Source organism: Bos mutus, chromosome 28 (genome assembly GCF_027580195.1).
Source record: "Bos mutus isolate GX-2022 chromosome 28, NWIPB_WYAK_1.1, whole genome shotgun sequence".
In the NCBI taxonomy this organism is placed as follows: Eukaryota; Metazoa; Chordata; class Mammalia; order Artiodactyla; family Bovidae; genus Bos; species Bos mutus.
In genome coordinates, this window is record NC_091644.1 from 27,185,891 (window position 1) to 27,246,838 (window position 60,948).

At 41.7% G+C, this 60,948-nt stretch overlaps 1 protein-coding gene across 1 annotated transcript; it reads right to left on the bottom strand.

Annotated features, from left to right (window-relative positions):
• Positions 1–32,848: 32,848 nt before the first annotated feature.
• On the bottom strand, positions 32,849–60,733 carry ZNF365 (zinc finger protein 365). The gene is made up of 5 exons (XM_070364584.1): positions 60,204–60,733; positions 57,765–58,521; positions 42,526–42,706; positions 36,360–36,397; positions 32,849–35,634 (listed from the first exon to the last, which is right to left on the bottom strand). The coding sequence occupies exons 2-5, from the start codon at positions 58,505–58,507 to the stop codon at positions 35,379–35,381; spliced, it is 1,218 nt and encodes a 405-aa protein (XP_070220685.1). The 5' UTR covers positions 58,508–58,521; positions 60,204–60,733; the 3' UTR covers positions 32,849–35,378.
• Positions 60,734–60,948: the final 215 nt, after the last annotated feature.

The window sequence follows — 60,948 nt, forward strand, 5'->3', positions numbered from 1 at the left end:
CTTGTCTAAATTTAAGAATCACCCAAGGGGCAGGTTAAAATGCTAGTTCACAGGCCTCACCCAGCTGATCTGGATTCAATAGTCTTGGATGGGGTGAGGGAATATCTGTAGTTTTAAAAAGTGCCCCAGGGGATTCTTCTGTTCAAGCAAGTTTGGGAAATACCAATCTAAAATACCCTTTTCATTCGTCAGAAAGAAAGTGCAGCTTAGAAAGGCCCGAATGTTCATCTGGGTCACAGGACTCAAGAGTCTTCATGTTCTTTGACCTGGATTCTCTCTTTTATGCCAAACCTGCCTCCACTAAACCACATGCTCCTTGGGGTGGCGGGGCGAGGGGGGAGGTGGGGGGTGGTGGGAAACAACAACTCTTAAAACATGTGCAGCAGGAGAACTGAGCACTTGAAAATGCTTCCTTAGTGTTTCCAATGAGAATACTAGCTGACTTCCTTCAACATTCCCCCATTGTGAAGCATCTTTTTTTTTCCCCCTAAGATGCTCCACTCATACTGTATATGGGGTCCAGATTAACATTCATACTTTAAAAGCGAATCCTGCAAATGACATCTTAAGATGTTCTCTGAACAGGTTTTATGGCTCTGTGAAGTCACTCATCAGTCTCTTAAATCCTTATCTGGTTTCGAATCAACTATCACTTGGTTTATCTTGTGAGTAAAGAATCTAGCAAGGTAGGTGTTCTGAATAGGAACTAAAAACAACTACTAATCTGCTTTTACTAATGCAGTCCATCTGTGCATGAGAAGCTTATGTGCTTTTTCCTAAGAAGGACATCATATTCTCCATACATTTAAATGCTTAATATTCACAATCAAAGAGAGAGAAATATCCAACCAGTCCTAGTTCTTATAAAAGAAGTTGAAAGCAGGTGGTTCAGCCGACTTTGCATGACTCAGCCTGCTTCCATGGCCAAAGTTGGTGAGTCATCTGTCTACTATCTGAGGGAATTCATTTCAGGAACTCTAATTCCAGGAAACTCTAAAAGGTAATTAAACTCATTAGTAACTCATTGGTTCTGTGTGAACAATCCTAGCCTTTTCCTTCACCCTCAGTTTTTATCCCTCCTCAGAAAAATCCAAGCTGAATTTAATGATGCCAAATACTAGGTCCTGTAAGGAACATCCCACATCTAGGGTGAACTTGTACTTCCATTTGGTTTGATTCCCCCGGTGATCTGGGGTGGTCAGGGGAAACCCAAAGTGTGGAGTGGTTTTGCTGGGGACAGATCCTTAGATTTGCTAAAGCTCATGGTGAATGAAGAGTAAGTAGAAATAAATGCCTAGTTTAGGCGTACTGAGAGAGGGCTTGATATACATTTTAGAACTTGTAAAATATTCTGGGAACTGATTTTTTTTTAATACCTTTTGAGACAAAGGAGTTATATTTTCTATTTAGATTCTCTTTGGTCTTACTGATACATTTGAAAAATCTTTCACACCTTGAACCTTATCCTGATTTGCTATTGCAAAGTTGCTCAGCTTCTGTCATTATAATAGTAATAGTTACTATTGTCAGAGAAGGCAATGGCACCCCACTCCAGTACTCTTGCCTGGAAAATCCCATGGACGGAGGAGCCTGGTAGGCTGCAGTCCATGGGGTCATTAAGCGTCGGACAGGACTGAGCGACTTCACTTTCACTTTTCACTTTCACGTATTGGAGAAGGAAATGGCAACCCACTCCAGTGTTCTTGCCTGGAGCATCCCAGGGGCAGGGGAGCCTGGTGGGCTGCCAACTATGGGGTCACACAGAGTTGGACACGACTGAAGCAACTTAGCAGCAGCAGCAGCAGTTACTATTGTTTCTTGAACATTACTTTTTATCCAGCATTGCAGTAAATTGAAAATACGGAAGTACTAATTTATTCTCACTGGTCTAAAAAGTCAGTGGTCTTTTAAGGAATTTTAAACTATTAATTATATGTTTAAGTGAGGGATTTAGAAAGAGAATCCAGAAAATGTCAATGGTCAGTCCTTCTATGCTAGATTTGCAAATACCAAGGCACCCATCCAGTGAAACACTTTCTAAATCAGATTCCAAGGTGGAAAGACCAAAGCTGTTCAAGATACAGGAACAACACGGACATTCTATCATTCCTAAGATTGCTTCTTACTATGGAAGATTCCGAGGATTAAGTCAATTAGATTATTGACTCAAATTCCTCCCAGAGCTGATGAACGTATGTCTGGGGCCAAATCACAAAGACAATATGGAAAATATGAAAAATGTTCTCCTAAAATATCTTATATTTGCCTCTCAGCATCCAGCAATGCTAATTTGGGCAAAGAATCACCTCCTTGCCAACAGAGCCCATTTTCAAAGGGCCTGACTTCAAGATTTGACCAGCATCTGCTCATGAACAATACTACTGGGGCACCAAATGACATGTAACCATTCTAAAAGACAGTTTAAAGATGTCCCAAGACTTTGTTTTTACAGACAGAAAAGCTGAGCTCTCAAAAGGTGATTTATCCAAGATCATGATATATAATAGTTTGTGACCAGCTATAACAAGACCTTGGGTCTCCTCTTCTTTCCTCTATATCAAATCTTTTTTAAGTGTAATTTTTAGATCTCAATGCCATTTCTGGAGTCTCTGTTTGCATAGGATACTAAGAAAAAAAAAAGCAACAACAAAAAAAGAACAAATGTACTTAAGCCTCACCAGCTATAATGGCAGAATGGAAAGTTTATCAGATGGTTCTTTTTGTAAAACCCTCCTTAAAATATTACTCATTCTTTATTTTTATATCTAGAAGCTCTTTTATACTTTGTCTTTATCATTGACAGATTATTTTGTGACATATACTCTTCATCATAAATGTATACTCCAAAGACTTCCCGGGATCTACAATGTAGCATTGATTGAAACCATCAAAAACAGGATATATCCATCAATAGGGGATTGGTTTAAAAAATCACATTAGAGATATGCATAGACTATGTTGCTATTAAAAAGAAAAGTAAAGAAAAACAGAGGTTCAGTACATATTATAACGTGAACTAAAAACAATATGCAGTCATGTAGGTCTGGCTCCATGTGGCTTTGTTCTTCATATAAATACATATATCTTTGTTTTTGCATAAAGTATTCTCGGAGGATGCCTAAGAGCGGTAGTATTTTCTATTAATAATACCATTAGCATTATTACTTGATAATAATGTCATAAGTGGTAGGAAAGAGCAGGTGGGGGAAGGCCATTGTGTTTTTCAAAATCTGGAGATGCTGGTTTAAATCAATAGATTTGTTGACCTATTTGTAAACAGTTAGTCCTCCCTGGCTGAAACTGTAATCAGGGAACTTGATAGAGACAGATGGTGAAACATTTGACTTTTACCAACTGCTTTGGCTTTCCCCTTTGGCCAAACACATAAAGAGCCATTGAAAAAGGAAACACTATAATTACAGCCTACATGATAAATAGAAACAGTGGCAGAATGATAGGATTAGACTCTTAATCCTTATTACCACTTTCTTAGAAGATGGGTGTGACAGCCATATACCTGAGGCCACACCTTATTTGTCATATTACATCTTGTTTGTCAGATACCTTATGCTTGATGTTACAACAGACAGAAAAATATCCAAAGAAATTACATCCAACAAGATATCCAGGTTAGCTGAGCATTTGCATAGCCCCAGAAACTTTGTCCACTGGAGAGTATAGCAAACCACTTCAGTATTCTTGCCTTGAGAACGCTATGAACAGTATGAAAAGGCAAAAAGATAGGACACTGAAAGATGAACTCCCCAGGTTGGCAGGTACCCAATATGCTATTGGAGATCAGTGGAGAAATAACTCCAGAAAGAATGAAGAGACGGAGCCAAAGCAAAAACAACACCCAGTTGTGGATGTGACTCATGATGGAAGTAAAGTCATATACTCTAAACAGCGAGATTGCATAGGAACCTGGCATATTAGGTCCATGAATCAAGGCAAATTGGAAGTCGTCAAACAAGAGATGGCAAGGTTGAACATCGACATCTAGGAATCAGCAAACTAAAATGGATTGGAATGGGGGAATTTAACTCAGATAACCATTGTATCTACTACTGTGGGCAAGAATCCCTTAAGGAAATGAAGTAGCCATCACAGTCAACAAAAGAGTCCAAAATACAATACTTGGATGCAATCTCAAAAATCACAGAATAGTCTCTGTTCGTTTCTAGGGCAAACCATTTGATTTCATAGTAATCCAAGTCTATGCCCCAACCAGTGATGCTGAAGAAGCTGAAGTTAAATGGTTCTATGAAGACCTACAAGAACTTCTAGAACTAATACCCAATAAAGGTGTCCTTTTCATTATAGGGGACCGGAATGCAAAAGTAGGAAGTCAAGAAATACCTGGAGTAACAGGCAAATTTGGCCTTGACCTACAGAATGAAGCAGGTCAAAGACTAACAGAGTTTTGCTAAGAGAACACACTGATCATAGCAAACACCCTCTTCCAACAACACACGACAAGAGTCTACATATGGACATCACCAGATGGTAAACACAAAATCAGATTGATTATAGTCTTTGCAGCCAAAGATGGAGAAGCTCTATATAGTCAACAAAAATAAGACTTGGAGCTGACTGTGGCTCCGATCATGAACTCCTTATTGCCAAATTCAAACTTAAATTGAAGAAAGTAGGGGAAACCACTAGACCATTCAGGTATGACCTAAATTAAATCCCTTACGATTATACAGTGGAAGTGACAAATAGGTTCAAGGGATTAGATCCGATAGACAGAGTGCTTGAAGAACTATGGATGGAGGTTCGTGACATTGTACAGGAGACAGGGATCAAGACTATCTCCAAGAAAAAGAAATGCAAAAAGAAAAAATGGCTGTCTGAGGAGGCCTTACAAATAGGTATGAAAAGGAGAGAAGTGAAAGGCAAGGAGAAAAGGAAAGATACACCCATTTGAATGCAGAGTTCCAAAGAATAGCAAGGAGAGATAAGAAAACCTTCCTCACAAAGAAATAGAGGAAAACAATAGAATGGGAAAGACTAGAGATCTCTTTAAGAAAATTAGAGATACCAAGGGAATATTTATGCAAATATGGACACAACAAATAACAGAAATGGTATGGACCTAACAGAAGCTTCAGAAGATATTAAGAAGAGGTGGCAAGAATACACAGAAGAACTATAGAAAAAAGATTTTCATGACCCAGATAATCATGATGGTGTGATCACTCACCTAGAGCCAGATATCCTGCAATGCGAAGTCAAGTGGGCCTTAGGAAGCATCACTACAAACAAAGCTAGTGGAGGTGATGGGATTCCAGTTGAGCTCTTTCAAATCCTAAAAGATGATGCTGTGAAAGTGTTGCACTCAATATGCCAGCAAATTTGGAAAACTCAGCGGTGGCCACAAGACTGGAAAAGGTCAGTTTTCATTCCAATCCCAAATAAAGGCAATGTCAAAGAATGCTCAAACTACCGCACAATTGCACTTGTCTCACACGCTAGCAAAGTAATGCTCAAACTTCTCCATGCCAGGCCATGTTCCAGTGGATTTAGAAAAGGCAGAGGAACCAGAGGTCGAATTGCCAACATCTGCCCAGTCATTGGAAAAAAAGAGAGTTCCAGAAAAGCATCTATTTCTGCTTTACTAACTATGCCAAAGTCTTTTTGACTGTGTGGAAAATTCTTAAAGAGATGGGCATAACAGACCACCTGACATGCCTCCTGAGAAATCTGTATGCAGGTCAAGAAGCAACAGTTAGAACTGGACATAGAACAACAGACTAGTTCCAAATTGGGAAAGGAGTACATGAAGGCTGCATGTGGTCACCCTGCTTATTTAATTTATATGCAGAATACATCATGAGAAATGCCAGACTGGATAAAGCACAGCAGGCATCAAGATTGCTGGAAGAAATATCAATAACCTCAGATATGCAGATGATACCACCCTTATGGCAGAAAGCGAAGAAGAACTAAAGACCCTCTTGATGAAAGTGAAAAGAGGAGAGTGAAAAAGTTGGCTTAAAACTCAACATTCCGAAAACTAAGATCATGGCATCCAGTCTTATCACTTTATGGCAAATAGATGGGGAAACAATGAGAGACTTTATCTTTTTGAGCTCCAAAATCAAAATCACTGCAGATGGTGGCTTCAGCCATGAAATTAAAAGATGTTTGCTCCTTGGAAGAAAAGCTGTGGCCAACCTAGACAGCATATTAAAAAGCAGGGACATTAGTTTAAGAAAAAAGGTTGGTCTAGTCAAAGTTATGGTTTTTCCAGTAGTCCTGTATGGATGTGAGAGTTGGAATATAAAGAAAGCTGAACATTGAAGAATTGATACTTTTGAACTGTGGTGTTGGAGAAGACTCTTGAGAGTCACTTGGACAGCAAGGAGATCCAACCAGTCCATCCTAAAGGAGATCAATCCTGGGTGTTCATTGGAAGGACTGATGCTAAAGCTGAAACTCCAATACTTTGGCCACCTCATACGAAGAGCTGACTCATTTGTAAAGACCCTGATGCTGGGAAAGATTGAAGGCAGGAGGAGAAGGGGATGACAGAGGATGAGATGGTTGGATGGCATCACTGACTCAACGGACATGAGTTGGGTAAACTCCAGGAGCTGGTGATAGACAGGGAGGCCTGGCGTGCTGCGGTCCATGGGGTCGCAAAGAGTCCGACATGACTGAGCAACTGAACTGAACTGAACTGATACTAATTCATATGGTAGAATGATATAGTATCATTAATAATATTAACAAGATTTATAGAAACTATGCACATACAATATCAGTCTAATTTTATTATTTATAATGTTAACTGTTGCTCTTTCTGAAATTTGGGATGATTTCATGCTTTCCTATAATTGTAAGTTTCCTACAATGACTATTGCTTTCGCATCAGAAAAAAATAAATGTAAATATGTCACTGCTATTCATGAGAGTTTGCCTAGTGATTACTACCTGCCTTTTGAGAATTGGTGATCAACTCCAGTCAGCCCTCACCTAGGAGTTGGCCCACTGGTTGCTGGGAGTCGGACACGACTGAGCGACTTCCCTTTCACTTTTCACTTTCATGCGCTGGAGAAGGAAATGGCAACCCACTCCAGTGTTCTTGCCTGGAGAATCCCAGGGATGGGGGAGCCTGGTGGGCTGCCGTCTATGGGGTCGCACAGAGTCGGACACGACTGAAGCGACTTAGCAGCAGCAGCAGCAGCACCATAACCTTCGCATCACCTCATTCTAAACTAAGATATGAATAAGCCTCCAATTATGACTCCTGGTGGTAGGCAAAACATCCAGCTTCAAACAGTCTTAGTTTCTGACAGGCAAGAGAGACAATAACCCCAAACCTATCAATAGAGAGGAAGCTTATTTCTCCCCCTGATGTTATAAGCCAGATATTGAAACTTCCAGAGTGGTTAGAAGAATGGCATGTTTGATGTTACAATGTCCCCAATAAACTGAGCTGTGGAAAACCAAGATATGGATATTCAGGGAGTCACACACAGACAGTTTGAATAAAAAATTGATTCCTATCTTGTTACCTACAGTTAGATAATTTTTTTCATCTTCTAGTTTATTCAAAAGGTCAAAGCTACTTCTCCTTGTTTAGAGTAGATTCTCATTTAAGCATTTTGTAAAATGACATCAGAAGGACTCAGAAACCCATAAGGAAGTTTATTTTAAACAATTTCTTTAAATGGCAAATATGCCTATAATAACTTGGTTTCTAACAAAAGCCACTTTGCAATTCTCAAGGTTAAATGTTTGAAGATCAATATTTAATAGCAATCAGTGTTTATCAACACTAGCAATGTGTGAAACAGTATTTCTCCAGTGGGTGGAGGCTGAGATTGGGGCATACACTGGGACGTGCGCGACAGGCAACAGTGAAGACAAGTCCTCCTGCTTCTCGCTCTGTGCATCCACTGGGGAGCATCCTGAGAGACCTCAGTGTCCATAACCAGAGCTGGCACACAGAGGCGTTTCTGCTTGGAGACAGAACCAGTTGCACAGAGAGACAGAGAATGCAGAAACGTGCTGCAGCCAGTTCCTGTCAGTTAAAGAGAGCCCAGTGTGGGCCTCTCTTCCCAACTCCTCATTCAGGGACTGCACATTGTGAAAGTGAGAATAAAAGTGTTTGTTGCTTTGCAACCCCATGAACAGTAGACTGCCAGCCTCCTCTGATGGAATTCTCCAGGCAGGAATACTGGAGTGGGTTGCCATTCTCTTCTCCAGGGGATCTTCCCAACTCAGATATCGAATCCAGGTCTCCCACATTGCAGACAGATTCTTAGTCATGAAATTTGCCATGGTGTGAGCATTTACACCATGGAAAATGGCAATTGCTATAAATGAGGGCCTTCCTCACCCCTACCCTCTAATGTTGGGCTGGAAGGGAAGGGCATGACACCCAGCATGTATCTTTGAGTCTATGTCTTCATCCCACGGATCTTTTAAAAATCTCGTATTTCCAGTCTCACAATAGCACTATCAGCGTTCTCACTAAAGAGGTGGGGCAGAAGAGGCCACATAAGGTGAATATCATTGTATCCAGGTCCTGAAATGTCTCCTGCTAGATCCTGTCTCCAGAAGGACCAAGGGAATTAATCACATAGGATCAATCACAGAGCAATCCAGGTGAAAGTGAAAGTGAAGTCGCTCAGTCGTGTCCGACTCTTTGAGGCCCCATGGACTGTAGCCCACCAGGCTCCTCAGTCCATGGAATTTTCCAGGCAAGAGTGGGTTGCCATTTCCTTCTCCAGGGGATCTTCCCAACCCAGGGATCGAACCTGGGTCTCCCGCACTGCAGGCAGCCGCCTTACCGTCTGAGCAACCAGGGAAGCCTATCCAGGTGATGGACGGTATAAAAACTGGTTCCTGCCTTAACCTGTGGTTGAAGCTACAGAGTTCCTGTACCACCCTTGCTCTTCCATCATCCTGACCTCTGTGATATTCAAATAAAGTAAATGCAGAAATTTTTCGTAAGTTTAAGTCTTCCATGATTGATTTTTCAGCAACTCTGAAGACTGTTCTGCAACAAGGAGGCTCTGATCTATAGCCCTGGAACCTACCACAGCAACGGAACTGAGGAGCTGCCTTCTAGCATCTATAGAATGTTCATTAACAGTGTAGTACAGGGGCCATTTCCTCCTCATCTCATAGACCGAACACAAGTAAATGCAGGGCGATTAACAGGAGTCAGCATTCCTACTGGGGTAACACTGTCAAGTGAGATAACTCAAGTACACACATTACCAAGGCGGGATGTAAAAGAAAAATTACAAAGTGTTATGGGAGCACAGGGGGAAGTAGTAATTCCTGCTGAGGGAATCAGAAGACTTCCCAGGGAAACTAATATTTGAACTGGAGCTTAAAGGCTAAATAGATATTCAGTAAGAGATATAGAGAAAAGGGAAGGTTTGGGAAAAGGTATTGTAGATCAGGAAAACAATATAGGCAGAAGTATTGTATTGTTTCTATTATTCATTTTATGTATATTATGGTTTGACATCTTATAAACATCTTTTTGGCTGTGTAGAGATCTGCCCCTCTTGGGCTAACCTGTGGAGATAGCAAAAATACCCAGCTGGGAGCAGGCCTTTGACATGCAAATTTACCTGTCCAGAGCACTGCCTCCCTTTTCTGGCCCCTACACCCCAGAAGACAGCCTTCTTCTGCCTTAATCATCCCAGGGCCAGATGCAAGGCAATTAGGGACCATGAAGACCTAGAGCCTGCCAAAATTATTCAAATTAGCCAGTCCTAAACTACTTCTCCTGCCCTGCCTGGCCTTTCCCACGGAAACCCCTCAAAGCCTCTAGTTCTGACTTTCTTCTGGCTCCTGTCTTCTGCCAGTTGACCAAAACCTGGTGTTCCTCAGATGGCTCTACCTGGCATGGCATGCCTTCTGTCTCTAGGCTCAGTCATTATAACACACTTTCTTTTCCTGAGCGTCTCCCGTGCCCCTCTGTGGCCATATCTGACCTTATGACCAGGGCTCATAAAAGAGCCCTGAACAATCACAAGGGAAGAAAGTTCTAGGTATGTTCAGGAGGCTGGGACTTGGTCTATGCATGTTTAGGAGGGGAGGCTGAAGGGCAACTGACTAGCTCATGGAAGACCCGGATTTCTGTACTGAGTAACAGACCACTGAGGCATCTGAACAAGGAAGCAGCAAGTGCAGACCTGTGTGGTTAGTGTGACACTGGATGAGGCTGGAGATGGGAAACCAAAAATAGCCGGAGTCACCCAGATGAGCATGCCTCAAGGCACTGAGAGAGAGAGATGGAGACGTCAGGAGCTAGATACCCGTGACATCATTAGTAAAGAGAGTGAACTACATAATCAGGGTTGGAGACAAATATGAAGAGTTTGCTTCTTGAATTATAAGAATAAAACCTCTATATAGGCTTTAGCATCAAAGGAAGGATTCGTATATTTTGACTGTTTGTTGACAGCTTACTATTATAGAGTCAAAATGAAAATCTGGCTGTTTTGACCTACATTAGAAGGGAATAATAACTCAATAAATGAGATAAATATAGTATATCCAATAGTGATAAGTGCCAGAAGAAAAGTAAGGTGGGGAAGAGGAATAGGAAATGCTGGCAGTCAGATGCGATTTTGAGTAGGGGTTGCCTCATAAAAAAGTGATATTTGAGCAAAAGTTTCATAGGTGAGGGTACGAGCGTAAAGGACACCTGGGGAAAGAACCATTTAGGTAGATGGAACAATAAAGACCTTTGGCTGGACCATATTTAGCTCACCCCTTTTCAAATATAAAGAATTTGTAGTTAGTACTCTGAACTGTTCATATGCCTATTTTCTTTTGGGTTGCCGTCTTTTTCTTACTGAATTGTCAGAGGCTTTTTGCATGTTAAAGAAATTAGCCCTTGCCTAGCATATATATTAGCTTCTCAGGTGGGGCTAGTGGTCAAGAATCCACGTGCCAATGCAGGAGACACAGAAGTCTCTGAGTGTTTGATCCCTGGGTCAAGAAGATCCCCTGGAGTAGGAAATGGCACCCTACTCCAGTATTCTTGCCTAGAAAATTCCATTGGCAAAGAAACCTGGTCGGCTACAATGCATGGGGCCTCGAAGGGTAGAACATGACTGAGCACATACAACATATATATTACAAATATTTTCTTCATTTATGTTATGAGTATATAGCCATATATATACATATATGAGTGTGTCATATTTAGACACAATTGCTGCACAGAAGTATTCAATTTTATGTAATAAATTTATCAACCCTTTATTGCTTATAGGTTTTGTGTCTTATTTAGAAAGGCTGTCTCCACCCCCAAAATTTTTTAAATTATTCTTTTTTTTCTTCATTTAATTATATGAATTAAAAAACATTTAGAACTTTGATATGTCTGAAACCTTTAATAAGTAAGGCAAGGCTTACTGTTTAAAAAACAAAGGACTTGAAATTGGACAACTTCCAAGACCCAAAGATGAATTTCTAAATGTACTACAGCAAGCAGTTTGGGTTGAAATTAATTGGAAAAGTCAGCCTTCCCAGATGTCTCCAGTCATTCTCTAGCATCTCACTTCCCAAAGTGTGTTTGTGGCACTCTAGTTCCACAAGATGACCATAAAATCCAGCAAAAAATCTTTCCATATTAAAATAAGTGTGATAAACTAGGAATAATTTTTTAACTGTGAACAGGATCACTTTGGGTATAGAATCCTTGTTTCATAAAGAATCTCGGTAACCAATATTTGTATCTGCAGCAGTGGTTCCCAGACTTGGTTACATTAGAAATACCTAGAGAAATATTTATAACACATACTACTGAATCTCATTCCTGATCGACTGAATCAGAATATGTAGGAACTTTTTAAGCTGTCATTGTCTGGTGTTTTAGAATCAGTAGTCCAGGGCTCCCCTGGTGGCTCGGTGGTAAAGAATCTGCCCGCCAATGCAGGAGACACAGGTTCGACCCCTGGTTCGGGCAGATCCCAGGTGCCACAACTACTGAGGCCCCTGTGCCTTTGAGCTCGTGCTCTGCAACAAGAGAAGCCAGTGCGATGAGAAGCCCATGCACTGCAACTGGAGAGCAGACCCCACTCACCGAAACTAGAAAAAGCCCATGCAGCAACGAAGGCCCAGCGAGGCCAAAAAGAAAGTTAATTAATTAAAAGTTCTTTTTTTAATTTCTAGAATCAGATGTCCAGAGCAGCCCTGATCAAAAAAGTTTCCTTTAGGATGGACAGGTTTGATCTCCTTGCTGTCCAAAGACTCTCAAGAATCTTCTCTAGCACCACAGTTTGAAAGCATCAATTCTTTAGGCTGCAGCAGCTTAGCTGCAGCAGCCCAGCATTCTTCTTTATGGTCCAACTCTCACATCCATACATGACTAGTAGAAAAACCATAGCTTTGACTCTACGGACTTTTGTCAGCAAACTGTTGTCTCTGCCTTTTAATCTATACATAACAATGTTGATATGGCCTGTTATAAAACCTCATTAATAAAGAAAAGTCTTTTGTAAGTAGATCTCATTTTTTCTTTATCGTACCATATCCTTATCTTGTTTACAATTCTTTCCTCCCACCAGTGTCTCAAAAGAAAGTATAATAAACTGCTGACTCCATGAACTTCAATGCAAAATTAGGTACATTTAGTTTTTACATTAAGAATTATTTTAATAATCTGAATAACCTGATGTGTAATCATAATGCCAAATATCATGCTTATTATCATATTTTTTCTGTTTCTAAATCAATTGGCATGAAAAAGCTCAAAGAGTGCATTTCATTATATCCTAATTGAATTCACAGAGCTGTGATCTCCTTATAACCCTAGTCCCTATTACAAAATGGAAAAATCATCACTAAATTTGATTTATATGCTCCTTTTGGGTAATGTCACCTATATTACCCTCGTGGCAAAGATATTCAATTAAAATTTCTTTCTGAACTATGAATTCTAGTCCTGTAGAATAATCAGGATAAGCATATCTTACATTCTAGTGAGCTAGTATTAAAATGTAACACTTTCATTCCTGGCTATCAAAACTAATATTCTGTCAAAGTCTAAATTATTAAAACTCAAGGTAGATTTTGGAAAGCACTATTCCTGTGAAATACTTTGCAAAGAAGGGGTTTTAGGGGCAAGTAAGTTTAGGAAATGCTGAAATGTAAAGTATATCTTGGTATCTTATCTCCTTGAGCATGCCTGCATTTTTTTTTTTTTAATTTCTATTCAAAAATCTTCAAACTTGGTAGACCAGAAATTCTTTTAGAGTATCTTATTTAGGGACATCCTACAGAACATAGTTTGGAAATTGCTGAGCTGGACTAACATTTATGTAACATCTACTATATATGTTGGTGGTGGTTTAGTTGCTAAGTCGTGTCTGACTCTTGTGATCCCATGGACTGTAGCCCGCCAGGCTCCTCTGTCCATGGGATTCTCCAAGCGAGAATACTGGAGTGGGTTGCCATTTCCTTCTCCAGAGGATCTTCCCAACCCAGGAATTCAACCCAGGTCTCGTGCACTGCAGGCAAATTCTTTACGACTGAGCTATGAGGGAAGCCCTACTATATATATGAGTTCTCACAATAAGGACATTTAACATTATAATAAGTCTCTTCCTAGCTAATACATTATATGAGACCACCCAAGAGCCAGGCCTAGATAACTAGTCACAGGGAACTCCTTCTTCAGACAGCTAGTCATGGGAAACTCTTTAAAAGACCAAAGGTGTAAGCTGGTAAGAGCAGGAACAGGTGCCCTGGGCACTTGAGCCAGATGCTCCCATAACTCAGTTCAGTCCTCAACATCTGCTGACCTTCAGTCTCTGAGATAGCGCTTTGTCTTTTCTGGGATCATGAAGTGTTCTATGAACATTCAGTTTTATGGTTTGGTGGATAAGGTATTAACAAAGTCATAAGGGACTACTTATAACAAAGTCATAAGGTTGCACGCTTACATGGTGGTTTGTTTCAGCCTTCAATCTCTTCTATGTGTGCTAAGTCGCTTCAATAATGTCTGACTCTTTGTGACTCTATGAACTATAGCCCACCAGGCTCTTCTGTCCATGGGATTCTCCAGGCAAGAATACTGGAGTGGGTTGCCATTCCCTTCTCTAGGGGATCTTCCTGACCCAGGGATTGAACCTGCGTCTCTTACATCTCTTGCTTTGGCAGGCAGGTTCTTTACTACTAGCGCCACCTGGGAAACCCTAGTCTCTTCTTCCTAGTAGAAAGCTAAGAATTATTTCATAAATGGAGAATGCCTATATTCAGAAGAGGGCATGGCTTGCCTCTCAAATCTTGAGGATCTGCACGCTGATTCTTCTAGAGCATATCTCAGAGCTCACTACAGCCTCTCTAGCCTCTGGTTTGCTGGGTCATAAGACTCACAGCAGAACAGCTTGCGCAGAAGTCTAGACCAGCTACAGAGCTTCTTTTATTCTGGGAGCATTCAAAGCTGGTGAACTCACAGGTCACCACCTGGTATTGTGTCAGAACAGTGCACTCAAATGTGGTGTATGTTGCCTTTAAAATCCAAAGAAATCCATTGAACCTTCCTAGTGATAAGCGTTTAAGATATAGCAATTTGTCTTCTATTTTTTAGGAGATATCTCATTTCCCAAGTCACTCAGCTAGAAGTTTCACCAAGATGACATACCTTAAATTTTCATTAGGTGTTTTTCCCACCTCCAGCATGCAAGTATTTTACCACAGCATCTAAAGTACCTGTTACTTCCTACTTACTGGTTCAAGAAGTATGAGTCATCCATGTAATGGACTAACACACTAAAACGATACTATAGGGTGATGAGACAACTTTGGTTTCTGTGGACTAATTTCTTGCCAAAACCCAGAATGTTGACATGGGCTCTGAATGAAGATGATGAAAGTATAGTGCTATCCCTGATAGATGAAAGCAAACTGCCTCTGATTTCTTTTGCTATTCAGAATAGAGCGGGAAGAACATTATCCAGATCAATTGCTAATACCAGCTATTGTTTCAGCAAGCAGCCCACACCTGTAACATCTGCAGTAGTAATTGCAATAATCCATTGTCATTATTCCAGATTCATCTATATTCTGCATGGACCACACAGATGAATTAATGCTGATGTGAAATGAATCAACGGCCCTACAGCTTTCAAGATTTGATCGTGGCACTGATCTCTGCAGTTACCTCAGGGAGGTAGTATTAATTGTTGTTTACTATTTGGGAGGAGCAAATCTAAGGACTTCTACTGGGCCTTTCCTGTCACAAAAGCTTTACTCCAAAGGTGAGGATGCCAATGTGGGGATGTTTCCAGTAGCTGATTAAATCAATTTCAATCATGCTTTCAAAGATTAGCGCAGTTTGGCTTTGCAGACCCCCTGGGCCAACTGTGATATGGATTTAGGTTAAAATTCCATTGTTCACCTGAACTCCAAAGTCTCTGCTCTTATTGATAAATAAAACTCAAGGACCTTTGGGTCCTTGTGATATGTATCAGGTCAGAGCCAGTGAGAAGTAAGTCCTGAAAAATCTGGGTATTTACTTTACCGGCTGTGGGTTAACTCTGGTAAATAGCCACAGATTTTTGAGGGCAAGGCTATTACCAGATTTACAGTAACTGTGCCAGTGTTGTAGGATCCTTCTTCAGGTTGACTAGATTCCCCTCCATTCACAGGGTCCTGTGAACTCACTCAGGTTGGAAACTGGGGATGAGAACACAGTTGTCGATGACTGAGGTCTCTGTTACCTAACAAAATGGCTGCCTATCTATTACAGTCCAAGGGACATCAATAAGGCACCACCAAAGATGTCCATGGTAAAACAATCTGATTATTACTCTGGCTCTACCACCCACTACTGTAACCACACATACTTTGTCTCTGGAAATTAAGTCATCCCACTCATTACTAAATTGCATTATTTTTGTCATTTGACACTATTAATAGCAAAAAAGTCAACCCAAATACTTGTCGGTGGTAGAGTAGATTTTTAAAATAGTTGTGGTGTGTTCATATAACGCAGCACCTTGCAACCCTGTTGCTGTTGTTCAGTCACTCAGTCATGTCCGACTCTTTGCAAGACTATAGACTGCAGCACACCAGGCTTCCCTGTCCTTCACGATCTCCCAGAGTTTGCTCAAACTCATGTCCACTGAGTTGGTGATACCACCCACCATCTCATCCTCTGTTGTCTCCTTCTCCTCCTGTCCTCAATCTTTCCCATCATCAAGGTTTTTTCCAGTGAGTCGGCTCCTTGCATCAGGTGACCAAAGTACTGGAGTTTCAGCTTCAGCGTCAGTCCTTCCAATGAATATTCAGGGTTGATTTCTTTAAGGATTGACTGGTTTGATCTCTTTACTCTCAAAGGGACTCTCAAGAGTCTTCTCCAACACCACAATTTGAAAGCATCAATGCAACCATGAAACAAAGTGAAATGCAACTAGCATGAATCCCAAATAAAGAAATGTTGAGAAAGTTTAATCACAAAAGATACAGTAAAACCTATTTTTAAAGATTTCTAAAGTAAGCAAAACTAAAGAGAACATTATCTGCAAGGACTTAAAAATTCATTGTAGTCTATACCTTAAGCTAGGCAGGAGCTCCTGAGAATTTACTTAATTATTTTAAAAATTATACCTATATATTATATATACTCTTTTGTATGTATATGGTAGTTTACATTTTTAATATAAAAATAGATCTATTGACTTTTATTTCTTAGTTATTTCTCCTTGTTGAAGCAGTATTTCTTTAAATAACTGCTAAAATTTATTGAGCTCTCAGTATGCATCTGAGATCATGCTAAACTCTTTATGTGGATTATCTATATTAATGCTCAGAGCAAGTCCTTGAGGTAAGGATCATTATTGCTTGCACTTTATATATATGCAAATGAAAGCCCAGAGACGTTAAGTATTTTGCTCAAAGTGACAAGAGTAGTAAATAGTGGATTTGAATTTAATCTGACTACACAGCCCAAAGCAGAACTAGTAGATACCATCTTTAAGAATGACATAGTCTGAGATTGGCCATGAAACATGTTACACAATCTTTGAGAATGAATAGACCACACCAAAGCAGAATACAGACATTTGCTGCTGACTTTCCTTTCGTGAGAAATATTCAGCAGTGTTGAGTTCATCATTCTGTTTGAATATCACCACTGGAGGGTACACCACTAAAAATTATTCCTGACTGTAATCATGTTGGCTTCTATTTTTCATTCCTTTAGCTATTTGTGTATTTTTCTCATTGTTTTCGATTTTTACATGTTTAAGTTGTTTTTTTGTTATGTAAAACAGGTGGTTCAAAATCAAAATCATGAAACAAAGTAATTCGGAGAAGTCTTCATTGTATCTCTCTCCTTCCTATTCTCTTCCTCCCCTAAGAAAGGGAACTAATATATTGTAGTTTTTAGTTTATCTTTCCATTGTTTTTTTTTTTTTACAAATATATATTTCCTATTCTTTCCTTTTCCTTTTTTGCACAAAGGTAGCATACAATGCACAATATACATACTGAATCTGATTTAGGTTTTTTTTTTTTTTTTTTGATTTAGGTATTCTTAAAATAGAGAGATGCAATGTAAGAAAAAAGTAAGTTTCTGAGAAAAGTAAATCTGATACTTACTCTCAAGGAGCTTCCAGTTTAAGAAAATTGAGAGATTCAGATTGTCCTTCTTTCTCTGCTACTAACTGTCTAGGTGATCCTTGGAAAATCATGCTGTCAGTCCACATCTCAGTTTCCCCACGTATAAAACAGGAAGGAGACTAAAGATCTCTGAAGTCCTGTCCATCTTTCAGGCAAATATCACAACCGTGTCTGGGCTGTGGATGATGAAGCACATCTACCTTAAGTTAGATAAATAGTGTAGGGGTTCAGAATGTCCCTTACATGCCACTTAGACATATTGATTATTTTGAATAAAGGTATTTGAGAAACAGCTGGTGCAAAAAGGATCTTCTGACCCTTTTATCCCCCTTAAAGCTGGAGATAAATCTTCCATGTAAAAGGTACCTTCCCCTATATTAGGAGGGTAAAAGGCATTCTTGTCACCAGACTCAGGGTGTTTAGGGCCAACAAGGTTGTATTAAACAAACCTCATTATTTCATCATTTTAGTTGTTGTTCAGTTGCTAAGTCGTGTCTGACTCTTTGCAACCCCATGAATTGCAGCCAGGCTTTCCTGTGCTTCACTGTCCCCCAGAGTTTGCACAAACTCATGCCCATTGAGTCAGTGATGCCATCCAACCATCCTCTGTCATCCCCTTCTCCTCCTGCCCTCAGTCTTTTTCTGCATCAGAGCCTTTTCCAGTGAGTCAGCTCTTTGCATCAGGTGGCCAAAGTATTGGAGTTTCAGCTTCAGCATCAGTCCTTCCAATGAATATTCAGGGTTGATTTCGTTGAGGATTGACTGGATTGGTCTCCTTGCTGTCTAAGGGACTCTTGAGAGTCACCACAATTTGAAAGCGTCAACTCTTCGGTGCTCCACCTTCTTTATGGTCCAACTCTCACATCTGTACCATGATTACAGGAAAATCCATAGCTTTGACTATACACTCCTTTGTCAGCGAAGTGATGTTTCTGCTTTTTAATACACTGTCTAGGTTTGTCATAGCTTTTTTTCCCATGGAGCAAGCATCTTTTGATTTCATGGCTGCAGGCAGCATCCACAGTGATTTTGGAGGCCAAGGGGAAAAAAAAAGTTTCCACTTTTTCCCCATCTATTTGCCATCAAGTGATGGGACCAGTTGCCATGATCTTTGTTTTTGGAGTGTTGAGTTTTCAACCAACTTTTCCACTCTGCTCTTTCACTTTCATCAAGAGGCTCTTTAGTTCCTCTTCACTTTCTGTCATTAGAGTGGTATCATCTGCATATCTGAGGTTGTTGTTATTTCTCCTGGCAATCTTGGTTCCAGCTTGTGAGTCATCCAGCCCAGCATTTCTCATGATGTACTCTGCATAAAAGTTAAATAAGCAGGGTGACAATATGCAGCCTTGAAGTACTCCTTTCCCAATTTGGAACCAGTCTGTTGTTCCATGTCCAGTTCTAATCATTGCTTCTTGTTCTGCATACAGGTTTCTCAGGAGACAGGTAAGGCGGTCTGGTATTCCCATCTCTTTAAGAATATTCCACAGTTTGTTGTGATCCACAGAGTCCTATCCTAAAGCTGCATTGTCTTGTCAGTTCTTCACACATTTACTGTTCCTTTGTGTGCTTTGGTCCCTTCTGAGTCTCCTATCTTTGTGGACTCTCATATCTTTACAAAACTGCATATGTATTTTAAGTTGTTTTTCCTCTTGTTAATCTGTCTTTTATTATAAGGGAGTCTCAGCCCAGAACATACAAGGGTAGAGGGAAAATTATTTTTCCTCCTGTATGATGGCTCTGGGGAAAATTAGCAAAATTTCCAAGGTTTTGATTAAGATGAGCTTATTTTCATCATCTCTTACTTTCTACGCCAACTCTTTAGAGGTAAAGGCTGCCGGAAATAACTTTAGTTGAATAAAGCATGATATTAGCAAACAAATGAAACTGACATTTTGTTTATGTTTAGAGCAGTTTCTATTTAGGAAAGACTATTGAATGTTTTATCCGCTGTAATCATTACTGGTATTTTTTTTAAATGACTGCTATGGTACAAAGTACTAAAATAAACTACTCTAAGCACTTTAGACAGGATGCACAGTAATAATCACTGTTGGGCTAATATATTAATAAAAATGACACAAAATAAGGAGAAAGAATAGTATGTTTACCTCAAATAGACTCAAGGAGTTGATGACCAATGTTAGAAATTTTTAGGAACAATATAAATGGTCATTTGGTAAACAAAGTAAGTACATTTACTGAGGTTGATTCTCTCAAATAGAAATACATCTTTTAATATTATTTCCAATAGTTCTTCTGCTAACAAAATAGGTCTATTAGATCTCAAATCATCTGAAATTGTCTGGATTACTGAGTTCCAGAGGGACCTTGCCTTCAAAGGTTCTTATAATTGGTTTGAGGAAGCACATCAGATTACAGTAATAGTTCATGCTGTATGGTTACATGTCTCTTCAACTTCCTTTTCTCTCTCTATCTCCTTCTTTTTCTCATAAGATGTCAGGGTGAATAGGAAAAGTTTATTGTGAATTCTAAATTGCCACCTAATATTTCAGGATCCGTGGCCACTCAAAAATCTTCAATCTATTATTTTTTCTATTTTCTGTCATCAAGAGATTGGAAGTAATAGGCTCTGCCTTCAAGATATCAGACATGTGCTTTTGGATTCAGTATTAGGAAAGCATGGGAATGTTTCAGATATAAACCATTCTTCAAATAATAAAATATCTAGAGAAAACACTTCCTTTTCTTTTGTTAGGTGAACATTAATTATGGATGCAAATAATCATTCTTCCACCAAAAGTGATTTCTTGCATTTGGCTCACTCTGTGTTCAGCTCATACTATTTTAATTTCATAGTTTTTTCCTGGTGATCTTCCATCTGATCAAGTAGAAGCCTAAGACACTTGATATGTGTTGGGAACCCTACTGGGGAAGGGGTTGTGAGATCTGCATGCCTCAGAGCTGAGGGTGATCCAAGAAATAGCATCCATGGGTGAAGTCAAAATGAAAAGTCAGAGAAATTATGTGATCAAAATGTCAAATCCAATATGCATATGTATGGCTAAGTCCCTTTGCTGTATACCTGAAACTAGCACAACATTGTTAGTTGGCTATACTCCAGTAAAAAATAAAAAGGTTAAAAAAAAAAAAAAAAACTGACTAGGGAGAAAAAAAACCAAAGTGTCAATTCAGAAGGCGAGATAAGAATATTCAGTTCTGGGTTCAGTTCAGTTCAGTTCAGTTGCTCAGTCATGTCCGACTCTTTGCAACCCCATGAATCGCAGCATGCCAGGCCTCCCTGTCCATCACCAACTCCCAGAGTTCACTCAAACTCACGTCCATCAAGTTGGTGATGCCATCCAGCCATCTCATCCTCTGTCATCCCCTTCTCCTCCTGACCCCAATCCCTCCCAGCATCAGAGTCTTTTCCAATGAGTCAACTCTTCACATGAGGTGGCCAAAGTACTGGAGTTTCAGCTTTAGCATCATTCCTTCCAAAGAAATCCCAGGGCTGATCTCTTTTAGACTGGACTGGTTGGATCTCTTTGCAGTCCAAGGGACTCTCAAGAGTCTTCTCCAATACCACAGTTCAAAAGCATCAATTCTTCGGCATTCAGCCTTCTTCATAGTCCAACTCTCACATCCATACATGACCACTGGAAAAACCATAGCCTTGACTAGATGGACCTTTGTTGGCAAAGTAATGTCTCTGCTTTTCAATATGCTATCTAGGTTGGTCATAACTTTCCTTCCAAGGAGTAAGCGTCTTTTAATTTCATGGCTGCAGTCACCATCTGCAGTGATTTTGGAGCCCAAAAAAATAAAGTCTGACATTGTTTCCACTGTTTCCCCATCTATTTCCCATGAAGTGATGGGACCAGATGCCATGATCTTCATTTTCTGAATGTTGAGCTTTAAGCCAACTTTTTAACTCTCCTCTTTCACTTTCATCAAGAGGCTTTTTAGTTCCTCTTCACTTTCTGCCATAAGGGTGGTGTCATCTGCATATCTGAGGTTATTGATATTCTCCTGGCAATCCTGATTCCAGCTTATGCTTCTTCCAGCCCAGCGTTTCTCATGATGTACTCTGCATAACAGTTAAATAAGCAGAGTGACAATATACAGCCTTGATGTACTCCTTTTCCTATTTGGAACCAGTCTGTTGTTCCATGTCCAGTTCTAACTGTTGCTTCCTGACCTGCATATAGGTTTCTCAAGAGGCAGGTCAGGTGGTCTGGTATTCCTATCTCTTTCAGAATTTTCCATAGTTTAGTTCTGGGTAGGATGGTATAATTTGTGGTTGACCAGTACTTCCTTCAAAAACAACCAGAAATTCTTGGTAAGACAAGGTCACTTGTTTAAAGATAGACAACTGCTGAATCAAAGAGGGTAAAAATCTAAATTTCTCAAGAGGAAGGAACCTCAGCCTTCTGGCATGTACAATCACTTTTTTCCTTGGGATATATGCAGATTGTAAGAGATTGTCAGTCTGAGATTTTTCCAGAGTGCCAGGAGGAAGAAAAACTAGCAGAGATTTGAATGGTCTTGTGATGCTATGGCACCCCACTCCAGTACTCTTGCCTGGAAAATCCCATGGACGGAGGAGCCTGGTAGGCTGCAGTCCATGGGGTCGCTAAGAGTTGGACCCGACTGAACAACTTCACTTTGACTTTTCACTTTCAAGCATTGAAGGAGGAAATGGCAACCCACCCCAGTGTTCTTGCCTGGAGAATCCCTGGACAAATGCCCTATGGGGGTCGCACAGAATCAGATGGACTTAGCAGCAGTAGCAGCAGCAGTGGTGCTATAGAGACATAATTAAAGGCTTAAGGGACTTCAGGCTTCCCCGGTGGCTCAGGCAGTAAAGCATCTGCCTGCAATGCAGGAGACCTGGGTTCAATTCCTGGGTTGGGAAGATCCCCTGGAGAAGGAAATGGCAACCCACTCCAGTACTCTTGCCTGGAAAATCCCACGGATGGAGGAGCCCGGTAGACTATAGTCCATGGGGTCGCAAAGAGTTGGACACGACTGAGTGACTTCACTTCACTTCACTTCACTTCAAGGGACCTCAAATGCAAAACCCTCAAGACATTTGACATTTGCCAGTTTCTGAAGTGGCAGGGCAGGTAATTGAAAAGCCTAGCAGAAAACGTCTAAAACACTAACATGTTCTCATAGACTGATGGTACTGGGGGCTTCCCCGGCGGCGCTAATGATAGAGCACCTGGCTGCCAAGGCAGGAGACACGGGCTCGATCCCTGGGTCCGGAAGATTCCCCGGAGGAGGACAGGGCAACCCACTCCAGTATTCTTGCCTGGAGAATCCCATGGACAGAGGAGCCTGGCAGGCTATGGTCCAGAGGGTTGCAAAGAGTCAGACAAGACTGAAGCAACTTAGCAAGCATGTATGGTACTGGCCAAACAAAGAGAAGACTTTAGGACTTGCAAGTCGTATCAGAAACATCTGAAAATCAGAAAGGAATTTCCCACTGTTTCATAATGCAAAAAAGAAAAAAAAAAAAAAAGATCCTGCCAGGAAGAGGGGCAACAGTGAACACACGAGACATTTAGTTGAGAAAATCCTGAAGGGCAATATCTTAGTAAAAGACAAGGTTCAGAGGCAGACTGAACCTTGCCAGAACTGTCAGTTAGCCTCAACTCAGTTCATTCCCTGAGTGGTTTAAGAAATTTCACCTACCTAGCAGAGGAAAGGATAAACCCACTCAAGAAAAAAAAGCCACTTGGAGTGATATAATTTTTAGACACATGACCAACATTTAATAAAAAAAAAAATTGTATACATGCTGTGACTCAGGACTATATTACTAAAACCACAAGAAAAACCATTCAGTAGGAATAGAACCACAGATGACATAGATATTGTAGTTAGCAGAGAAGGACTTTAACTACGATTAATATGTTCAAGAAAATAGAACTTTAAAATATCTGTGTAGTATGTTTAAGAAAACAGACAATATCAATTTTAACATGGGAAATTTTCAGAGAATTATAATCTCTAAATGGAATCAAATGGAAATTTAAGAATTTAAAAATATGTGATATTATGGATTTAATAGAGATTAGAAACAGAAGACAGGACTAATGAACAGCAAAAATGACCAATAGGAAATTCCCCAGTGGTCCAGTGGTTAGGACTCCATGGTTCCATTGCAGGGGGCACGGGTTCCATCCCTGGCCAGGAATTAAGAATCTGCAAACCACACCACGAGGCAAAAAAAAAGGAAGAAAGAAAAGAAAAAAGAAAATGTCCAAACTGAAGCACAATGAAAGTAGGAATGGAAAATATAGAAAAAAGCACAAAAGACATGTAGGACAGAATGAAAATATGTAATACATATAAACTCTAGAAGGACAGGAGAGAATGAAGCAAAAGGAATATTTGAAGATAAAATGGCCAAGAATTTTCCTAATGAAGAGTGATAGCAATACACAAATTCATGAAACTCTGCCACAGATTCAAGAAGCAGCCATAAGCAAAATAAATACAAAGAAAATCACACTTGGGAACATCATGTTAACGCTGCTAAAAACCAGAAGGCAAGGCAAAGAGAGAATCTAGATATACCACAAAAATCCAGACACAAGAGAGGCCATATGAACAGAGAAAAGGAAGCTGGATTACCTGGATGATCCACAGGGTGGTACACTTGGCAAAGTATTTCAGAGGCGGAGATGAAAGCTCTTAAGAATAAAGAGACAAAGGAACTTTTGAGTTTCACTTTTAGTTCACTAGTGCTAAGAAGCCTAAGAACAACAATGAAATCTCAAGCAATTTGTACACTTAGTAGAGTCACCATCAAGTATTTTCTCTGTTATATACAAATATATTAATTTATAGGGCTTCCCTGGTGACTCTGACGATAAAGAATCCACCTGCAATGCATGTTTTTTTATATAGTTTATTGTTTGATAAATGCTTTAAGTATCAGGAAGAGTCTGCTTCTTGATTGTTGTTTTGTTTACTTGCTAAGTTGAATCTGACTCTTTTGTGATCCCATGGACTGTAGCCCACCAGGCTCCTCTGTCCATGAAATTTCCCAGGCAAGAATACTGGAATGGGTTACTATTTCCTTCTCCTGGGGATCTTCTCCACCCAGGAATTGAACCTGTGTCTCCTGTATTGCAGGTGGATTCTTTAAGACTGTGCCACCTTGGTGGGGCCTCAGCAAAAGGCCTCATTGCATATTGAATAGCTCCCCTTGTATTTCTGCCTCCCCCATCCCTACCCCTGGCCCCATTAAGAGCCACTTCTCTATACTTATGCTAATGAATCACTCAAGGATCCTATTAAAATGCAGATTCCAACTCTGTAGCTCTGGGGTGGGACCTGGGATTCTGTTTTTCTAACAAACTCCCAAGGGAGGCAGGAAGTTGTTTCACAGACCACTTGGAGAAACAAGGTTTCAGGTGACCCCCAAATCACCTAAAATTGGCCACTTGGGCTGTTAAATGTGTACTGCCTTTAGATAAAAGATCTGAAGTTCTCTCATGAAGTGGGGGTAGTGGGGAGTGATTGTAATTTTCAAATATTTACCAATGTATATTCTGAACACTAACTGTAGCAGTTGCAGAAGATGCACGTTCTCAAGAAGAAATAGTTCCATGGCTAAATAAATTTCGGAAGCATCAGACATTTTCCCCCCTCTGAAGAGATTCGTGATGCACATTCCCATTTAATGATTCTGAACCATCTGCAGTAGGATAACTTATTTCATCTGATAATTTATTTAATTAACTGTTAACACTCTGAGATCTAGTGTTCCGTGGGAAAAACATTGGGAAATGCAGCCATACAGTGCAGTGCTGTCAAACTTTGGTGTGTATCAGAATTAGCTAGAGAGTTAATAGAGAACACAGATACTGTTACTGAGCGGAACTTGAGTCTGCTCACTCACCATGCAGCAAAGCTAACTTACTGACTCTGGGGTGTAATGAAAGAGAGTACAGCATTTATTGCTAGCACCAAACAAGGAGAACAGGCAGCTCATGCTCAGAAGACCCAAACTCCCTGATGGCTTTCAGGGAAGGGTTTTTTAAGGCAACATTGTGGGTGAGGGTTGCAGGGTACATGAATTCCTTCTGATTGGTTCATAGTGAAGAAACAGGATGGTGTTTTAAGAGTCTTAATCATCAACCTTCTGGTTCTGACCAGTCTGGGGTCTGTGTGCTTGCAGTCAACATGTAGTCACCATCCTCCACCTGGGCAGGGCTGTTAGTTTCTGCACAACTCAAAGATATGCATTAGACTGTTATATACATTCCCTGAGGATTATACATTTCTGTTACCATCTGGAGAGGGAGGGTTGCCTGTTAGCCCGCTTCCCTTTTGCAGAAGCCTATGTTATCCCTGGGAGGACAAACATTGGTTACAAACTGCCCTCATCTAAGGAAGAACATTCAGACCAGATGGGGTACCCCAAAGATTCCTCCATGTATCCTACATGCCACAGGGATTCCTCCAAGTCTTTTCACTGTAACCTCCCAGTCATCAATGGCTATTTATTAGCCTTGCTCCAAATCAGAGCTCAGGAGAAGGACTTTCTGTCTAGAACCAATTCACTAATTCACTGAACACATTTTCATCAATCAGTACTCAATAAACAATATGGCACTTCCACAAGGTGGGGTAGGGAACAAATGAGTAAATAATTTCAGATAGTAATCAATGCTGTGAAGCAAATAAAGTGTTACAGGTTGGGAAGCAGGATTATTGGATCATATCATCACTTGAACTGAGAATGATCTTGTGGCTGAAAACAAAGCAGGCAGCTCCATAAAGTGCAATTTATTGTGGGTGCCTTACATTCAGATAGGCAGGTTGAGGCATACAGAGGATCCAGAAGCATTTGCAGCTTCACCCCACACTGCCAAAGGGGCACAGAGTAATTTAGAGGGGCTAAGGCTAAAAACAGAATCTGACTACCAACTGAAGGAGGGACCAAGATGGCAGAGTAGAAGCACATGTGCTCATCTTCTCCTTGGAGAACTCCAAAATTGCAACTAAGTGCTGAACAACCATTAGCAGGAGAATGTTTGATCCCACCAAAAAAGATACCCCATGTCCAAGGGCAAAGGAGAAGCCCCAGAAAGAAGGTAGGAGGGGCAAAACCCCATACTCACCAGAGATGCTCGGAAGGCTCAAACAAAACCTTGTGCACACCAGAACCCAGGGACCCCACAAGAGACTGAGTCAGACCTGCCTCCTGCAGAGGCACAGGTCAGCAGTGGCCTGCCCCAGGGGCCTGGGCTCTGGCTGCGGCAGACCTGGGAGGTACAGCGCGTGAGCCCCACCATAGAGCCATCAAGCAGAAACCCACAAACTGGAGAGCAGTTGTATCAAAGAAGTTCTCACACTCTGTTAAAGTTCTGGGCCCACAACAGATTTCCAAACCTGGGGATCTGGCAAAGGGACTAATCGCACTCAACTTATATGCTAGCAAAATAATGCTCAAAATTCTCCAAGCTAGGCTTCAACAGTACATGAACTGAGAACTTCCAGATGTTCAAGCTGGATTTAGAAAAGGTAGAGGAACCTGATCAAATTGCCAACATCCATTGGATCATAGAAAAACCAAGAGAATTCCAGAAAAACATCTACTTCTGCTACACTGACTACTCTAAGGGCTTTGACTGTGTGGATCACGGCAAACTGTCAACTAAAAAAGATGTACAACTTGAGAGCGGCGAGTTGAGTTTTATTTGGAGCAAAATGGAGATTGCAGCCCAGGAGGCAGCATCTCAGATAGGTCTGAGAGACTTCTCTAAAGCGGCCGTGGGGGAAAGTCAATATATAAGGTTTTGGTGAAGAGGGAGTTCAATTCCATGAAGCATGCATTTTACAGAAGGTTTGTTAGTTATGAGGATCTGATGTCACCATGAAGGGATTTAGTGCTTCTCTAGATATGAGGAGATGCAAGGATTGAGATCATAAAATCTGTTCCTAAAAACATCCAACTATCTAAAGACGTGTCCCACCAGATTCCCTGGAGCCCAGAGTGCCTCACTCCATCCCGAACTCCCTCAGAGGTTGTTGAAGGTCAACAGCTATAGCAGCAAGGGATTCAATCTCCATAGCAGATGGCAAATGCCTCTGTTTTCAGCCATTGGCAATGCTCCTGGTAAGTGCCAATTTGTAGTCAAGAAAACTGTGGAAAATTCTTAAAGTGATGGGAATACCAGACCACCTTATCTGCCTCCTGAGAAATCTGTATACAGGTCAAGAAGCAACAGTTAGAACTGGACATAGAACAGACTGGTTCCAAATTGGGAAAGGAGTATGTCAAGGCTTATATTGTCACCCTGCTTATTTAACTTACATTCAGAGTACCTCATGCTAAATGCCAGACTGGATGAAGCACAAGCTGGAATCAAGACTGCTAGGAGAAATATCAATAATCACAGATATGCAGATGACACCACCTTTATGGCAGAAAGCAAAGAAGAGCTAAAGAGCCTCTTAATGAAAGTGAAAGAGGAGAATGAAAAAGCTGGCTTAAAACTCAGCATTCAAAAAACTAAGATCATGCCATCCAGTCCCATCACTTCATGGCAAATAGATGGGTAAACAATGGAAACAGTGACAGATTTTATTTGCTTGTGCTCCAAAATCACTGTGGATGGTGACTGCAGCCATGAAATTAAAAGATGCTTTCTCCTTGGAAGGAAAGCTATGACCAACCTAGACAGCATATTAAAAAGCAGACACATTACTTTACCAACAAAGGTCTGTCTAGTCAAAGCTATGGTTTTTCCAGTAGTCATGTATGGATGGGAGAGTTGGTCCATAAAGAAAGCTGAGTGTCAAAGAATTGATGCCTTTGAACTGTGGTGTTGGAGAAGACTCTTGAGAGTCTCTTGGACAGCAAGGAGATCCAACCAGTCCATCCTAAAGGAAATCAACCCTGAATATTCATTGGAAGGACTGATACTGAAGTTCCAATACTTTGGCCACCTGATGCGAAGAGCTGACTCACTGGAAAAGACCCTGATTCCAGGGAAGATTGAAGACAGGGGGAGAAGGGGATGACAGAGGATGAGATGGTTGGATGGCATCACCAACTCGATGGACATGAGTTTGAGCAAGCTCCAGGAGTTGGTGATGGACAGGGAGGCCTGATGTGCTGCAGTCCATGTGGTCGAAAACAGTCAGACACAAACAAGCTACTAAATTGACTGACCAAGTGAAGAGCAATTGGAACCAAGTCCACACCAATTGGAATGAGGGCTTTTTCCCCCACTCCCTGAGGGCATCTCATGACCATCAACCATCTGTGTCAGCAAAAGGCAGTCTTTAAATTTTCCTGAAAAAAAGCTAAATGGGGACTCATCTGATTTGGTGCATTCCTTGTGAGTGAGGCTAAAGCTCAGTCACTCAGAAAAAGGGAAGGGGTAGGACTGTGGGCCTAAGCTGGAGCTAACAAAGTGGTGGCAGAGTGGTTCAGCCACATATCATGAGATGGAGAATGACTGAGTCAGGTACTCTGTTTAGATGTGGTCCTGAAAGACAGCAAAAGCCCTAGGGCCAGCCAGGGTAATGTAGACACCATTCCAGAAAGGCCAATAGTGTTGGGATTGGCCTTAAAGGTTGAGAAAACTTCCTTAGCTACTCCAAATATATCTGGTCAGGAGGCAGCCTGTATCCCTTAGTGACTAGTTCCTACAGGACTCCTGGTGAATGTTGGTGAACGGTTGGTTCGATGCATGCATGGATGGATGGATGAGTGGATTGTTGGATGTATAGTTAGTTTCAGTAATTCTGACAAAATTTCTCTGGTGAGACCTTAAAGCAGGATTTGTTTAAGCCATTGGGCCAAACGGGCTTCCCTGGTGGCTCAGAGGTTAAAGCGTCTGCCTGCAATGCGGGAGACCTGGGTTTGATCCCCGGGTCAGGAAGATCCCCTGGAGAAGGAAATGGCAACCCACTCCAGTATTCTTGCCTGGAGAATCCCATGGATGGAGGAGCCTGGTGGGCTGCAGTCCACGGGGTCGCAAAGAGTCAGACACGCCTGAGCGACTTCACTTTCACCTGGGCCAAACTGGGAATTCACTTTGATGAATAGCTCCTTCTACATGATAAGGCAAATGGTGAGATTCACTACATCTGACTCTGAAGGTACACGGTTGTCTAAGCCTTATGAGGCTGCCTTGGGGAAGTGATAACTTATTGGAAATCTGAAGGTTGAGTAGAAATTAACCAGGGTAAGAAAGAGAAGGGCATTTCAGGCAGAAGGCATAACCCAGCATACCTGTGGTGCAGGGGGAACAGCAGGTCCAGGCGAGCCTCTGGAAGGAAGCTGGTCTGGACAGAGGCAAATCGGAATTATGGGGCGAGGCAGGGTGGGAGAGGCAGGCCAGTCCAGAGTCTGCAGGCAAGCTCAGGGCTTTGTTCTGAATCCTAGTAGCTGGCTGTGTGTTCTCTCATTTGCCCTTACTCCCTGTAAGCTCTCTTGTGTTTATGCTAGGGTGTCCCTCACCTAATAAGAACCACAGTTTCTTCCACCAGCCCTCTGTGTTTAGGATTATAATATAAAGAATTTCAGCTATGGTGTCAAGTTACAAGCAGACTTAAATAAGGATAAAAATAAAGTGGTGGTTCTTGAGAATGAGGGAAATGGATGCTCCACCTTGAACAAAAAGGATTGAGATATATAATCAGCTATTTCTCTATGATATATCTGACCAAGGAAAACGCAGTACCCCTCTCATCAATCAGTAAACTACCAATCTGAAGGATCCAAACATGTGTGCATTGAACTCTTAACAGATTTAGAATCTGAAACTTTGGAATTCCTTGGCAAGTTGGGGTGGCTCTGTTATAAGGCAGGGAATGTACAGATTGTGTAGAATGTACAGATTGGTGATATTTATATCCTCCACAGTGGCTTGCATTAAGTAGGTGCAATAACTGATAATAAATACTAAGTTGACTTTTAGGACATTGAGAGCCACTGTATAATCAGCGAATGCAGATATTAAGGACTATGTTCTGGGACTCTCATCAAGGAGTGGCACAAAGTTGTGAAGAGCACTAGCTGAGGTTCATGAAGACAGTATTCTGGTTCTCACTCTGGCTCCGGCATGAAGGAGATTTTGGCCCCTAGACAACTCTTTCAAACCACTATAAGCCGCACCTTCATTGTTAAATATGATAAAATCACCTTCTTAAGTATGTGACTTAAATTTGCCTTAAGAAGAAAGGCTAAAGTTAAATATCACCAACACTATCTGAAAGATGGCTGAGGAAAAAAATGCCCGAGGAGGGCACATTGCTGGAGCTTGACACACTGCACCATCTCTTACCAAGTCCAACGCTGCCAATTTCTCTCCCAGCGTCGGACAGAACTGCTGTTGACTCAACTGAACGCCAGATGAAGTGGTTGGCCTGCATTCAGAAGCCATGTTGTAAGCAAGGAATGTACCTTCTCTTTAAACACTGAAACGACATTTTAGCAAGGTGAGATGCTTCCTGGGAAGCACCTGATTCTGACTGAGGTAACGCCGCCACATGTGTCTCTCTCATTTCCCCAACTGCTGTTCCTGCATCTGCTAAGAGAAGCAACTGATACCACCTCATCCCTGCCTGCCTCAAAAGCATTCTATGAGGATAACTGTGGATACGCCTTACAGAAACCTTTACAAAGTCCAAGCCAGTGGGGAAAATCTCCAAGATCAATGTCATGTCAACACTGAGTTTTACGCAGCCAATATTTACAATAATGCAGTATCACATATGACAGAATCCTAGGGCTGCAAGTGGTCTTAGAAGAATTCTCACTTTTCAACAAGGTGACCCACTCCATGTTGCACTCAGACATTTTTCCGTTAATGACTTAATACCTGCTCCTTCAGGACTTCCACTCACTGTCTTAGTAATGTCTTTTGCAACCACAAAAAATTAGTATTCTTGCTTATGGCAACACTTCAGATATTCAAGGGCAGCAGCTGTGTCTCCTCGCCTCATAGCACATGGGTACCAAAGCTCTCATTCACCAGCCCAGACACCTGCCTGCACATACACAAAATTTATTTACCAGCATCCCTGTCCCAGGGCGGGGCTTTCCAGGTACAGCTAGCGGTGAAGAACCCACCTGTCATTGCAGGAGACATAATGAGATGTGGATTCGATCCCTGGGTTGGGAAGATCCCCTGGAGAAGGGCATTGCAACCCACACTAGTAATCTTGCCTGGAGAATTCCATGGACAAAGGAGCCTAGTCGGCTACAGTCCACAAGGTCATAAAGAGTCAGACATGACTAAAGCAACGTAGCATAGCATAGCCATTATACAGTGGGCAGGATCGCCAATCTTGCCTGTGCGTGAGCTTCCTTGAATGGAAAAAATTCATTTCTGGTATGGAATAATGGCTGCAAACCCGGAGTAAACATATCATTGGGCTACAGGTTGAAGATCCTTTTTTTAAATAAAAAATTCAGATGTGTGCATTTTTTACTCAGAGAAAACACGGACAAAAAAGAAAAAAGAAAAGAAAAAAATTCACCATAAGAAAAACAATTTCTGAAGTCTCCCACCCTTTTAAATATTTGAAATGTTTCCAGGGATTGTGTTTGGTTCCTGCATGCATGCCATCTCTGGAATTCAGTTTTCAAGGACCCAGACTGAACAGAATTGAGATACGGGGATTTATTTATGTTTTCTAATGGCCATAGATAATCAAGAATGTCACAGTTATTTCTCAGGAGCATTATAACCTGGTGAACCCATTAACTTCAACACAAGTAAGCATAAGAACAGACCGAGTCATCTCCCTAACGGCTCTAACAGCTCCTGAACAAACGGAATCCCCTGCATTTTCCTAATTCCATGGTTCTTAAAAGACCATGGCTGAGTAATTCTACTTGTGACACAACTCGGTTAACTATCCTGATCACTTTCTGAGCCTTATAATGACTAGGATGTATAGCACATACCATCTGAGATACACACTGTGAAATCTGTTCATGGTTTTTGCTAAGAGCTGACAAGTTTAAAAATACATTGTAGGAAAATTACTCATGGTTGTGGAGGAAGATGGGAGAAAAGTGCCAAATGAGCTTTTAATGAGGACTTCTCAGTGTGAACATATGTAAAAAGAACCTTTGGATAGAGGCATTGTGATAAACAAAAATGATCCAGCTAAGCTCTTAAGAAAACTTACAGGTACAAGATCATGGTGTGTATATGTACAATGAACAGCTTATTCATGAAGAACCAGCTTGGCTCCCCAGAAACATTTCAGCTAGACAAAACATACCAACACATTAGTCATAAATATAGTTTTATTATTATAATATTTTATAATCTAAAAACCTTTATTTAAAATCCAGGAACAAATATTCCAACTTCCATACAACAAAATGACCCTGCAGAATACCGGAAAACAGTGTCTAAGTAGTCTGAACTTTTCAGTTAAGAATCTGTAACCTAGTTTTGGGAAAAGAGAATGAAAGCAGGTTGAAACAAAGACTTCCTCCTTACAAAACAAATAATAAAATTAGATCCATTCTTCAGTTTAAACTCTAACATGTTTTCCTAGAAAACTTTGGTGATTTCTGAAAAAGACCAACTCTGAGGTTGACTACCCATGAGCACAAAGAATGCATTTAAAAATAACACCCAAGTGGGACATGGCACAAGGCTCAGGCCATGGCAGGTAAATGGGATATCCCTTAGAATGAGGTGGCTCGCATGTTTCAAAACCAAATTTATGTCTCTAAGGAAGCACAATATACATAATGCATTTCCTTATATAAGGATCAGAATTTAGTTGCAACTTAAAAAAAGTTTAATATAATAAACCTTAAAATCATTTGTCTTGTATAATGTACACAGAGTAGATAGGGCATTACGGTGCTTTCTGAAGATCACTGGGTACCACTGTCAGAGAGAGCTGTCATGCCCTCAAGGCATATTAAATGAAAACTGAAAACGTAAGTTACATTAAATAAAATGGGAAAAAAATCTGGCTTATACTACCTTTAAAAGCAAACTACTGTCATTACACACACACATTATGGGACAAAGAGCATGCAATACAACAAACCAGTCAAATTTTTAGTATGTAAAAGGTAAGTGCAATCATGGTATAAACATCAATAATAAATAACCTTGGAAGAGGTTAATTCTCCAAATAAACAGTTATTTTAACATTACAGTTTTTACCGTGTCATCCTAACAGTGATATTCACAGCAATGTTTTTTACCACTTGATAGCTGCCTATACACCACGTGAAGGGCCTATCCCCATGAGTTGAAAGTCAAGTGAAGATTCAAAAATCAACATTTTCACTATGATAGGCTCAAAGTATTTGTATAAATTACACTTTTCAATTTACTGGCATTTTACGTAATTGTTTTGTTACCTATTTTTAATGCACTGCTAATCTGATGCTTATTGCAGTAACAATCATAACCCTACTAATGTTAATTAGGTTAAGCTTTAATTTCTAAAATCAGAGAATTCAATTTACATGAACATATATAGTTTAAAAATCACCCACCACAAACATACACCTTTTTCATGAGTATTTAAAAATAAATTATTAATATACTTGACATATACATTTTGTATTTGTTATATATATATTATATGTATATAGTTGTGGACATAACTGTTCTTGTTTCCAAAGGAATGTCAGCACTTACAAACTCTGCGGGAGACCTGATGATATTGCTAAATTTTAAAAACTAACACAGAAATTTATTCTTGAAGAAAACTATAAAGCAGGAGGTTCATGACAGATGGTTCTTTATGGAAACAAAGGCCATTTTAGGGAGGCAGAGAGGGGAGGATGATTTCAGATTCTGGATCCCACATGCACTGTTTATTTCGGAAATCACTTTAGAAAGCCATATACAACAAATACATCAGGTACTCGGCTGAAAGGTAAGAACGTGTGTTTTAGTCATAAAATGGCACAGAAGCAGCAAGAGATGGAAAAGTCAGGCCAGCAAGGAGAAAGTCATGCCTATAGCTGACAGAGAGGCTGCTAATAAACCACCCCCCACCCCACCACCCGGGGGAGCAGGTCTTAGGAAAGAGCTGAGTAACATCTGTGGTGTCTCCTGGGTGGCTCGCAATGCACTAACTGTGTAGTCCACTGGTATCTAACCTTTCTGACCCTGAACTGCCGACGGGTGCTGAGCATAAGGGTTTTACTGTCCTCCCCAACCTCAGCAGTATAAGCAGCTATTAAGATAGAGGCTGGCAGCACAGTCTTAGAGTGCAGAATACTCAGCCAAGGAAGAAAGCAGAGAGGCACCAAAATAAGAATGAACATGCATCCAGAGAAACAAAAAACCTGAATCGAACAAACTGGAAAACAGTCTGTCGAGATGACAACTGAAGTCTAATGGGATGAGTTCTTGAAGCAACCCAAAAACTGGAATCTCGATTAACCAGAATTTTCAGGGAAACAAGAAGCTTTATTTTGGAGGCTCCCAAATTAACTGACAGTGAGGTTAAAAACAAAAAAATTTTTATTTCATAGAATTTTACTGGGCCAATTATTTTAAGAGCTGGAGCTAGCTTCATTTTACTAAAACTTTGGAATAAGACTGATTTCATTATTTTAAAAACAATTCTGTAATCTGCCTCCTGCTTCCAAAAGGGACTTGTAAAAAAGCCTGGTTCACCAAGATTCCCATTTGTTAAATTCTGGTTAATCCAGGTCAATGCCCACATTGACATGAAATATGTTTTATAATGCAGTATGTCCAAAAGGACACTACTGATGCCCCTAGAACACAATTCCCAAAGCCCAGTGCTGTGGTCCAGAACCACCCACCGTTTTAGATGATGTTCACGATGGCTGTTGGCTTTTTTTTGGCCATCTTGGGTCTGATATTGCCTTTCCGGCCAAACCCCAGAGGCTCCCCTTTCTTTGCTGGTCTGCAGAGTTCTCTTGGTGACTCGGTCTGCTCATGCAGGGACTTAGCGGGCTGCACGCTGGCTCTGTCATCCTTGGCTTTTTTCATCCTTCCCTTTGGATGGAAATGGGTCTTGAGATCAGGGTGGTTATACACAGAATGCAGGTGCCCTCGGCTTCTACAGATGATTGTGGGAGGAGGTAGATAAGCAGAAAGATTTAAGTCTTTAATAGAATAAAAACTACTCATGGCACAATCACTTCTATGTGCTAAGGTGGCAGTAATGCTCCAGTAAAACAAGTAATATATTGTATACTGATACTTTTCCTACCACATTGATACGATGGCCTTCATGAAAATGATCTCATGATACTAAATTCCCAGGGAGATATTACTAGTCTTATTTACCAGTGATAGAACCTGAGGCATAGAAAACCTAAATGACTATCGAGGGTAACAAACAGTGGTCTATGGAGAAGATGAGACCAGAACCTAAACCTTTTGACTATTTAAGTGACTTCTAGGGGATTCAAACAAATCTGTAGTACAGCTATCATAAAGTATATGATTCACAGTATAAATTTATGTATAAAATATATATATCAGTGTGCACACTACATTAATAGCACTATAGGGTTACTATGACTACACGATAGCACAATACGAGAAAGTTCTATTACACAATACTTTAAAAAGACTCCTGTAGTACTATCATACTGCCATATACTTATAGACCATTAGCATAAAAGTCACATCCACATTTTTAGAAAGGTAAATAAGCAGGTAAATTTTCACCTGAAGCTCTCAAATACATTTATATTATAGATACCATAAAAAGTGTAACAGGAAGGCATGTCATGCAAACATTAATCAAATGGTCTAAGTATAAAAAGATATACATACAGGCATTTGGGCTTCCTATTTGAGGAGATATCTGTAAGCTGAAGGAAAACAAGACAAAATATTACTTTCACTTAAAGGTTGGGTTTGGTTTTATAAAAATCCTCCTTATGTTTTTCAGAAACTGTATTCCCATTAAGGAAGCCAGTGACTGTTATCAGGAGCACAGCCCATGGCACCATCCATCACTGCAGTGAACAAGAACAGTTCGTGCTCAGCTCTGCTTACTCAGGAAGCCTCTGTGGCTCCCTGTTCTGAGAATTCCAAGAAGCCAGTATCAGCAGATCTCAAAAATTTCAAAAAGTTAAACAGCCCCTCAAGAGAACAACATTTGAAGAAACATGTTTTTAAAAACTGGAATGATGTGCCATTATTTCTCGATTGATTCAAGCTGTATTTGCAGCTAATTTACACAGCTATGACTGGTCACAGTGTATCAACTAAAGGGAAAATTGGCACAAATTTATTTATTGCCTAAAATACATCATTTCTAAAATGAGAGCACACAAAAACCCAACTCCACAACTGTCCTGAGGCCATCTATCATTGAGATAATTTTCCACTCTCATTGAAATATCTGCATGCACTTTTGTGGCTGGGCTCAGAATACCATTTGCAGAATAAATTGATAATTATCATTTTGTGTTCCAGATGTCACCAAACACTTTATAGGCAAGTGTATTTTCAGTGTATTCCCAAGCTTCAGTTCCCAACCTCCCGCATGCAGCCTTCAACTAAAAGAAGTGCTGTCACATTGACAGGCAGATTGACAGAAGAAGAAGGTGACAAAGAGAATGTGGAGAAAGGGCCATCCTGGCCCAGGATGGCCAACACCCACCCCTGCTATACTCAAGTCACCCAAAAAGCCAAGCCTGACAGAACAGGATCTTCCTCCAAGTTTTCTGTATGCAGCTTAAGCCGTAGACAGCAGCAAATCAGAAAGGGTTCTTAAACAGACTTCTTGGTGGCCAAGAAGGTGAGATAGAATTCCTGCCTTCTGCCTTGGGACACAACTGAATGTCACATTATTGCCAACCCTGTCCACGCTGGCTGGGTTTGGCATGGGATTAGTAAATTTGAACAGCAAAAGGCACCTTCCTTGCATGAGGGTCCTGAGGTCTTGTAATATACAAAGAAGGCCCCAGCAAACACCAGACTGGCAGCTTCTGGGAACTCTGGAGGCATCAGCATTTCTACTCTCTTTCCTCCAGTCCACCCATACTCCCTGCTCCAATCAGTTGGGCTCCTTGAATGGATTCAGTGTCTCTATAAACTGTAAAAACTTACAGGGTTTTTCTTCCTTTAAATACTTCCCCACTTAAAAAATCATTGTTATAGAGATATAACAAAATGTTTTCAACTTTATGTGTGTATGTAAACACATAATGTGATGATTTGCTGCATATGGGTACATAATTCCCTTTGGAATTTTATTCAAAAGTGTGTGTGTGTGTGTGTGTGTGCGCGTGCATGCACACGCGTTTGCGCATGCCCGCACATACACACATACACATGTTCCCTTACTGGGGAAAAGGCCAACAGTGATCTGACGGATTATGAGGTTTGTGGGTAGAGGTGGTGCCTGTGATAACGAATTTCCTCTGCTCTCCTCCCTGTGAACACAAGAGGCCAGTGTTCCTTCTGGATCCACAGCTGTAGGCAGATGGAAACGCTCTTCCCACTCAGTCAATCCACCTACCTCCATTTTTTCCTGGTCCAACTACTCTGTCTTTTTATTTAGGGAGAGAAGGGTATGACAATAGGTATCAAGAGAGGCCCTGGTCAACATTTCTGGTTGAAAAAAATATAAATAACCTTGTACTGAGAGCCAATCTAAGTACTTCTAAAGCACAAACATGGTGTCTCAGGATATGACAGCTTTTGGGAAACTGGAAACCTAGCCCTCCTCCAACTTTCCTCTCTGTATATACCCAACTTTTTAGGCCAAAACCATGAATTTGTTCTTGACTCCTCAGTTTCCCTCACCAGCTAAATCTAATCCTTCATCCAGGCCAACTGGTCCTGTTAATTCTCCTCCAAGAACATACCCTATACCTTTTATTTCTACTTTGGCTCTATCTGAGCTGCTGTCCCCTCTCACCGGCCACAACATAACCCATGTCTTATTCTTGCATCCCTCCATCAGTTCCTCCAGAGCGGCACAGTGGTTCTGCTAAAACATAGATCATCTCCTACTTAAAACCTTCCAATGGTTTTTCCCTACGTGTGATGGAACAGATCCACATTCCTTATATGACCAAGAAGCTCCTGCCTGATCTGGACCCCTCCTGCCTTTCCAACTTATCTCCCGCCACTCAAATGTGCCAAGCTTATTCCCTCCTGAGGCAGCTGCACTTTCTATTTCTCTGCCTAGAATGCTCCACTTCCAAATTTTCCAGAACTGCCTCCTTGCCATTTAGGTCACAGTGCAAATGCTGCCTTCTCAGCAGGGCTTTTCTCGAAAGCTTTTTGCTAAAGCTAAAGTGACCATCTCAAACGTGTCATCTTACTTTTTTCTTCATAGTAGTTATTCACTATACGGAATTATCTTCCTTATGTGTTTGCTTATTGTGTGTCCCTCCTCCCTGAGACCAGGGACCTCATCGATCTCGTTCACAGCAGTTTCATCAGCACCCAGTAAGCGCTGCGTCCCCAATAAATACGGTAAATGAATTACTGCTAGCACTAATTTAGCAACCTGCAGGAAATAAATGCAATGCTTAAAATAAGATTATCCAAGCTATTTCATGACCTTCTATTTGAGCAGGTCTGTGAGTAATTCTGGCAGATGGTATATTAGGTCACTTTGTGTCTAATTCGACAGCATGTTTCAGAGCATACAGACAAATTATCTGAGTAAGCACATTGCATTTTTAGAAATCAGCCAGGTGAAAAAGAACATAAATGCTCAAGGGGGTTAATGCCGAAACATTATTTCAGAAAAGGCGCTAATTGTGAGGGGGAAGGAAATTTTTCTAGTGCACAAAAGAATCTTAAAGCTAGAAAGAATAGAGGTACACATCAATCTAAAGATGTCATTACTCTCTGGAGGGGTAATGAGAAAAAGAGGGAGGAGGAGAGAGGGAGGGAGGGAGGCAGGGAAGAAGGGAGATGAAGAGGCAGTGTTGTTTCTGCAGAGCAGCCTTGGTGGAAATGGGGAGAGCCGGCCAGGCTGGGGATGGCATTACCCACGGTTCTGGAGGAGGGAGTTTAGGTGCCGGGAGTTGAAATTTCTGCTCCATCCTGGGGTGCACCCGGGCAAGAAGCTCTCCCAGGCACAGCTGAGGCTCCAGAGGCCTGCACCTTCTCTAAGCTGAACCAAACAGGTTACTACAGATATGACCCATGGCTTATCCTGCTAAAAGCGTCCAAGTTCTTCCATGGCCAGACTGAGTAGTTAGATTACATCAAAGACATGGTAAATGTATTTTATTATGTAAAATAGACTAAGTTAAAAGGAAAAATGATTTTAGGATTCGTAGACTGTCTCATAACATGGCACATTATGGCCCAAAGTAGAGTTGAGAGGACTATACGTGAAAACAGGGAAAACCACATCTGCCCATTCTTTCAGAAATCAAACATCTCATCCTTGACACCTCTCAGGGCGATGTGTCCTCCCTCCAAAAGTCAGCTTACCTCGCTACAGCCTGATCATGCCCTGCTTACAGACATCTCTCATTTCTAAATTCCCACTCAGTCTCAACTGTATTTTATTTGACTTGAATTAAGTTCTTTCCTATGTGGATTAAATCTGAAAAAGGCAGATGGTGTCATGTTTGGGACATAAAGAACAAAAACATAAATATTTACTATTACATGTCCTACCATATTTGTATGTACATGTATACATATATACATATATTTATGTGTACATGTGTGCATATATACATTATGTGTACCTACACACACGTATAGGAGAAGGCAATGGCACACCACTCCAGTACTCTTGCCTGGAAAATCCCATGGACGGAGGAGCCTGGTAGGCTGCAGTCCATGGGGTCGCTAAGAGTTGGACACGACTGAGCGACTTCACTTTCACTTTTCACTTTCATGCATTGGAGAGGGAACTGGCAACCCACTCCAGTGTTCTTGCCTGGAGAATCCCAGGGACAGGGGAGCCTGGTGGGCTGCCGTCTATGGGGTCACACAGAGTTGGACACGACTGAAGTGACTTAGCAGCAGCACACACACATATAATTTTATATCTATACATTTGACTACAAGAGCTGGGAGCTGTTTGACTTTTGATTATATGATAAAGCAGGTAAGAACTAATGACTGGCTATGTCTTTTAAAAGGTGTTCAGTTTCCAAGCTGGAAAAGTAAAGTGAGCAGAGGAAGTGAACACAGAAATACAAATAAAGGCAAGAACTAATGGGCTTCCTTTCTCTCTCCTTGCCTTCTATTATTTTTCTCTTTCTTTAAGAACTTCTTAATTTTGTACAATAAAAATTTATACATTTCGTAGCTCTGCACGTTACTTATAAGCCTAAGTACTGAAAATATTATGGCTACATTTTAATTTTAGAACTCCTAACCACCAAAGTCAGGTGATGATCAGAGAATCTGAGAAGTTTAAAGCCTTATAGAGCATCTAGTCCAACTACTTCATTTTATAGAAGAATGATGGGCCCAGGAAGACAAACTGTCTCACCCAGTCAGAAGCAGGGTGGGAATGATCTAGAAGCCAGGTGGGCTCACCTCACATCTGGTCTCCATGATCTCATGCCACACCTCACTCCTGAGAGAGGGCAAAGTGGGAGGAAGAGGCAGGGAAGAGCTCAGAGTGTCCCTCTGTCTATGACTGGACTTGTAGTTTCCCAAGGAGGTGACTAGGGAACCAAGGAGGGGAATAAAGCTTCCTTCTCAGGAGACCACAGACACCCACCCAGAAAATAACAAATACGTCAGGTAGCTAAAACTGCTTTGATGACAGTTACGGAAAGCTCATAGGCATAACACACTGACTTCCTTCCAATCTACTTTGTTCTTGACCGCTTGCACAGTTGCTTGCACAGGGGCTTGCACAACTGCACAGCTGTAAGGCTGAGTGAATGTTACTACAGTAAGCACTGTGTAAGTCTTCATTTCTTCCCTTCCTCCTTGTCTCTGTACTTTCCTGCTATCTGTGTCTCTCCCTCTGGTCTTCCTTCTTTATCCACCTGCCTTTCATTTCATTCCTTCTTTGTTTATTTAATCACGTTTCCTGTTAAATCTTGGCTTCCAGACTGCTCAGCCTAAATTTTTCAATCAACCAACAGCCACCTTACTAATCTTTTCCTCATTTCGGGGTTAGTAAAAGAATAATTTTTAAATCTTCTGAGAAGATGCTAAGCATAAACAGAATTCAATTGATAATGAAAATGTTATAAATAAACCACTTTAGGTTTTCAAAAATCCATTCTTTGGCTTTGTTGTTTATACCATCAAGGAAACTGTATGGGCAGTAAATGTGACCACCCACATCCCTCATCTGAAGTGTGCTTATTTGTAAACCACCCACCTCCCACCCACCCTCCAAAGAGTCCAGGCAACCTTGATCAAGCCACTTATGAGAGTTGGACCTTCATCTATACTCAGGGTTCTCATTTGGGCTCTGGGGGTTTAAGTCCCTGCAACCATATGTAAAATCATATGCAAAATCCTATTATAGAATACCATTTGGGAATTTTGCTTAGTCTTTTTAAAAATCTATTTAAAGAATCTTTCACCTAGAGAGAATACCAACAAGTGTTTTCCTTCCTATTAAGGGGGGAAAAAGTGATTAAATCTTTCGCTAACTAAGAAGCATGAAAGTTTTCAGACGATTCCTTGATGAGCTCAAAAACAGGATAATACTAATAACTTCCTATCCACCTGACACATGATTGGGACAGATGATTTCTTTGGATACTTCAAACTGTTACGCTGCAACATAAACGTATTTCTACCACCTCAGCCTGGTGTGGAGTTGGAGGTGAAGAACTGGAGACCAGGCATCCAGGGTCTCACTTACTCCCAAGTGTCCTAGGCTCACCTGTTCACTTCCGCAACACAGGTGTGGCTGGGGCCATGCTTTCAAATGATGCCTAGGAAATTCCTGCAAGTCATTCCCCAGCACCCTTTTCTTCTGTCCTTGACCCCACCTGTCGCCTCACAACCCTCACGCCGGGCCTGCAGGACTCACCGCGTGCTCTCGGGGGTCCCCGCAGGGGCCGGCCCCCTGCCGGCTGTGGTAGTACTCCAGCTGCTTTTCCGCTAGCTCGACCCGGTGCAGCAGATTCTCTATGAAGTCCTGCAGCCGAGCTTTTCCTTGAACCTCCTTCTCAGCTGCTGTTTCCAGGAAATGGTTGAACGTAACCACCTCTCTGCAAGGCAAAAATGTCAGAACACAAAACGGAGAACTGAGACAGGAATTCATTCATTCAGTGAATATTTACCGAGAGCCTACCCTGGCAGGCACCGCCCTATGTAGTATGGCCGTGTGTGTTGTGCTCAGTCACTTCAGCTGTGTCTGACTCTTTGCAACCCCATGGACCACAGCCCGTCAGGCCCCCCTGTCTATGGGATTTTTCAGCAAGAATACTGGAGTGGGTTGTGAATTCATTCATTCAACTCATATTTACTGAGAGCCTACTATGTGTCAGGCACTGCCCTACATGGTATGGCCATAGCCATGATAAAAGACATAAAATTACATTTTAGTGATTGCATTGAGAGGTTACATTTTAGTAGAAGATAGTCACTATAAAATAAACATATGTGTCAGTTGGTGATTAGTGCTAAGGAGGAAATGGAAACTGGGTGTAAGGGGACAAAGACTGACAGAGGAAGAAAAGGAGTAAGTGATACTGTAGACAGCAAAGATATCCACCTTTTGGATGGGGCAGCATTTGAATGGACACCAGGAAGCAAGCACAGCCGTGAAGACAGCTGGGAAGAGCAAGCCGGGTCCTTGGCGGGAACATGCAGAATGGTCTCAGGTACAGAGCAGATCGGGGAAGGGCAGATCAGCTGAGGCCGGGACCAGGTAGGGTCTCCCAGGTCAGCATGAGGACTCCAGATTTTATTATGAGACGGGAAACCACTGGCCGCTTCTGAGAAAAGTTCTGTCCTGTATTTTAAAAGTCTGGCTATTAGGGAAGAAAAGACTACAGGTAGGGAAGTATGGAAGCAAGATGCCACACTGAGCACCAGAACATATAAAATAGTCTATGTCCAATAGTATATTTTGAGCTAAGAATAAAACAGTCCAAGAACTGCCATCTTGAGTAGATCCAAGGTATGTTGAGGAAGCTACTATAGCTGACATAGGAGAAGCAACCTGCAGGCTGCCCCTCCCTAAAAAGTTGAGCAAAATACCTTCATCTACATAATTCATTGTGATTCACAAATCCAGAAAAATTTTAATAACTGTATTACTACTTTATATCTTATTTCTAATGCAAGTATGAAAATAATACTTCCCTGAGTTACAACTAAATAAGTTGTTTATTAAAAATTCGAACACATTAAATATATAATGAAAATATCACCTAAAATCCCATTATCCCAAGACCATCACCATTTACATTTGGTAATCGTCCTCACAAACATCTCTACAAATACACACACACACTAGTCAGCACCAACAGTAGGTACACAGTATCACAATTCTCTTATTTGATTTGCCTCACGCAATAACAAATCATGATCTTTCTGGCCATCCTCTTTGTATGTTTTGTCACACCCATTGGAGCAAATGACTTCAATAATTTCATTACCTGTTGGATACAATATTTATGTTGTCTTTGAACTCTCAACCTTCAAGGAGTGGTCCCTCATTTTTCTGGCCATGTTCTACTCATGCAGAACCAAGATTCTAAAGAATCTGATCATTGTCCCCTAAACCTCTTTCATTTTAGATGAACAAATCCTATTTTTTTTTAAATCTAACCTCAGGCATTTGTTCTAGATAGTCAATTAAATTCTATTCCTTCTCTGAATCTTCTCGGCCTCTACTTGATTTTTATTTTCTGCTAAGCTCCATAATTTCTTGAGAGTACAACTTCATGGATGTTCAGCTCAGGAAGTTGGTGGTGACTTCCAACTCCTTTATTCTGTACAACTAGTCAGGTGGCCACTTTTACAATTAGTAATGATTTTTCTCTCACAAATATATTACATTGTATTTTGCCATACTGAAAAGTTTCTGACACTTCCTACAGAGTCAAGCATCTCTGCAAAACTTTCACAATTATATATTTATACAAACAGAAAAAAGACTGGTTCTAACAATGATTCACTCCAAAAAACTACTCATCAAACTTGTTCTAGTTTCCTATCCAGATCAAATATAAACTCAGAGCCCATAAGAATTCCATTATCTTTCAGTAGCTAAGAAGTATTCACATATAAGAAGTAAGAGTCCTTTTGGAAAGTTCTCTTTTGTAATTAAGTTCCAATTCTATTTCCAGATGTTTCCCATGAGCCCTGAATATAAGATGTACACTTTCAAAGCTGTTCAAGCCACAGAGAGACGCCAATTTTCAAGTTCTGCTGTCATTTGCCTTTGCTCTGCCTCCTAGGTGAGTCACAAAACCCCTAACCAGCAGCAAAACAGTGAGGGTCCATCCAGGTGTCACATGCAGCCCTGTCATGGTCCTTAGTTATAGTAGAGAACCTTTGGATGGAACATCTTCATACGGCTCAAAAGCACCACCAAAAACAAAGCCCAGGAAATGGCTACTCCTTCCTCTTTCCAAAATCACGGCTTCAATTTATGTGGAATCAAGCCCGTAATAAAGAGTCCTCTAGAAAGAGAGTGATATTCAGGATAACTGACTCTTGAAGCATCTCCACACTGGTACTTAAAGGAGAAACAACCAGAAACCCACAACCCTCTTGCCCACCAAAACCAAAAACGTAGAAAAAAGAGCCAGTGTATTTTTTCAGTTTATTTTGGTTTAAATATTTACTATATTTATCTCATTACAGAAGTATTTCACATTTATTATGAGAAATATAAAAAGTGATCTATGGAAGACCCAACTGAGCAGAAGCTCAATCACCTTTTCACTGTAACTCCATCATTCAATACATGACACATAATACTCAATAAATATTTATCGTAATCAATGTTTAAAAAGGACAAAGAAGAAACAAAATGTGACCCATAGTCCCATAACCCAGAGGTCACTACTGTCAAGATTCTGGTGTACTTTTTCCAGTCTTTTTTTTTTTTTTTCCTGCACATATTTACTATTCTTGGGCTCTCAGGCTATACAGTTTAGAGTATAAGACATCAGTATTTGACAGCTTAATCCCACAGGATCAACATCTCAAAAGCAAGAAAACAAATCTGAATGCACTGCAGCTTATGATTGCGGCTGTATTTTTACATCATGTGATGTTTTATAACTGGTTCCATATGAAACTTTTTTATTTCATATAAAAGTTTTTAAAACATTAATGCCACTAGTTGATTATGTAGTGTTATGTCATGTTGTAAAAAAGAAGCATCTTTTTCTAACCTCCCTCATCCAATTATCTTGTGCCCTAAAGCTAAGACATTAATATCCTTTTTTCCAAACAACCTGGCATCAATACTAACCTGATTTCAGTTTATGGATGTTTCACATCAACTAAAAAAAAAAAAAAAACAGTGATGATTTAATTCTAAAAGAGAAGTTACACGAGAAAAGGGCTGGAGAAGTTCATCATACTGAGACTGTGTTTGGGTATCTGTATTAGATAAAAACAGGAATAAAAGCTGGTGATTAACAGTGGAATAATATGTGTGCACATATTCACATCCCCCTTTTCACATCCTGTTCAGTCTGGATTAACAATATCCAGAAACACCTATTTCCCCAAGGAATCTTGTGAACTTCCTGAATGAAAGAGAAAGAGCTTTAACTACTTTGCATTTGTGCTTTTTAAAATAATTATACTCCTAACAGTAAAATATCCATTCAAAGTGCAAGGCAGACCAATGGATTTCAATGGAGGGGAGGAGGAAATGTTTGTTCACTGGTGTGGTTTCAGATTCCACACTGCAATTAACCTTTGAGAAACTACCAATTGTCAAGCTTTGGCACAGTATCAGAGCAGAATAGCCACCATTCTCTAAAAGGCTATTAACGTACCTCTCCACTTTCCTACTACCTATCTGTGTGAGACTAGATTTCCTTCAGCTACTTCAACCAAAACAACAAATTTGCAACAGATTAAAGGCAGAACTAAGGAAGTTCAGCTGCCTCCTGTTAAGCCAGACATTAAAAGTATTTCCAAAATTTCGAAAATAAAACCATTCTTTTCACTAAATTGTTTTTGGGAAAATTGTTCTTTTTTGAAATATTTTCATTGTGTTAAACAAGTAATGGATTTAATATTGTTATTTTTATATGAATTAATAACTATCCTTTTTACTTCACTAAATTTTAATTTTTAATATAGTAAACCTTGATAGATAAAACCTCCACAGAGAAAAGTTTCTTGGGGTCCTCAGATTTTTTAGGAGTGTAGGGGGAACTAAAGCCAAAGAGTTTGAGAACTGCTGCCATACCATGTACAGTTCAGTTCAGTTCAGTCGCTCAGTCATATCCGACTCTTTGCGACCCCATGGACTGCAGAACGCCAGGCCTCCCTGTCCATCACCAACTCCCGGAGTTTACTCAAACTCCTGTTCATTGAGTCAGTGATACCATCCAACCATCTCATCCTCAGTCATCCCCTTCTCCTCCTACCTTCAAACTTTCCCAGCATCAGGGTCTTTTCAAAAGACTCAGCTCTTTGCATCATGTGGCCAAAGTATTGGAGTTTCAGCTTCAACATCAGTCCTTCCAATGAATATTCAGGACGGATTTCCTTTAGGATTGACTGGTTGGATCTCCATGCAGTCCAAGGGACTCTCAAGAGTCTTCTCCAACACCACAGTTCAAAAGCATCAATTCTTCAGTGCTCAGCTTTCTTTATAGCCCAACTCTCACATCCATACATGACTACTGGAAAAACCATTGCTTTGACTAGATGCACCTTTCTTGGCAAAGTAATGTGTCTGCTTTTTAATATGCTGTCCAGGTTGGTCATAACTTTTCTTCCAAGGAGTAACAGTCTTTTTATTTCATGGCTGCAGTCATCATCTGCAGTGATTTTGGAGCCCCCAAAATAAAAGTCTCACTGTTTCCACTGTTTATCCATCTATTTGCCATGAAGTGATGGGACTGGATGCCATGATTTTTGTTTTCTGAATGTTGAGCTTTAAGCCAACTTTTTCAATCTCCTCTTTCACTATCATCAAGAGGCTCTTTAGTTCTTCACTTTCTGCCATAAGGGTGGTGTCATCTGCATATCTGAGGTTATTGATATTTTTCCCAGCAATCTTGATTCCAGCTTGTGCTTCATCCAGCCCAGCGTTTCTCATGATGTACTCTGCATAGAATTTAAATAAGCAGGGTGACAATATACAGCCTTGACGTACTCCTTTTCCTATTTGGAACTAGTTCGTTGATCCATGTCCAGCTCTAACTGTTGCTTCCTGACCTGCATACAGATTTCTCAAGAGGCAGGTCAGGTGGTCTGGTATTCAGAATTTTCCACAGTTTATTGTGATCCACATAGTCAAAGGCTTTGGCATAGTCAATAAAGCAGACATAGATGTTTTTCTGGAACTCTCTTGCTTTTTCTATGATCCAGTGGATGCTGGCAATATGATCTCTGTTCTCTTCCTTTTCTAAAACCAGCTTGAACATCTGGAAGTTCATGGTTCACGTATTGTTGAAGCCTGGCTTGGAGAATTTTGAGCATTACTTTACTAGTGTATGAGATGAGTGCAACTGTGTGGTAGTTTGAGCATTCTTTGGCATTGCCTTTCTTTGGGATTGGAATGAAAACTGACCTTTCCCAGTCCTGTGGCCACTGCTGAGTTTTCCAAATTTGCTGGCATATTGAGTGCAACACTTTCACAGCATTATCTTTTAGGATTTGAAATAGCTCAACTGGAATTCTATCACCTCCACTAGCTTTGTTGGTAGTGAGGCTTCATAAGGCCCACTTGACTTCACATTCCAGGATGTCTGGCTCTAGGTCAGTGATCACACCATCGTGATTATCTTGGTCGTGAAGATCTTTTTTGTACAGTTCTTCTGTGTTCTTGCCACCTCTTCTTAATATCCTCTGCTTCTGTTAGGTCCATACCATTTCTGTCCTTTACTGAGCCCATCTTTGCATGAAATATTCTCTTGCTATCTCGAATTTTCTTGAAGAGATCTCTAGTCTTTCCCATTCTATCATTTTCTTCTATTTCTCTGCACTGATCACTGAGGAAGGGTTTCTTATCTCTCCTTGCTATTCTTTGGAACTCTGCATTCAGATGCTTATATCTTTCCTTTTCTCCTTTGCTTTTCACTTCTCTTCTTTTCACAGCTATTTGTAAAGCCTCCTCAAACAACCATTTTGCCTTTTTGCATTTCTTTTTCTTGGGGATGGTCTTGATCCCTGTCTCCTGTACAATGTCACAAACCTCTGTCCATAGTTCATCAGGCACTCTGTCTATCAGATCTAGTCCCTTAAATCTACTTCTCACTTCACTGTATAATCATTAAGGATTTGTTTTAGGTCATACCTGAATGGTCTAGTGGTTTTCCCTGCTTTCTTCAATTTAAGCCTGAATTTGGCAATACCATGTACAGTGCACGCTAAGTCACTTCACTCGTGTCCGACTCTTTGCGACCCTATGGACTGTAGCCCACCAGGCTCTTATGTCCACTGGAATTCTCCAGGCAAGAGTACTGGAGTGGGTTACCATTTCCTTCTCCAGGAGACCTTCCCAATCGAGGGACTGACCCTGCATCTCTTACGTCTCCTGCATTGGCAGGTGGGTTCTTTACTACTAGCGCCACCTGGGAAGCCCTACCATATACACAGTGATCCTAAATCTCAGAACTCAGATGAGGGTGGACAACACAGGCTAGAACCCTGTACAGTGCAGCCAGAATCCCTAAATTTATTTACTCCACTATTCAGTAACTCAGCAAACATTTACTGAATGCTACCAGGTTTGGGATTAGTGCAACAGCACTTATGAACCAGTGGCCGTCCTCATGAAGCTTACTGTCTAACCCAAGGGTCAGCCAACTTTTTCTGTAAAGGGCCAGGAAGTAAATATTTAACCTCTGCAGTTCATATGGTCTCTGTTGCAAGTATTCAAGTCTGCCTAGCACAAAAGAGCCACAGAGGCTGTGTAACAATAAAACTTCATTTATGGACACTGAATTTTGAATTTCATATAATTTTCAAATGTCATGAATTATTATTTGCCTTTTGAATTTTTTTCAAGCATTCAAAAAAAAAACCAAACTATTCTTAGCACAGGGGCTCCACAAAAGCAGGTGGTGGGCTGGATCCAGCTGTGGTAAGGCAGACTCCCCACAGAGTAGGGACGCAGACATTCAAAGAAACAAACATGAAGTTACAAAGCTGAATGTGACTAAGAAAAAGAGTAACAACATGATGCTATCAGAAAGCAGAGTAAAAGACGTGTGGTTTTAAGTTCTCAATACTGACTCAGAATACAGTGCAAAGGTGGAAGGCAGATGAGAAGATAAGGGCAAACCTGAAATTCAACCCAGGTGTGGGTGCAGACCAGCTCTGGGAAAATTAACTGATTCTAAGCTGCTTCCAGCCCTATTTTTGACTTATTATTTATTTTTTTTAAAGGTTAAATATGATTGAAATCAAGGTTTTAAGCTTCAACGGAGAATACTTTTATTTAAAGCAATATCTGATACTAAAGGAAAAAGATACCAGTATACAGTACAAGAAACTGGCCTGAAGCTCGTTATCATGCTGAATGATTTGCAGACCTAGAAATCTGTCAGTATCCTGAGATGCACAGGTATACAGAAAAAGTCTAGAAGGAGGCATGAAGGGAAAAAGCCCCTTCAGTATAAAATTTTATTTAGAAAGAAATATCTGTTCACTTATGCACTCATTCATTTGCAGGATAGCTATAAGCTCTAAAACATAGGTCATACTTCATTTTATTACAGAGTGAATCCCTTCAGTTACTTCTTCAGAAGTAGGTTACTACTACTACTACTAAGTCACTTTAGTCCTGTCCAACTCTGTGCGACCCCATAGACAGCAGCCCACCCGGCTCCTCCGTCCCTGGGATTCTCCAGGCAAGAACACTGGAGTGGGTTGCCACTGCCTTCTCCAATGCATGAAAGTGAAAAGTGAAAGTGAAGTCGCTCAGTCGTGTCCAACTCTCAGCGACCCCATAGACTGCAGCCTTCCAGGCTCCTCCGTCCATGGGATTTTCCAGGCAAGAGTACTGGAGTGGGGTGCCATTGCCTTCTCCGTCAGAAGTAGGTTACAGACAGGTTAATTTCAGAAAAATCAAAGATACACTGTCTAGAAGCAGGTGGAGAGACAGAGGGAAATGCATGTGAACGCTCTGTGGTGTTCACTGCGGTTTTACACTGGCAGTGAACCGTGCATTGTTACTGAGGGACGGCACACTGATCATATCACCCACTGTAATCTACTGTCAACAAACCATTTCCAGCTTTCACGGCCATCCTGTGAGCCTTCAGTTCACCTTGGGCCTCATCAAGGCACATCACCTCCTCTCTGCTCCAGCATTAGTTCACTCCCCTCAGCCTCCAAGCCAGATGCTTACTTCTGCACACGCTGTTCCCTCCACCAGGGTCCCTTCACAAGCCCCCTCTTAATGATCCTTCTAGCCTCAGGCTCCCAACAGGCCGGCCCCTAGACGTGGGCGAGGCGATCTGCTGTGTTCTTCCGCAGAACCTGGTAGCCTGCCACAGCACACTCCAGGGACTAGTGTGCCATCGACACCATCAACCACAAAACCAGGGACTTCGGGGTCCTGGCCTGCCTCTTCACTGCGACTCCCACAGCCCCTAGCGTGACACCAGAACACATCAGGGTCTCCACAAACTTCTGCTGAATGCGTGAAATGTGTTATTAATAACTCCATCTTTAGTCAAAAATCTTGAACTGACTAAAAGATTCTGAGGTTTGTTTGTCTCTTTTGTCAGACAATTATTGGGCCATAAAACAAGTAAGTGACCTACAACAAAGGTACCTTCTACAGAAATAGAGGTGGGATCTAAAATTGATGCCTCTTTTCTATTCTTAAACAACACTTTAACAGCTACCATCCCAAGGGCAAAGCTCTACCCCGTTATTTAAATTTCATTTTGCATTACTGATTTATGAACCTCTTCAGAGTATACGAAACGGTAAAAATACCCCTGGTTAAAAATAGCCTAGCTATTGATCACAGAGCACCTCAGACAGACTGTAATGTCACCCATGAGGCAAATCCTAAAACTAGAGCCAACCGCCTCCGAGTGCTGGAAGCCTGGCTGCTCACTCAGAGCTCGGGGTCAGCTCCTGTGTCCCTGGAGGGGCCCACAAGGTGGAATCCACACCTGCTACACGTCAGGAGCCACATCACACTTCCACTCGGGTCAGCCCTTTGCCTCATCTTTCTTTCATGACCTCCTGGAACACACCAAAAAGAATACAATTCTAATTAAGGACTTAAAAAAAAAAAAGAAGAAGAAAATCAAATTATTCTTATTTGCTCTAAATAGATCAAAACCACATCCTAAGCCCCTCAGTCCAGACAGAGAGGGTGGAAGGGGAAGGGAGGACGGACATGAGAGATAAGGGGCTCCACAAATTTCTGCTGAATGCATGAAATGTGTTATTAATAACTCCATCTTTAGTCAAAAATCTGTAACTGACTAAAAGATTCTGAGGTTTCTTTGTCTCTTTTTCCAGACAAGTACTGGGGCATAAAACAAGTAAGTGACCTACAACAAAGGTACCTATTACAGAAATAGAGGTGGGATCTCTTTTACAAAATTTGAAAATTTTGGGGGGGGGTCTCCAAATTTTATCAGAGATCTAAGAGGGCATGTTTGACATCCTGTTTTTTCCTACATTAGTCTGTAAGTCTGCACGGAGCACAGCCTGCATAGGGAGGACTCCATTCAAATAAATGCATTAAAACATGGAGCAGACACCTCGCTGTTCCACTGAACTCTCCATCTAACGTGAATTTTCTAAGCCTGCTTCCTAGCTATGGGTCAGTCTGGAGACCAAGTTGCCCGCTCACTGCTTTAGTTGATCAAAGATGGGAAAGTGGGTTCAGTTGTGCAAAGGAAGTTACCAAGTCAAACTTGTCTTTCAAAGGACAGCATTCGACAGCCAGCTCTGGATAGAAACCTAAATGGCCATTCCTAGCTCAAGCCACCCCTGGGATGTCTCTTTTAACACACCCCTCATGATGTTTAATGTCTGACTTATCTGCTCATCTACTCCTGTCATAGAAGCAGGAACTGGACTCCTTTGGTTATCACTGTATGACCAGAACCCAGAACAGTACCTGGCACTCAGTAGGCACTCAATAAAGAGTTGTCTTCTGGCCGACACCAGCCTGGGAACAGGACAAATGACGAAGGAAGAAAGTAAAGGTCATATCTATGGCAGCTTGCAAGGGAGGAGTATGGAACGACATGGAACTACAAAGAGTCCCCCTCACTGCCATCCAAGGCTGGCAGTGGCACATACTCCACCCTGACTGGGCATGAACATCTAGAGGGCCATGTTCACAGCCCTTGTTGAAAGCTAGAAGTCCTGAGCTGATGTTCCAGGAGCTTCATATCATAACTATACTGATGATGCCGCCATTCCCCATTTCCCAACACTTCTGATGCTAAATGATGTCACCATGCCAGGCCTCTCAACACAGCAGAGAAGTAAGCCCATTCCAAAACAGGCCAGATTTAGTATTACCTAAGTCTTGATGCTCTGGGCAACCCATTTTCAAAAGTCTGGCTGAGTGAATTAATGGAAAAGGCACTCAGCAAAGAGACAAGAAATTCGGGTTCCCATTTCAGGTTTGTTACTAAATTTTTGTCCCTGTCATTCTACTGTTTCAGGCGTTATTTCTGACATGTGTAAAATGAACATGGTTTCTTTCCAGAACGGAAAGTACACAGTGCCCTCGGGGTTCATCTCTAATAGTCACCTCTCTGATGTCCTTCAATGTCACTGTCCTCTGACTACCAGTGCAAATCCCACCTTTCCTCCTCACTCTTCAGTGTGGCCTCAACACAAGGGAAAACCCTTTCTCCAATGTTCATCAGCTTGAAACCGTGGTTTGTATTTAAGCAGTGAGTTTGAACATGGGTATGACTTATTCTTCCTATGTAGTGTGGAAGCTTCTTAGGGAAAAGGACCAAGAATGTTATGCGTTCCCCCCGCCCCCACACCACACACACACACCTAGCACAGCGCTGGGCACATCACAGGTGCTCGGGCAGGGCTTTCCAACCTTGCCAGCACCTGAGTATGAAGTAAATTTAGGATTACTGCTACTACACTGATGTCCTCTGAACCCCAGGTAACCAAATCGGCCAGGAGTCAGCTACAATCCAATCCATGTCTATCTTTCTAATTAAGGGATACCCTACTGCAAGGCTGGCCAGGGTCGATTTACCTGATCATGGACAGTGCTACCTACAAGCTCTAAATATTCTGGGACAAGTAAATACAGTATCTGTTTGCATAAGACTTTTAAAATTGCACAGACTGAAAACAATGGGCAGTTTCTTTCTTGGATGTGCACTCCAAAAACAGAGATACCTCTCTGTGGAGGTACAATGAGACTCGCTCAGAAGTACAAAACTCTGCCAATTCAAACAATCTCTTACACAGCATAAAGATGACTTCTATATCCCAGCTGGTTCAGCCTATAGATGGCCTCAAGGCAGAATCAGCCCTTAAGTCTTTTATTTCAGTATGAAGAAAAGATTTTTTTTTTTTTTTTTACTTCAGCCATGCTGCACGGCTTGTGAGATCTTAGTTCCCAAACACAGACCAGAGATGGAATTGTGCCCTGTGCAGTGGAAGTCCGGTGTTTTAACCACTGGACTACCAGGTAAGTCCCAAAAAGGATTTTAAAGTTGAGGGGGAAATCCATAATCAAGAGAACCTCATGAAAATGTCAAAATACTAGAAGTCTGCTTATTTTTTAAACCAAATCTACCATCTGTATCTTAAAGGGTCCCCGGAGTTTAAGTCAATTTCAAATGGGACTGTAACAACCTACTTTTTCTCACAAATGAGCCTTGAGAGCTGAGGAGACGTGGGTTCGATCCCTGGGTTGGGAAGATCCCCTGAAGGAGGACATGGCAACCTACTCCAGTATTCTGAGCTGGGAAATCCTATGGACAGAGGAGCCTGGCAGGCTATAGTCCATGAGGTTGCGAGAGTTGGAGACTTAGTGAACAAACAATAACAACAACAAACAGGAGAGCACAGCTCCTGATGTGTTTGTTGGGCAGGCAGGGCCTTCCGTACCTGAAAGGTCACCTCTTTTCTCTGGTGGAAGCCACAGCACTGGAAGGGAGTGGTGAGGGGGGAAGGAGCGTGGCTGAGCCAGGCTCATCTGGTCAGTCACCCTGGCATGACAAATGGACAGCTGGCCTGCTCTGCTCCCCACCCTGCAGTGGGGGTGGGGCTAGCTCTAGCCACCGAGGCCGCTGGCTACAGTCGCTCTCTCAGACCAAGGGCTCCACTGTCCTTCCTGGAAAGAACACTCTTTCAGTCCTATTTTATGTACAGAAAGAGTGATTATTTGAGGCATGAATACAGAAATTAATGGGACAGGCCAAACGAATGCGTAACAAAATGAAGACTTTGTTTATCTTATGTTTAAAAGTTTAAGGCAGTTTCACTACATTTTCACTTAAAGTGGTTTTTGTTCTGTTTTTGTCACTGCTGTTTTTCCCCTGGTAGTCCAAAAATGTCATACTAAAACTCAACTCATAATTTATCCTTAGGTATACACCCCAAAATGTGAACAAAGATATATGTACATGGACATTAACTGAGACATTACTTTTTAATACCAGGAAAATGGAACAAAACCCAGGTACTCCTCAGTAGCAAACAGATTAGAACAGTATGTGTCATGATTCCACTGGGAAAACACAGTAACTCTATACGTGCACATAAAGTACCTATGACTGTATGCATGCGGGAAAGGTCCATAAGGATATCCACTGACCTAAACAGTGGCTGTCTCCAGAGAATGGGGAGGGGGATACCTGAAGAGGAGGGAGGACTTTAACACATACAATTTTGCCCTGTTAAATCTTATTTTTACGAATATATTTAGTTTTCTAATTGGTCCTCTGGTAACAGCACTGGATTAACCATATATAACATATTATCACTGCTGATTCATGCATGGCCCACTTTTATTGAAGTTATTTGACCAGTGATTTTTCTAATAATAAAGCACCCTCGAACACAAAATGAAAGTTAGATCCTTGACAATAACCTGCTGCTGCTAAGTAACTTGAGTCGTGTCCGACTCTGTGTGACCCCATAGACGGCAGCCCACCAGGCTCCCCCATCCATGGGATTCTCCAGGCAAGAACACTGGAGTGGGTTGCCATTTCCTTCTCCAGTGTTTTGATATTTGGCAAAACTAATACAATTATGTAAAGTTTTAAAATAAAATAAAATTAAAAAAAAAAAAAAAAGAAAGTGAAAAGTGAAAGTGAAGTCGCTCAGTCGGGTCCAACCCTCAGCGACCCCATGGACTGCAGCCTTCCAGGCTCCTCTGCCCATGGGATTTTCCAGGCAGGAGTACTGGAGTGGGGTGCCATTGCCTTCTCCGACAATAACCCAGATCTAACCATATGCTCCTCCCTACCATCGTATTGTTTTCCCATGTTCCAGGGAACCACCACCCCAAAGCCCATCTCCCTTATTACTTGTGTACTTAATAAATAAAACATGACAAATAAATAAATGCACACAATTAATTTGGTTGCCTTTTAAACTGACTGCTCTTCCACCAAACAGAAATGTCACAAATTTAGCTCCACGCTCTTCTCTGCACATAAAGCAATGCCATCTGCCGTTTCCTCAGTGGTGCAGTGTTACTCACCCTTGGTGCTACAGCAAGTCAAGGCACTAACTTCCCACCAGGAAATACCAAGAGCCAAGAGCGAGACATTTTTCAAAGGAGATCATTTCCATAGGAGTAAAGTAAATCAGTGGCTGATTCAAATCTGTCCTCACCACATGATTTAAAAAAAGTATCTAGTTGAGCAGTGCAGGCTTTTTCTCCAGGCAGGCGGTAAGCATTTAGTAATAGCAAGTGATGATCTCTTTAATACATAGGATTTCTCAGCCTCTTACCAAGTGGAGGAAGCTTTAATTACTACATTTTAAGAGACAACACCAGATAGAAGAGTGCCAGAGGACAAAGAAAGCATGAAATTAAGTCAATCTGTATAGCACACCTCAAATTATTTGAAAACCTTCCTTTTAGGCTGTTTCAGTCAATCAATTTTTATTTCCTTTGGTTCTATGAATTCTGAGCCTCCACTTAAAATTAAACCCAACATTCTGCATTTGGGATATAACACTGCATTGTTACATATACTTTTCTAGTTTGAGATGAATCCATACTTATTGATAAGGAAATGCTTTTCCAAGTATGATAATTTTTAAACTAACAGCTTCTCCAATCACCTGTAATTTGTAAAAACCAGCGTCAACTCTGCAAGCAGGCATGACTAAGTCTAGTATTTTACAAAAAGAAAATTCTCAAACTTAAATCATAAAAGTATGGCAATCTCAGATGCTTCCTCTGGGTTTCCTAATGTCTGCTTCTTTGAAATAAAAATTATTATTAACAGATTCTCAGCTACTAATATTTAATTAACACAGACAGGTAATACAAAATGGCTAAGAAGCAAAAATTATTTATATTTAGACCATATTGGAGAAGGAAATGGCAACCCACTCCAGTGTTCTTGTCTGGAGAATCCCAGGGATGGGGGAGCTTGGTAGGCTGCCATCTATGGGGTCGCACAGAGTCGGACACGACTGAAGCGACTTAGCAGCAACAGCAGACTATATTTTTATATTTGAATAAGACAACATCTCATGTTCTTGATTTTATTACATGGAGTTGTCAATAAGACAGGGTGCCCAGCACTCCCTTTCTGCCTTCCCATTCAACTCAACACCCTATCCCCCCACCCCCTACCCCCCCCCCCACACACACACACACACATACACCAGGAATGGATCCCACCATGGACAGAGGACACTTGTAGTAGACATTTGTAATGTCTACAGTTTCTAAGGTGAGAAGGAATACAATATTTCAACTTTCAGGTTGCTGAGCTGGAGGCCATAGCAGAGACGGTAAACTGTACTAAAAGTCTTGAGTCTCCCACATTCAACTATATCAATGGGAGACTGCAGCAAGGTACCTGCAAGCAATTAAAACCAAACTATGCTTCACACTTGAGTGTAACGTGGGAGTGGGTGGGAAGTGTCTAAAGCAAGGGGTTAGCATCCATTTTCAACGCCACTTACTCTTCTTTCCTGAGAAGCTCCTCTTCGGATTCCGTCAGGCGTTGCCTCAGGGCTGCGATCATCTCCACGGCCACATCCACCTGTCTGTTCAGGGCTCGCTCTCGTCTCTGAACTTCCTGCTTCTTCTGCGTCAGTTGCACAAATGCCGCCCGAACTTCCAACAGTTCAGCAGTTTTCTGGGCCAGTTCTTTGGTGAGTTTATCAATCCTCTTCTCTATGGTCCTGTCCACAGCCTCGACCATCCGACTGAACTTTTCTCTGACATGTGCCTCGAAAGCTGCTTTGGTGTCTGGGGCAGGAAGGCCTGGACTGGCCCTCGGGGCATCCGGCGAGTCTGCACGTAGGTCTACTGTAGTGTAGGTCTGCACGTACGACACAGGCCTCTCTGCCACCATCTCGAATGGCTTCCTGTCCTTGGAGTGTTCGTGCGAAATACTATACAAGTTAACATAGCTCGGTTTCTGCTTTACTATGTTGCCACAGCTCTGCAGTTTTCCCTGTTTCGGGGGTTCGGAGGAAGTGACCAGGTCTGTGTCTTTGAGGGATGGAAAGAGGCTGCATTTTGTCAAGAGGGTTCTCTCCTGGTAGCTGTGACTAAATTCCAGATGGGCCCTCAACGAGGACAGGCTTCTAAATCTGGTATGGTCCCCACACCTCGGGCAACGGAAGGGCAGGCACACAGCGACATTCTCAAAGGACTCCTGCCAGGGGTATCTGCTTTCCTCAAAGGCCTTCTGTTGCATTACTCTAAAAGTTCCTGGGCAGGGAAGAATAAAACAAGTAGTTTGCATGTCTGTTTAAAAAAATACTACTGAAATGAGCTGATCTCCATGGGGACAGAGGCTTTGAAATTCCAAATTACTTTTACATATAATAACTAATTAAAATTAAAACGTATAATCCAAGAGCCAAATCCAACAACATTCCACTCATTTCCATATTGTCTACTGCTGCTTTGAGCTAAAGGATGGAGGTGAATAGTTGAGATGGAGGCCCTATAGCAGGCTAATTCAAAATACTTTCTACTTGGTCTTTACAGAAAAAGTCTGTCAACCCCTACTTAAAGATAAAAAAGATGGTTATCACTCCCTTTTCACAGATGAGGAAACTGGAGCAAGGAGGTAAAGCAATTAATCCAAGGCCAAAAGGAAGTGTCAGATTCCCACACGGAATTCAACTTTCCTGCCCTCCTGAATTTAGTACAGTCACTGCAAAAACACACACTATTTTACTGAGGACCCTGATAAACATGAAAAAAAAAAAAAAAAGAGAGAGAGAGAGAAACTCATATGAATTGTCAAAACAGGTCCTAAGACAGCAAACTCAGCAACCTTTCTCAAATATAGGAAAAGTATCACTCAAACTAGTGCAGTGGCATTAAGCACACTATCAGCTGAAAAATTTTCAATCTGAGATTTCTGCCCTTAATTTTAAAATTATTGCTGTGATGATTTAAATTAAAGTGTTATCATAATAATGCTGCTCCCCTAATACTCCAGATTTACTGAAATCTGGAAACCCAATGTATCAAAATACTAAGTGGGGCCACAGATAAGGTTTTACTAAAACAGAGTGTTCTGGATGGATTTGTCTCGACTCTGATCCTGTTTTAACATGACGACCTCTAGGGTGGCCAAAGTTTGAACCATGTAGGTAACAGCATAACTCTTAGTAAAGGGAAGTTCTTATTTCCTCGTAGAAATTTATTTTCTTAACCCTAGCAACAGATGACTGTTAGCAGCCCAATTCTGCCAGCAGGGCATATCTAGTCCCTCCAGGAATGGTTTCTTAAATGTAAGTAATAAGCACGGGACCCCAAAGGGAGGGAGCCAAGGGTCTTGGCTAAAAAGTACTATTATTGGGCCCTCAACCTCTTTGAAAGCAGAGGTGCCAGTGGTCCCCACACAGTAGACAAAGCTTCCATGTTAATAAGCCTCTGCCCCCAAAGAGGGGAACCTCTTCCTGTGCTACAGCAAGCTGTTTAAACACGCGTGTTCTGGGGACAGGAGGCCAACTCTGGCCGAAAACGCAGGCCAGACGTGAAAGAAGGGGTACCAGAATTCCAGGGAGTAATGGGGAAGGAATGGCATCCCCGGATGGGGAAACCCGTGCTGATGCACCCCGGGAGTGCGCCAGCTTTCAAGAGCCCAGCGGGGGCCCCAGTTCACAGGGTTGGCAGACAAGCCCTAATTTCCTCTGCCTTAAGCGGGGCAGGCTGGAAATGAGTGTGCCTCGGGGGTCCCGGCTCTCCCCACCCCAGCTCCTCTGCGTGCCAGCCCGCCGGTGCCAGAGTGGATACGTGCGCACACGAGTGCCCGCAGGCGAGGGCCGAGATGCCCAGCTCCCCGCCGTGGTGCGGGACGGGACCTGCTGCCCAGCCCGGACGGCCCCCTCTGCCGCGCCCCCTGGGCCGGGCCGCGGGCGCAGATGCCCACTTACCCGACTTGTTGCTGCAGCTGCTGCTGCTGCCACGACGGTGCTACTGCTGCGGGAACGAAGCGGTTTTCAGCAGAGCCGTAAATCAGGCTGAGCGGGCCTGCTCTCACCCCCCGCGCACCCCCGCGCTGGGACCAAAGCGGCTTCCAGGGCGGAGCGTGGCGCGTGCCAGCGGGGGCGGCGTGCGCGGTTGCCGGGACCCCGCGCGCGGAGAGAGCTTTCGCCTCGGGGGTCCCGGACCGCCGTGGTCCCGCGGGGACACCCCAGCTCTTCCCGGCTGCCGAGAGCACCGTCTGCCCTCTCCCAGCCGCGGAGCGGGATGGGGCTCAGGATTCCACTGACATCACCGGCAGAGGTGCCGGGATCTCTCCCCGCTCCGGGGGAGGAAGGGGGAAAGCGTGCCAGCCTCTGAAGCGCTGCGCTTTCTGCAGGCCCTGGCAGGGTTTGTTTGGACTTTACAGTTATCGGGGAGCGGGAGAGTGTGCGTCAGGATGAAGCACGGCCGGGCATCTTCTTTGAAAATCTGCCAGCAGGAAGATGCGGGTGTATATGTTAGGACCTCTTCATTCTGTCATCCCAGAATAACTAGCCTCGATAGTCCATACTTCCTAGCGGAGTATGCTGGTGCTGAGTTAACCGGCAGAACTAAGTCTAGAAAAGTATATGGGTTGTGAATAAAGAAATGAGACCCCTACCATTCGCACTCCCATCTCTGAGATACACCCTCCCCCTGTCCCCCCAAGCAGAA

Excerpts from the sequence above, each read along its gene's own strand:
- ZNF365 (XM_070364584.1), bottom strand. The coding sequence starts at position 58,507 with ATGCAACAGAAGGCCTTTGAGGAAAGCAGATACCCCTGGCAGGAGTCC. Across the intron at positions 42,707-57,764 it reads GAGCTTCTCAGGAAAGAAGA|AGAGGTGGTTACGTTCAACC; the intron begins GTAAGTGGCGTT and ends TTTGCCTTGCAG. Across the intron at positions 36,398-42,525 it reads GGGACCCCCGAGAGCACGCG|CTTACAGATATCTCCTCAAA; the intron begins GTGAGTCCTGCA and ends GTTTTCCTTCAG.